Here is a 72,089-nt window from a genome sequence, read left to right as displayed (position 1 = left end):
ACCTGCCCTAACATCAGAACCCCTGACACCGGGCCATGCGAGCACTCTAACCACTACGCCACGGGCTCTATTGAAATTGTCCTGTATTATTGTCGAGGATTTCTTTTGATTCATTGACCAGTCAAGAAGTTCCAGTTAATAAACTTCTGAAAAGCTCCTGGGTGTATATGTGAGTTTGAATGAGATTGTTTTCGAGTTAAGATGTAAAGGATATAGTCTGGTTACAATTATGATATTGCTATTAACGGGAATGCATGCATTTGAGGTTGCGTAGCAATTTATTTATTTAAAAAAAAACCTTAAGCTTGTTTGTGACCTTTGGGTCTAAGAGGTCAAAGGTCAAAGTCATTTATCAAGGTCAAAGGTCAATGTCATCCATAAAAAAAGCACTTATAAACTTGAGTTATACACTTGAAGCTGAATCTAGGAAAAGGTAATGAATATATCTTTTTAACTTTTGAGAAAAGGTCAAAGGTCAAATATAAAGGTCAAGGTCATTTTAACCCAAAACCGGAAAATAAGCAATTTTGATACTTTCCTAATGACCTTGACCTGATATTCAAGGTCAAAGTAAAAAGATCTCATGCAGTTGGGCTCATGTCTTTACGACTTGTCATTAAGAAGTTTTTAGTTCTTTGTAAACATCATAAACTGGCAGGGGCAATAACTACTTAAATTGTTTACGAAACCTTTCGCACTTATAGAATGAGAAGTGTACTAAATTAGTTGCAGACATTGTTGAAGGTTTTGTACCTCTACGGTTTACGGTTTCGGAGGAGTAGCGATAACAAGAGTTAACACTGAAAGGGGCACTAACTGTTAGAGGGTTCAATCTTTTTAATGGTTTTAAGAGTACATACTGAAGATGCAAAAATGTTTAGAATTTGGTTAAGAACAAAAGAGCTATAAAAAATGCTTAATTTTACATATTTGGAATGACCTTGACCTAGATTTTCAGGTCTAAGGTAAAGAAATATTTTGCCGTTTGCCCCCTTGTCTCTACGCCCTGTCGTTTTAGAAAAGTTCTTGATATTCGTAAACATTGCAAACATTCAGGGGCAATAATTCATTGTAGTGGTTTACGAATCCTTTCGCAATGTTTGATTGGAGAGTCTACTAAATCGGTCATAATCACTATTAAAGGTTTGGAATCTATGCGGTTTAGGGTTTCGGAGCAGTAACGATAACGATAACAATCTTTTATTGCGAAAGGGGTCGTTACTCTGAAAGGGGTCAAAGTTCATATACGCAGGGTCAACTGCGAAAATCTTTTATGAAGTACATTCTTGTCGACTAAAAATCTTTTCGATAAATCTTGAAACAAAAAATCACACGGCGGAAAAATAATAAAAAAGAAGAAACAGAAGGAAACCAATAGGTCTTTCCAAGAAAGTTGGAAAGATCTTACAAGTTTGGGAAAGATCAAATTGTTTTCTCCCCAAGAAAAATATGATCAAGCTAGGGTGATTCTGAACGAGAATGTCACAATTCCAGCCCAATCAGAAATGTTTAAGGTAGGAACAATAGATAGAGAATTATTAGGGGAATATTGTCTTCTAGAACCCTCAGATTACATTAGACATACAGGTTTATTAGCGGCTAGGTCAGTAGTTGCGCCAGAAAAAGACAACCAAACAGTCTGTTTATCAGTACTGAACCTTAGTCAAAGGGGTATCAAGCTTACAAAAGACTCTATTGTTGCTTCTGTACAGGGTGTTTCAACAGTCATAGTCCCAACTGACTTCGATGAAAATTTGGATGGGAAAAATCATGGCAATGAACTTCCTGATCACTTGAAATCTTTGCTAGATGGTAATCCATCTGATCTCTCAGCTGAAAATCGACAAAAATTGAAAGATCTGATTTTTGAATTTCAAGACATATTTTCTTATCCCATGGGTCCTTTAGGTCACACTAAGTTAGTGGAACATGAGATTGATACGGGAAATCAAAAGCCAGTGAAAATACCCACTCGTAGAGTCCCGTGGTCACAAAAAGAAATCATTGATAGGGAAATTGACTGCATGTTAGAACAAAAGATTATAGAACCAAGCAATGGTCCATGGTCATCTCAAGTTCTCTTAGCTGTTAAAAAAGATGGGAGTCCTCGATTTTGTATTGATTTTAGGAAATTAAATACCCTAGTAGAGAAGGATGCTTATCCTCTTCCTCGAATCGATGAAACCATCGATACTCTCACGGGTCAACAATGGTTCTGCACTTTAGATCTTGCAAGTGGTTACTGGCAAATACCTATCGCTGAAAAAGATAAAGTCAAAACTGCATTTAGTAGTCATAGAAGCCTTTTTCATTTCAATGCCATGCCCTTTGGCTTATCTAATGCCCCTGCTACTTTTGAAAGGCTCATGGAGACTGTTCTTAGAAACTTACAATGGAAAAAGTGTTTGTGTTACCTTGATGATGTCATTGTCTTCGGCACAGATTTTGAATCCACTCTGTCAAATCGTAGAGAAGTGTTTATTAGATTCAGGGAGGCCAATTTGAAATTAAAACCATCGAAGTGTAAATTGTTTCAGAAAGAGGTTCAATATTTAGGGCATATTGTTTCTGGTCAAGGTGTACAAACAGACCCATCAAAAACTTAGATTGTTGAAAATTTGCAAATACCCAGCACTCTTAAAGAAGTGAGAAGGTATTTAGGGTTTGTAGGATACTACAGGCGATTCATCCAAGATTTTTCAGAAAATGACAGTGCTTTGGTAAATTTGACAAGGAAAAAAAATTCATTCATATGGGATGAAAATTGTCAGAAATCATTTGAAATTTTGAGAAGTGCTTTATTAACAACTCCAATTTTGGCTTACCCTAATCACAGTGGGAAATTTGTTTTAGACACAGACGCTAGTGGTTTTGGTATGGGCGCTGTTCTTTCACAGATACAGGATGGAGAAGAACGGGTCATAGCGTAAGCAAGTCCCACCCTTAACAAAGCACAGAGACAATATTGTACAACTAAAAGAGAGCTCTTAGCTGTAGTCATATTTCTTAAACATTTTAGACACTGTTAGGTCAGACCATGCTCCTTTTTTATGGTTGAAAAGGTTATTGCTTATGCAATAGTAATGCGTCTATATGTATATATATATATATATATATATATATATATATATATATATATATATATATATATATATATATATATATATATATATATATATATATATATATATATATATATATATATATATATATATATATATATATATATATATATATATATATATATATATATATATATATATATATATATATATATATATATATATATATATATATATATATATATATATATATATATATATATATATATATATATATATATATATATATATATATATATATATATATATATATATATATATATATATATATATATATATATATATATATATATATATATATATATATATATATATATATATATATATATATATATATATATATATATATATATATATATATATATATATATATATATATATATATATATATATATATATATATATATATATATATATATATATATATATATATATATATATATATATATATATATATATATATATATATATATATATATATATATATATATATATATATATATATATATATATATATATATATATATATATATATATATATATATATATCTGTCTGTCTACAATTTTTCAAAATGCTACTCCTCCTACAGTTTTGGTCTGATTTCAGTATAACTTGGCACACAAGTAGACTACACTAAGATACATAATTCTGTGTATCTGTTTTTGATTTCGATGAAAGGTGTTGCCGTGGTTACTAAAAATAGAAATTTCTGTGAAATTTTTTTCAAAATGCTACTCCTCCTACAGTTTTGGTCTGATTTCAATATAACTTGGCACACAAGTAGACTACACTAAGATACATAATTCTGTGTATCAGTTTTTGATTTTGTTGAACGGTGTTGCCGTGGTTACTAAAAATAGAAATTTCTGTGAAATTCTTTCAAAATGCTACTCCTCCTACAGTTTTGGTCTGATTTCAGTATTACTTGGCACAAAAGTAGACTACACTAAGATACATAATTCTTTTTATCGGTTTTTGATTTCGATGAACGGTGTTGCGGTGGTTACTAAAAATAGAAATTTCTGTGAAATTCTTTCAAAATGCTACTCCTCCTACAGTTTTGGTCTGATTTCAATATAACTTGGCACACAAGTAGACTACACTAAGATACATAATTCTGTATATCGGTTTTTGATTTTAATGAACGGTGTTGCCGTGGTTACTAAAAATAGAAATTTCTGTGAAATTCTTTCAAAATGTTACTCCTCCTACAGTTTTGGTCTGATTTCAATATAACTTGGCACACAAGTAGACTACACTAAGATACATAATTCTGTGTATCGGTTTTTGATTTTGATGAACGGTGTTGCGGTGGTTACTAAAAATAGAAATTTCTGTTGAATTATTTCGAAATGTTACTCCAAATATAGTTTTAGTCTGATTATAATATAATGTGGCATGCAAGTAGACTACACTAAGAACATAAAGAGACTTAATCAAGGATCATTATTCTATTTATTGCTGTTGAAAGTTTCAATTCCCAAATGCTTTTAAGTACTTTTCTCTTCCTTTGCTATAATTACAAACCAGAAGAGCTTCAGTCTCGACAGAGACTTCTGGTTAATGATATCTTTTCCGGTTTTCTTTTTATAGTCGTTTGAAATTGGTATTGTTTCAAGTGAAATCCATATGTATAACGTCATGACTTTTGACGTTATATATACACATGTATATTGTAACGGTATGACGTTAACATTATTTAAATGAAGGTAATTAGATGTACATGTACATTATTTGGTGGAAATTCTGCTAAAATAAACCCTACCTAAGAATTTTGGAAAATTTTATCATTGGACTGTTAAGAAGTATCGAATCACGAGATAAATAGCTAGCTAGTTTTTTGTTTTGATTTAAAAGTGTCTAAATACTTTAATATTGTCCTGTTGAATCAAAAGCAACTTTTTAAAATGATACGTACATGAAGAGAAAATAGGGGAAAATTATTCACGATATAAATATTAGCTGTATCTACAGTATTGATTAATCCGTAAAGTCATGAAACAGTGAATATTAAGTTTTCATTTCTTTTTTTTTTTGGGGGGGGGGGGGGAGGGGCTTATCATAGTATAGGCAACAATAGGCTGTTTCATAGCCGGTGCTAGTTGTGTGATCATTCAAAACACAAGGGCTGTGCGTAATTAACATTACCATGTGTATATACATATATTTGTTGCCTATCATGCGTAATTTGTATGGACATTGGGGTTAAAATTATACTTATTCATATATCCCTCAGACTTGCTGTACATATAGAAGGATTTAATTTTGCCGACGTACCTTCACACGTTTGTTATCGTCAAGTGTTATCCCTTCTATAGAAGCTCTAAGGTGTGTACATTGCTATCCATACTGGAAATTCATTCGAGATTCATAGTCAAAGACGTTTTACGGCATTTCTTTTGATAAATTGTAATTTAATTTCCAAATCTATAACCTCTTTATTTAAACCTCTAAGTTTTGTTCGTGAAGCAAATGCATAACGCCAACAGATGAACAGGCGCGGATCAAGAATTTTCTTTCGGGGGGGGGGGGGTCCCACCCAGTAAAAAAAAATACAACCCAGAAATCTCTTGTCGTTCAAAAAAAAATAACCAAACAAACAAAACAACAACAACAAAACCCAAACAAATTAATAAAACCCACATAAACTCCTTTCCCATGTTTCCCCGTGATCTCAAGACACGGTCTGGAGTCCGCATACAGCTCTTTCCTCCAGAATGGGAGAGTATCGTGCATTTTGGTCGTGGTTTGCGACGATGATTGTGTTTCCCATACATATAAAACCATGACTTTTCATACAAACTCAGCACACATTCCACGGTTTCGAAGATGGGGTTAGCGTCTTCTAGGAGGGATCCAAGTTCACTTTTACTTAGTTTAGTATAGGTATTTAATAACTCTGCAAATCCTAGCCGCTCCCCCTCTCCTTTTAGATCCGTGCATGGATGAATACCGGGTATACACACAAAGGAGGTAACGTTTATAATTTACCAAATCAACGAATTCATATCAAATTGCTATCATCTTAGAGGAGAGAAAAAAAATGTGAAAATTACACTCCTAAATACTAAGCTAGCATATTTTAAAATTATGATCTTTTGAAGGCAACGGAATTACATGCACGAGATAATTACGATATTCTGGGACACTCCGTGTAATAAATAACTGCTGACATTTTATATAATAGTTTGATACCCCTTTTGATCTGAAACTGGAATATATGTAAGTCTGTTAAGAAGTTAAAGATCTATATTATATTTTGAAACAATAAAGATGACTAAAGATCACCTCCGCTTTTGTGATATGGAAAGCTGACGACCATGCAACAAATTACAAAATCAATGTAGCTGATCAGCCGGGGTTATTTTTAAATATTTAGTTATCAATTATAGAATAAAGAAAAAAATACCCTACATACCCTGTTGATCATAATAATCATATACAAGTAATTATCAATGAAATCCCCCCACCAACCACTATCGAATAGATTTATTTCTTTTCGTCAGTTTTTTACTTGTAAAAAATTGATTTTTTTTCGATTGAGTATATTGGTATAATTTCTCTGGATTTGCCCTTGCATGTATATGTACCTCCAACTAACTGACGACGTGAAGCATAGATTACTTATGAAATATTTGTAAAACCTACAGATAAATATTCAGAGCATTTTGCAAAGGCGTTGCAAAATATTATATAAATACTGAATTCTAAGACACACCAATACGCTGACATATTTCTGTATTTTATATTTTTGCCAAATGAAAATATATTTGTTTGAAACATTGATGAAAATATCAGTATACAGTATATACATGTATACGTAGGTATATACATCGATATCCTCAGTGCGAAGCTACGCACATCATTAATAACATTTTTGATTTTGAAGCAGGATGAAAATTTACTTTTGTACACCTGCAAAAAAAAATTATTTCATTAGATTTTGTTAGAAAGTAAAATAAATGGACGGCTGATATAGGTATGTAAATTGTGGGTATAATATGTAACAGTACTGACTCTACCTTTCGTAATATTATAAGGAACTTGACAGTCATATACTGAGTATTCATCCAAGTTCAAGATTTTGTTTCGTGGCATTGCAGACAATATTAATATCTAAATCCTCCAATTTCGTACATTATTTCTTTTTTATTGATATTTTAGCAGCAAGCTAGCCCAATGTTATTTTGCTTACAAGTATTACAAAGGGCAGACGTGATGATGATGTTTCCTGTTTTCACAGTGATGGATCCAGAAGGGGCGGAGGGTCCATTCTTTGCATTTGCTAAGAGAGAGAGAGAAAGAAAGAAAGAAAGAGTCCTGAATTTTTGTTGTGCTTTTTATTTTAGAATATTTCATTGAAAGGCTAATGTAGTAATATATAGAAATTCAGTTGCAAAAACGAAATTGGATTTATGGGTTCCGAGATTTTAGCTTTATTTTCCTTTCATTGTCGAAACCTTTCTGGTACTAATTCCATAATTTGTTCCCAGTTTGATGACTCCCCCACTTTTAAAATGATACTACACCCCTGTATCTGTTTATCTTTCTGCAAGCGTATAGGTTATAACAACTCTATTCCTCTTCAACCCCCCTTCTGAAAAAATCCAGATCCGAGTCTTTTACAAGCTAGTAATCATGTAAAGCAGCATTAAGAGTTGTCTTCAGAAAAACAGTACTAATAGTATCCTATCATAAAAAAAAAATAAAACGAAGATAGTGTACGGCTTTAAAACGAAAACAGGCGATTGAAAGGTGGTGAAATTGGAGATAATAGAAATAGATCTCTGTTAATAATTTAATGATATCATCGAGTAAAGTTAAAGTGATTCATCTTGATAAAAAATCAATTATTTGAAAGAGCACCATCTAAAATAATTACTGTCTCTATGACGTCACAATTGACGTATATGTATTACTTTTAACGTCATGTTTAAAGACTGACGAAGAGAAATGTAACTGTAGCGAATTACTATGTAACGATGATTTGTTTATATAACATTGCTCCTCGCGAGCAATGGGTTTTTGTTTACATTGCATTGCTCCTCGCGAGCAATGGGTTTTATGTATAAATATAGGAGGGATTTTAGACAGTGAGTCAGTCAGTTTTTTGATATTCATTACGATCACTTCGGACAATTTTTAGTTGGATTTTTATACTTACTGTTTTTATGCTATTGTGGATTTTAAAATGTGAATAAACCGTAAACTTGATTACTTGCGTATCATTTCAAGAATATTCACTGGAAGAAATGGAAAACACTGAGAGTTATTCCCCCTAAGACCGTCTCGGAAAAACGTTACAACTGGTGGCAGCGGTGGGATTTAACAATTCCGGTGGGATTTAATAATTCCGGTGTGATATGACGATTCAAATCGATTTCTTATAATGTGTCTATATTCTTGGAGTGATTTCTGTGTAAATTGGATTAATTCGTGAGCAGGAATTAAAGCGTGAACACAGTGATTTCAAACGGAATTAAAATTTTAGTGAATTCTGTGAATTTGTGAATAATTGATTTTGTGTGGAAAAAAAAACTCGGGAAATTTCGACTTTCTTTGTGTGCAGATGGATTAAAAAAATGTTTCTACCAGGCAACCGGACAAGATACGTTAATATTTACGATGTTGATGAAAGTGGGAACTATATTTTCGTTCGAACGGAGGATGCGTCAAAACGAAAAGAATGTCCGAATTGTTTTGTGATGTTCATAAAAAGTGAAAATATTCATTACATTCGCAAACAAAGTGGAGAAATCAGCAAGTATTACAAATGTTTTGCGTGTGGATGCAGGATTAAAGCGTTTTTGTGATTATTGTGACTTTACGTGATTTAAGTTATTATTGTGTGCGTATATAGATCAAACATGGAACAAACTACGTATTCACCTAGAGATATGGAATTGACCGGAGACGCAGGTATAGCAGAAACTCCAAGAAGTACAAGGAATATTCCGAGAAGGGAATATGGTTCATCAGCTAGACGGAATTTAATGGTGAATTTTAATGAGGCGGAGAACGTTAATTCGCCTATTCATGCAAGTACTCCAGCGTGTTCAGAGCCGGACCAACAGACCGACTTTAATCAGGAATCCAGTGAAAGCGAAACTTCACAATGGAAAAACTTCATGTGTTTATGGGGTTTGGTATTTCTGGCAGGAACTGTGGGTTTATACCTTTTGCATAAATATTTCCCAGGATATATGCTGCTATGCCTAACACGGGAATTTCTGATGACAGGAACACTGGCAATCTTGTGCATTATACTAATTAGTATTATTTGCAAGCTGGCATTTAGAGATGATCTTGTAAGTGGGCGCAACAGAAACACAGAAAGGAATTTAACATCAAGGACCCCTATACCACGACGAACTCCAAGTCTCTCGCCAGGCGTTAACCAGAATGTAATGTCAGGTGTTCAACCCTCCCCATCTAGGGTTCCCAATACAAGGAATACACCAGCGCAATAGATAAATGTGAAAAGAACATTTAAGGGAGATGGCACAGATATTTGGAGTGAATACATACGATATTTTGAAAATATTTCAGAAATAAATGGCTGGGATAATGACAGAAAACGCAAGGTATTTTTCACAGTGTTGCGGGGACAGGCAGAAACATTATGTTACGGATTATCCGATTCCGAGCGGAGCGACTGGAAACTGTTAACAGAGTCAATGAACCAGAGATTTGATCACATGGCTATGAAAGAGAGCTACAATACGGAAGCAAAGTTGCGATTTAAGAAGCATGGCGAGACTTTCCGAGATTTTGGACAAGCTATCCAAGATTTATACAGACGAGCTTATCCGGAAAGCAGGGAATATGTACAGGAAGCTAGTCTCAAGACTTTCCTTGACAACTGTAGTGAATCAGAGGAGTTTCGTTTAGCTGTTAAGAGAACACGACCAAAGACTATTGATGAAGCGGTTACAGCAGCAATGCAGGAAGAGTGCATTAGACTTACAGAGAACCGGAAACCTAGAGATCAAAGGATCATGAAACCCCCAATTTACCAGGTATGGTCAAATTCTACTAAACCGGAAGTTAAGACGGATATGCCAAAGCCACAGGATACAGTCCAAAGACGGTACTATAACAACAATAATAATGGGACGACAGGGATGAATTATCAAGCGAGGGACAAGAAATTGTGCTATCATTGTAACTCAAGTCAACACTTAATCCGAGATTGTCCAAAGAAAGCAACTTCAAAGAAAATGCAAAACACAGGTGCGACTTTCCAAAACAGGAAGAATCAGGAAACACCCGAGCAGCAGTTAAACGACATTCGACCGAGGCAGTAGGCCGTGTGTCGGTCACAATGCACCACAGGCCTAATACATTGGATTTGCAACATTCCGTTTCAGAGAACAGAGAGACTAGAAATGAAGCTAAATTGCTTGAGAAGCTTTCTGTAGTAAACTCCGAGGAAGGAGAATCTCCAGTTTCTAACAAGGAAGCGGATGTAAATGATGCAACGCACATCGGTGTGAACTCCAAGCAGGGCGAGGACCGGAAATTTAAGGTTAAAGGATCCTGTGACATGAGGATCAATGGATGGGTAGAAGGGACTCCCCTTGAATGGAAAATCGATACAGGTGCGGTTAATACCTTTATTACGGAAGATACATTTTACAATATCTTACCGGAAGTTAGACCTGTGCTGGAACGCGTGCATAAGAAATTTCACATAGCTGATGGAAATGAATTACAGATTCTAGGGACTGCAAAGATGATTTTAAGTTTTGGAGAAAAAGACATTTTATTTCGTGTTTTTGTCGGAGGAGTTAAGTGCAATCTCCTGGGACAGGATTTCATGAGACAATTTAAGTGCAACTGTGATTACAGTGAAAATTCATTGATGTTAAATCTTGATTCGTACAATCAAGGAGGAGAATTTAGTCATAGAACTTTGCGGGTTTTGTCCATAGAGGATTGTGTTATACCCGGGCGACATGAAGCTTTAATTAAAACTAGGATACGATGCACGGAAAATTTTGGTGATGGAATCTTATTGCCGATTAAACAGTTCATGCATGTTTATGGATTAATGATTGCGCATGCTCTTGTAAACGCTGACCAAAAGGAAGTGTTTGTGCGTGTATTTAATCCGTGTGATAGCGATGTTTTGGTGAAAAAGGACACAGATGTAGCACTGTTTTCACCTGTGAATTATATTAGTGAACATATTCATGAACAGGGAGTATTTGATGTAGATTTTAAAAGGAAATCTGAGGATTTGCCTGAACATCTAAAGAAGTTGTATTCAGACGGATGTGAACATTTAACAGAGGAAGAAAGTATTACTTTCAAGAAATTTTTAATGGAATTCAAAGGAGCATTTGCTGACCCGAACCAACCAATGGAGCGTGCTAATTTTGGAGAGCATTGCATTAAATTGAAAAATGAATCGCCATTTAAGGAACCACCCAGGCGAGTCCCTATATTTAAAAGGGAAATATTGGACACGGAGGTTCGGAATTTAGAGAAGCATGGACTTATAGAGGAGTCTATTAGCCCTTGGTCATCACCCCTTGTACTGGTGCAGAAAAAGGACAAAAGCTGGAGAGTGTGCGTAGACTATAGGAAACTCAATGCTCAAACAATTAAGGATGCTTATCCCACTCCAAGGATTGTCGATAATTTAGATTCATTGGCGGGATCTAAATGGTTTACTTCATTGGATTTAAACATGACATATCATCAGATTCCAATGTCGGAGAGTGACAAGGAAAAGGCTGCTTTTGCAACACCACGTGGAGGATTGTACCAGTACCGAGTTATGCCTTTTAGACTATGTAACGCGCCTGCAACTTTTCAGCGTGTTATTGAGAGAGCATTACAAGGACTACAGTGGCATATAACAGTACTTTACTTGGACGATATAATTGTGACTGGTCGAGATTTCTCAGATATCTGAAAAACTTACGACAAGTGCTCGATCGACTACGACAAGCAAACTTGAAGCTTAAAGCGAAAAAGTGCAAATTCTTTCAAAAGGAAGTGATATTCCTCGGACATATTGTGTCAGAAAACGATGCTAAAACTGACCCGGCGAAAACTAGAGCTGTCGAGGAATGGAAATCACCAGAGAATATATCTGAATTAAGGAGTTTCTTAGGACTTGTGTCTTATTACAGGAAATTCATCAAAAACTTTGCCGAAATAGCAAAATGTTTACATGCACTCACAAGTAAAAATTCTAAATGGGAATGGACGAATGAATGTGAAAATGCATTTCAAATGCTGAAATCAAAACTAGTGACTGCTCCCATACTAGGATATCCAGATACGGATGGAGGTGTATTTATCCTAGACACTGATGCTAGCAACAACGCAATTGGAGCTGTTCTGTCACAAATTCAAGATGACAAGGAGATAGTTATTGAATATGCTAGCCGAACTTTGAATAGTGCAGAGAGAAATTACTGCGTTACTAGGAAAGAAATGCTAGCGCTTGTGTATTTTATAAAGCATTTCAAACATTATTTGCTCGGGCGGGAGTTCATTCTTAGAACTGACCACGGATCATTAGTTTGGCTGCACAAATTTCTGGAGCCAGATGGACAAGTAGCGAGATGGCTTCAACAACTGGGACCATACGTATTTCGCATTGTGCACAGACCAGGCAAACGACATGGGTATGCTGACGCACTATCCAGAATCAGTGACAGTTTAATCTGTAAACAATGCAAGCGCGACGTTCACGAAGAATCGACAGAGGAAACTTTCACTCATGTAGACGAATTAAGAAAACTATGTGAATCCCCGGATTGCTACAAACGGAACGCAGAAGTTTTAGATATCGGATGTTTGTTATATCCCGGAAGTTATCCGAATCCGGATGCGTGTCAAGTAGAATCAACAAATGAAAACAGTAAAACGGCTAGGCGTAAGAAAGTCAAAAACAGACCCCCTCCAGCGAGGCAACGGAAACAACCAACAGAGTCTCTTACAGTTGAAAATATACGTAAGCACCAACACGAAGATCATGAGATGTCTGAATTACTGCGTTTAAAGGAAAAATTGGATTCTGTGAAACCTGCGATAAGTTCTATTTCTCATACCAGTTTTGAGTTCAAATTCTGGTATTCTAGATGGGAAATGTTAACAGTTGATCGTGGTTTGTTATGTTACCGGTGGATAGAAAAAGACAGTGAAACACTTAAAATATGTATTCCCAGGACTTTACGTGACAGTGTAATGTGGTATTTACATGATTCTAAAACTGCCGGACATATGGGAATTAAGAGGACTGTTTCAAAGTTAATGAATAGTCAGTACTACTGGCCGCAGCTGAAGCGATATGCTCAAGATTATGTATCGTCATGCGATATTTGCGAGGAGAGGAAAAATCCAACAAGGAAGAAGCGATCTTACATGAAGACGTATTTAAGTGGTGACAGGTTTCAGAGAATAGCCGCGGATATTGCAGGACCATTTCCGAAGTCAGAAAATGGATACTTGTACACATGAAGACGTATTTAAGTGGTGACAGGTTTCAGAGAATAGCCGCGGATATTGCAGGACCATTTCCGAAGTCAGAAAATGGATACTTGTACATATTAGTCGTCGCTGATTATTTTACTAAATTTTGTGAAATATATCCCTTACGTGATATGGAAGCTGAAACTGTGGCAGAAACATTATTCAAAGGTTGGATTAAACGATACGGATGTCCGTTAGAAATACATTCCGATCAAGGTAGACAGTTTGAAAGTCACTATTTCAAGAAATGTGCAGATTACTTCAGATCAACAAAACAAGGACAACTGCTTACCATCCGCAATCCGACGGAATGGTGGAAAGACTAAACCGAACTATAAAGGAAATGTTATCGAAATACATTTCAGTTCATCAGACAGACTGGGACAAGTACATAGACGGGATCGTTCTGGCCTATAACAGTACACCCCATGAAACAACGACTATATCTCCGTATAGAATGATGTTCGGTACAGAGCCCTCACTACCCTTAGATGTTATGACTACGGAATTAACCGAAGAAGAACCAGTTCGGAAAAATGATTCGGAATATGTGAGAAACTTGGAAAGTGAACTATATTTTGTGCACAATCTTGCGAGAGAAGTTACAGGAAAATTATCGCAAAGACAAAAACATTATTATGACAGAAATGTTCGTAATGTGAATTATGACATTGGAGATAAAGTGAGGCGAAATCAACGCCAAATTATTACAGGGACGAAAGCAAAACTAGCAAGGAACTGGACAGGGCCATTGTTTATTGTGAAAAAACTGAGCGATACGCTTTATCAAATTCAACATTCCAAAAACTCAAAGCCCGTGATAGTGCACGCCGACAATATCAAACCATACAGGGGGAATAAACAATCGCGCCCGGTTCCTGAATCCGAATATACAACTGGCGAGACAGCATGTGCCCCGCGACGTTGCGTGCCAGCTGCGAGAGAGAGACCAATGACCAAACGATTGAAGTTACCGCCAGAGCCGCGACCCGAGACTGTCACAGCGGAACAGTCACATGCCGACAGCCAATCAGAAGCCGTCATTAGAACAACACGATTTGGGAGAGTTATAAAAAGACCACTTCGGTACCAGACTGACCATTCTCCAGATGATTTGTGAATATTGTGGGTGTGTGTTTTCGACAAATAGTAACCTGTACCAGCATCAACGCAAACAACATAGAAGTGATTTGAATGTTATTAAATGTGAATATTGCCAGAAACTCTTTACTAGAAAATCAAATCTTAAAAGACATCTTAAAAACGTCCATAAGTTAGACCAGGACTTCGTCAATGAGGCCTTAAATACCCCGCGGAAGAAGATTCAACGACACAGTTTCATGGAGACCCGAAAACCGGTGTACGTTATGAGTGACTTTTATGAGGACATTTCCTCCGACGAGGAAGAGATGCATTACCATGAGACGGCGCAGCCACTCGTTACGGACTCTTCTCAGGACTTGGACATAATCTCAGTGAATTCGGAAGACTTGCCGGAAATAAATGACACTTTTGTTAGTGAAATTCTGGGCGACATAGAAGAGGAAGAAACGTGTGCGCGACCAACAGAAGAATCTCTCGAGTCACCAGACGTGAGCGAAGCCGCGAACTCGTCATCAGAGGACAGTGATATGTATGACATGGACGATAACAACAATCGCGTAAGTGTCGAGACGTCAACCATATGCCTGGTGATGAAGAAGACGATTCGGACTAATCCTGACGGTTCCGAGGAGATTAATCGCGAATCTCAAATTATCTACTCAGAGAACGTGAATCCAGAGGAAGTAGACTTTCGTGATCTTGCCGAGGAGATTCTGAATGAGGTTCCGCGACACCTAGCGCCGAGTGCGAGTAGTAATGGGAGATTTGTCCTTGTGATACATGTAACAAACTGGAGGCCATACTGAAAAAGTTGTGAACTCTAACAAAAGACTTGTAAACTATTAACAAGCTTTTATGTATATAATTTTAAATTATTTATATCTTTGATTTTTATTATGTTTTAATGTCATGTTTGTAAATATTTTTTTGTGCTTTGTTTGTCCGAAGGTGATTTATTGTTTACGTAGACTAAGTTTGCTAGGTGTAAGTCAGTATGTTTACTGTTTCAACAAAATGATTTTATTATGGATTGTGTAGTAAAAATTTACTGATTTGGAGAAAATAATTGTTTATATAGCTAACGTTTAATTATTTATATAATTTCCTTTCATATTACCATCATGTTTAACTTCAAGAAATTATCTTAGTTGTCTATTGTTTAATCATTTTGAATGGAGTCAAAAACTTAAGTGGGGGGGGGGGGGGGGGAGTTGTAGCGAATTATTATGTAACGATGATTTGTTTATATAACATTGCTCCTCGCGAGCAATGGGTTTTTGTTTACATTGCATTGCTCCTCGCGAGCAATGGGTTTTATGTATAAATATAGGAGGGATTTTAGACAGTGAGTCAGTCAGTTTTTTGATATTCATTACGATCACTTCGGACAATTTTTAGTTGGATTTTTATACTTACTGTTTTTATGCTATTGTGGATTTTAAAATGTGAATAAACCGTAAACTTGATTACTTGCGTATCATTTCAAGAATATTCATTGGAAGAAATGGAAAACACTGAGAGTTATTCCCCTTAGACCGTATCGGAAAAACGTTACATAACGTATATGTTTTTTGAGTTTTGAATTCAGATAACAGAAATCCAAGATCATGCCTCTCCACAAATATCGTTTGGAATGAACTACTGACTATTTTTTTGATACATTGTGTGTAATTTTTTTACAACTATTATTATATAAGCCAAATATTACTGAAGGTTTAACAAAACTGTTGAATCTTTGAGACATAAAAATTAAAATATAAAGTAATTTTTCATATTGGCCACACGTACGAACAACGATTTTATTAAGCGTGCAGATTTGTATCAGCAATATCTACATATATGGTAAGTATGAAAGTTGTTCTCGACTGTGGCCACACTTAATTTTGGGAAATTCTGTCAAAAAATCGGCATTTTTGAACGTTTTTATGAAACCGTCGCATCTTCAAACCATCGCACGTGCCTTACATCGCATTATTTTACAAAATGAGTTACAGAAGGAAAAGAAGTGTGTTGTCCTCTAATAATTAACGTATAATACCGGCCATGAATAGAAACTCGATTTTACAGGGCCAAATATGATGATTCGTGGCTCTACCTCTTTGTATTCCCATTGTTGGGATACAAGACACAGTGGTTAGAGCGTCTGCTCTAGAATTGTGAAGTAAGGAGTTAATCCTTATATCGCGGGTTCGAATCCCACTGTGGGACGTGTAGACCGGTCCATTGGATGAGACAGTATAAACCGAGGTCCCGTGTCGCAGAAGGTGCTGGCACGAAAAAGATCCCTTCCTGCTCAATGGCCCTGAGTGCCGAGTATAGGACAAAATTTGCAGTTCTCCACCGCCAAGTGGTGGCGTCACCATATGAGTGAAAAAATTTCGAGAGGGGCGTTAAACAATATACAATCAATCGAGATACAAGAGAGGTTTAGACCTCCAAATCTTTGTTATGCAAAGTGGATCTGTGTCTTAACCACTTTCTGTTCGTTTAAAGCAGATTTTTCATATAAATAGTTACTTCTAAAATCGATTTGACAATGTATAGTGCTGAGCTGTGTCTCGTTTTGTTATATATATATGATATTTTCTATATGTAAACAAAACAAGGCATGAGTTTTGTCATCTTCGCAAGCCAAGGGTTTCCAGTTTCAACCCTTTAGAAAATAAGTCCCAGTTTATTAATCGACGATTTTCGGCTGAATAAAAGTCTGTTTGTGTTTTATGCAAAGAAGAGTATTATTTACCAGGGATAAAAGTTAGGACGTGATATAATCATGCTAAAAAACAAGGGAGTAATTACTTGATTTGAATTTTTTTTCTTTTAATTATATATGTTTTCAAAAATTATTGAAAGGACCACACAAGTCCGGGCGACTTCGATTCATACCCGAGTATTAACTCTTGGTTGACGTCACATGCCCGGATGTTTACACAAACATGTGGTTTTCAAGCGAACTCATATGAGTTTGAAGGGTAGCGAATATAAAATAAATTTCCTCTATGAGTTTTAAAAGGCGGTCCAATAGGTCCATTTTGACATCATCTGTTGAGTTAATTTTTTCTATAGCTTTTGCTGCAGTTGAAATGTATTTCTTTTTCAGCTCTGAATATTTTTGGTTTCGAATTTGAAGTTATGTCTCTGCTGTTATCGGGCAGTAAGCCTGAAAAATCTAATCAAATAAAAATATATTCATATAAATTATAAAGCGTTCATGTAGAAAGTGCGTTTCGAAGTTTGCTTTTAAGGATAAGCGATGCTAAACATAATATTTAGTAAAAAATAATTCCTACGTTCGGGTTTTTCGTTCGACGCCGCCATATCGAAACCCTAGTAATCCTACTGTATGGCTGGGTTAGCTTGGGTAGAGTTCAGGGGCGGATCCAGCAATTGTTGAAAGGGGGGGTTCCAGGGTTGTGTCTCTACCCACCCCACCCCCCATACACCCTATACATCCTTTTTTTTTCTTTGAAATGGCTAGGTACCCCAAATCAGAAAAAAACAAACTCATTACAAAAACTAATGAAGCCCGATAAAATTGAATGGATCTGCAGCATTTCCGAGTTAGAGTAAAAAGAAATTTCTTTAAGAATTTGAAAAAAAAAACTTTTTAGGGATAAGATGCGGATGGGGTTTAACACAAAGAGTTTTATGTAAGTTCCTCCAATAGATATGATTAAAAAGGGTACATATACATGTATATAGCCAACACAGCCAAAGATCGCGGAAATATCATATCAAATTAAACCTCGCATGTTACATATCACATAAGACATATAAAAATAAGTAGAATATTTTCTACCATTCCACACATGCATTCGCTCTTAAAAAGTAATAATGAAGGTGAATGGAGGAAACTAAATGTGTGGAAATTTATCTATTCAATACATAAGTTAGACATACAATTTTTTTTCTCAGATTCCGTTTTATCTCTCTCTCTCTCCATTTGGCAAAAAATAAAGGGGGGGGGGTTTCCAACCCCCGGCCCCCCCCCCCCCCCCTCTGGATCCGCCAATGGAGTTCATAAGGTCATATGACGTATTTTGAGTAGAAACTATGGTCGTTCGATTAAAACTCAAGTAACTCGAGTACGTACTCGGGTACGAATCGAAGTCGCCCTCCGTGTTCCGCAATTTAGGTGAATCAATTAAGGATTTATTCTTATGAATCTTTGCGGTCGTAAAAAAGTATGTGGAAGGGTAACTCTAGAAACTGTAGTAAACTTTAATCATTTCAGTTCTCGTCCTTTTCATTCAACTTTAGAAAAAATCATCATCATCAGAAAAGGTTTACTTTATGCAACACTTAGCACTGTAGATTTTGATAAATAACAACAATTAAAAGAATATTAAAATTTGCGACATAACCGGAAGTTGTATCAAACGTAAACAAAAGCAGCAGACGTCATGCTTACAAATTTGACAGATATGCGAGCTCGATATGCAGATCAATTGGTAAGAAGTTAAATAGAGATTATAAAAGTAAAAAGCCAGAATTATGACTTTTAAATATATCAACAAGTTTAGCAGCGCGGCGCGATGGTATAAAAGGAAGACAAAGAAAAGGAGTGGGGAGTGCCTTTCGCCATTCGTGTGATAGAGAATGATCACACATACAGCAGAAAAGAGGGAGAAGACACAATTCCTCTTGAAGATGCCACTCAAAGATGTATAGGCAATGACAGCTGGAGAGGCAGACGGAGAATCGTTGAGTTGGGTGTGCTAGCAGAGGGTCTTTCAGGATGGTTGGATTTGTGGCCTTACACTCCAGCTATCGCATGCACTTGACATTACAACATGCGGTTTATCTGCACTCATAAAAGTAAATTAGTCTTTGGGTTGTCAATTGTATAAAGTATCTGGTATTTGTACATAGACACATAGTCTATATAGATGGTAATTTTTAAACATCACAGGTACTTGGGTCTTTGATTATAAATATGTATGTACCTTTTTGATATGTATTGATTTAAAGACTTTGAGATTGAATACTGTTCGTTTTCTCCATATCCTTCATATAAAAAAGTACTTTACATATCAATAAGGTACATACATATTTATAATCCAAGACCCAAGTACCTCTGTTAAACATGCATGTCTTATATGATATCTACAAATTAAAAAAAATGAACAGCAGCGGTGCCTTACATGTCAGACTATAGGCCTATATATATAGCATTGGAATAATGAACATTGGATGCACAATGATATAATGGCAGTGTACTCTGTATCCATGACTATGTGCACTTGTGTTCTCATCAGCTTTTTGCACATCTGTAGTGTACAGTGTTTTCCCTAAGAACTATTGGCCGAATTGTTCTTTGCAAAGCTCCATAAATCACTTCTAATTTCATATCATATTAAGAAACATTGTTATCTTAAAATGCTTTTTCGGGATAAAAAAAATTTCTACTTTTAATTAGAACTTTCTGAGAAGTTCAAAGAACCTTGAAAGCACATTGAGAGGCGTATAATGAAAATTGTTGCATGAAACAGACCTGCCTACCCTTTTCATTTCAAGGGTGTAATTTCAGTAAATTTTTGGTGGAATTTCAGAGGTAAAAGCGTAATTAATCATATTTTCCTTTTTTGGTGTTTTACTATAATACTTAATCAAATTTTCTTTTATAACAACTGAAATTGTACATTACTAAACAAAGGTGGCATGAACGTTTCCTTTTGGAATCATTTATTGGGAAAAAAGTGTTGTAAAATATCAGTATCCTACATCAAACTCAATGCAACCGTAAACCCTTACTGGAACCATTTGGACAATTTGTATCAAATCGCTTAATTGAAGGCTTGTGTTTGCATGTTTACACAAATCGCGTACCTTAATAACATTGTATTTTATCTTTCTAAACACTAAGCGATGTAAAATGAACCAAAATGAGCATAGAAATGACTGTACTTATTCCACATATCATTTAACAGTTAATGTAAGTAGTGCATTCAGTTCTTCGTTCGAATATTTGGTAACCAGTCTATATGTAACTACAAGGTATATTACGTAACATATTGAATCGGTCATCTATTAATTACTTTTATTAGAAGAAATTCTCATTCTCATTTCGTTTCAGCAAGACGTGCTTTAAAGCAATATGAGCTGCATATTTGACATCGGAAAAAAAATATTTCAAATTTTTAATTAACTATTTCAATGACTGGAAATTAGAACATTTAAAAACATCTGTTGTTCATATTGCTTTGGAAGAACTTTTTATAAGCTTTGATTGAAGCTAAATTGAATTATTGTCGTCCTGTACAATAATGATTTCTTATATAATACTCTATATTCGGTTGTACAGAAATATTTCTTCTGAAGCATTTTTAAACTTTATTTTGGTCTTATTGATCATAAGTGTTTTCATTACATACAGATTAATCATAATAACACATTTTACCAGCAAAATAAAATTCTCAAAAATGCAGCTCAAACACAGCTAATTGTGCCACGTACGTGTTACATATGGTTGCATATAACGCATGTATCACGTATGTGAAATGTACGTATCACATACGTGTATTACAAACATACGTTTCACGTATGTGGGACAACGTACGTATAACATATGTGTGACTACAACGTATGTTTGGAATACATGTATGTGTTACGTACGTGAAACGTACGTGTAACATATGTTATGTGCAACCATACGTTACACGTACGTTAATAAACGTACGGTTTACATGTATATTGTCAACCACATGTTACACGTACGTTAATTAACATATGGTTTACATGTGTATAGTCAACCACATGTTACACGTACGTTAATGAACACATGGTTTACATGTGTATAGTCAACCACATGTTACACGTACGTTAATGAACTCATGGTTTACATGTGTTTTATAAAGCACAAATGTCATGTATATATATAGTTTATGTGCATTATAAACCACACATTAAATATACTAATGTACATAAACAAATTATGGTTTACTTGTATTCTAAAGCTCTCATTACATATGTTGATGAATATAGTATGTGTATTATCAGGCACATGTTACATATACATTTAAAAAGGTGTTTTACATGTGTGTGAAAACCTATGTTTGAGAATGAGAAGGCTGTATATTTTGTAAATTCATATTATTACATACATGTATGTTAAATGTAGGTTGACTGTAAATCTAATCCTTTTTATTTTATTTCAAATTTAATTTTTTAATCAAATTATCATTTAGTTTTTGCTATAAAGAGAAAAAAAACCAATGCGTTAAACATTTATTGTTGCTAGGGACTACATAATTTCACTTAAAATAAGGAACTTTTTGTATAAAAGTATGGCTGACTTCCACAACTAACTATTTTTCCTTAATAGTTTAAGTTTTGGAGAACTAATCAAGATATTATTTAACATAACAATCAATAGGCACTTAGGGCTTAACCTGTTATTCAGGAAGAAGAGCAATCATAGTGATATGACCATCTATAAAATCCTTCTTATAACATGTATAACGGGTCCTTATATCAGAAGTTGCATGTATTTTAATAATTATAATATTTTAAAATCTAAAATATCTTTTTTTGACATAAACATTATTATGATATTTGGTTAAACCCAATCACAACTGAAGCATACATGTGTGTGCGTTGTTGACTTGTCGTGTGCGTATTTAATGTTTCAATTTATTTCACATTGTTCACCTTACGTCCACTTTCATGTCTGGCATAATGTTATCAGTTCGCATTGGTTTAAAATTTACTCTAAAAACAGTTAACAAAGTTTACATAAAAATTTCTCCAATCTCGTCATATGTATCGGATATCGGTAGAGGCACATAAAATTGAACTCGGTCATCGGTAGATATAATCAATCCGAATTCAAGAGCAAAAATATATTTTAAAAAAAGAAAGAAATTCACGATAATTTCACAACAAATCTCAAAAGGGAGTAAATGATTCATCTAGATAATTATCAAATATACAGTGGGTACCGTCCGTATAAAACTTATAAAATATACCTTCCGGAATTTTCCAGCCTCCATTTATGTATTACATGTACGTTACCAGTGACGTCACTGGAAAGAGAAGTCTGACGTCTGCAAGTTCTAGGGCCTAGCTAAAGGTGAGGAATGCATAAAATCAACAATTATTTAATTACTTTATGACTGTGTGTTGCATGTAAACTAAGGGGGGGGGGGGTGTTTTTTTTTCAGTGTATTACATAATGGAGGCGTGGGTTACCAAAAACAGAAAATATTGACCATGTTGAGCCAGTGAGCTGTCTTGGTCAGCACCCAAGTGTATCCATCAACACGGGCACGTTATATCAAAATGCAGGTGAAGTTTAAAAATACTGTTATAACAATTAAGTATTTATTTAAAATGTTTTTAACCTAACAAATAAGATGCAAAAAAAAAAAAAAAGAGAAACAACAACAATTTGATGTAAAGTTCCACTCACTGAATTTATTTCTTTTTACAGTATTTAAAACATCACATTAGATGGTAAAGGAAATTATTATCTTTGAGGGCAATAATGGTGTAACAGTTTTGTTTTTACATATCTGCCCTTTTAATCCTTATGAATATAAATTGTGTTTGAGATTGAGAATTTTTATGTGATTTTAGATATGCATTCCAGGATGGTGACTGAAGCTCATCTTTGTAAACACCTATATGCCTAGAATGGACTCCAAAACAGATTGTTAAAGTTTAACCAGTATAATCTTGAATATGGTAATACTTTTAAAAAGGAATAAGATTTTCTTATCATATTGCTTTTAGACTTGCAAATACTACATGTAACTTGAAGCTTTTCATGTAAAATTTGAAATGCAATCGAGTTTGACGAATTTCACACTACTAAGAGTTATCTCCCTTGTCGGCATAACTCTCATTTTTCCCACTTTGTCCTTTGTAAGTTACCTGTTATTATTTTCAATCTTCAAACGTTATTGGACAATTTAGATCTGTACCTGTATTGCCGAAGTTTGGGGCAACATGAAAATCTTAATGAACGATATTCATTACAGATTTTATTTTTAAGATACTGACCAATAAATTTGGTAAGGTTACAGAGGGAAAACAGGGCCTTACGCTGGATTGACCCTGCAAAGGGGAATAACTTTTGAAAAATTTAATGTGAAAGTCATCTATTTTTTTTACATATGTTTTTTTTTAACCTCAAGGACAAAAAGTATACACTTGGAACACAAACAAAAACAGATGAGTCCATGCCAAGCTAAAGATTAATGCAGAAGGTAAGTTCAATTTTTCATTTCGTAACTCTTCTGGTTTTATCCAGATCGGACCTTACATATAATTAAGTCAGCTTCAGTATATAATAGAAGGATATGGAGATAACGAACAGTATTCAATCTCAAAGTCCATAAAACTATACAAAATAAGAGCAGAGCAAACACGGACCCCCGAAACATCAGAGGTGGGATCAGGTGCCATAATAAAACACCTATTTACTTACTATTCGGAAAATAGCTTGTTTATCATCTCCCTCAACAGCAAACTATTTCCCTCGTCTGCATCTTGGGGAATAGTTGTTGTCTTGGGGGATGATAAACTAGCTATTGTCCTCATAGCCAGTATACAGGTGTACATGTATACTGTTTTTAGCTTTTCTGTGCCAAAGGCTCAAAGAGCTAATGCTACGGCTATTTGTGCGGTGTGCATAAACTTTTTACCTCACCTAAGCCAAAGGCTCAAGTGAGCTTTTCTGATCAAAATTTGTCCGTTGTTGTCGTTGGCGTCGTTGTTGTCGTTGGCGTTGTCGTTGTTGTAAACTTTTCACATTTTCATCTTCTTCTCAAGAACCACTGGGCCAATTTCAACCAAACTTGCTACAAAGTATCCTTGGGTAAAGGGGATTCAAGTTTGTTCAAATGAAGGGCTGCACCCTTTTCCAAGGGGAGATAATTATGAATTAGAAAAAAATTAATGGCATTTTTAAAAAATCTTCTCAAGAACCACTAGGCCAGGAAAGATGAAACTCATGTGGAATCATCCTCAGGTAGTGTAGATTCAAGTTTGTTCAAATCATGACCCCCCAGGGGTAGGATGGGGCCAAAATGGCCGAATAAAGTTTTACGTATGAATATACAGGAAAAATCTTTAAATATTTTCTTCTCAAGAACCACTGGACCAGAAAAGATGAAACTCATGTGGAATCATCCTCAGGTAGTGTAGATTCAAGTTTGTTCAAATCATGACCCCTGGGGGTAGGGTGGGGCTAAAATGGCCAATCAAAGTTTTACATAGGAATATATTGGAAAAATCTTCTTCTCAAGAACCATTGAGACAGGAAAATGAAACTTATATGGAATCATCCTCAGATAGTGTAGATTCAAGCTTGTTCAAATCATGACCTCCGGGGGTAGGGTGGGACCAAAATGGCCAATAAAAGTTTTACATAGGAATATCTAGGGAAACCTTTTAAAATCTTGTTTTCAAGTACGTTAAAGCCATGCTTAGTGATATTTATAGGGAATCATCCTCAGGTAGTGTAGATTCAAGTTTGTTCAAATCATGACCCCCTGGGGGGGGTTTAATTCAAGCCCCCCCCCCCCCCAGCAAACTTTCAGTTCTGATCTGATGTGTGATTTTTCCTAGCAAATTGCTCAGGTAAGCGATGTGGCCCCTGGGCCTCTTGTTAGAATGTGGGTCATAACTCAAGATCCCCTTGGACAATCATTGTCAAATTTTCACAGGGCATCCTTGGCCCAAGGGCTACCATTTATACTAAAATTAGGTTTTGGACCTTATACAAGGGGAGATAATCAGGAAGATAAAACCAAAAGAAGTCTATATTGGCCTAGACTTGTTAAACTTTGTCAGTTGAGGCATCTTTGGAGAATGTCGACCAAAAAGTAGGTCACCATGATCTACTTATGGTATTTTATAGCTCTATTGAAATATCTTCAGTCCTAACTGGCTAAGAATCACCGAACTTTCTTGATTGATGTATTTTGGGTCTTATAAACATAGAGGCTTCAAATACTAGTGATAGATTGTACAATTTATTAGAAGAGCGATTCAAGGCCCTTGGGTTTCTTGTTGTCCATCGCCATACACTGTGCTCTGTCTGGTAAAATTTTAGCATTTACTGCCTCCTCCCTCCACCACCACCCAAACTAAAGGGGGGGGGGGTAACCCATCAAAATTATTCAAAATTGTATTTTTTTAATTGGACATCAAGCAAACTAATAGCAAGATTTTAATCAGCATTGAGTCCTAATGAAATTATGAAATTCATATAGCCCCATGGTAGGTGGATCAGATGTAAAGGCACAGCTTTATTAATTAATCATAGACTGAAAATGCATTGATTCATTGAAAATCTATATAATGCTCCTAAGTTGAAAGCAAAAAGACTAAGTTCATGACAATGAGGAATAAGTTTTGTACCCCTGTAATCAAAGATTCTTGGGTACATCTATATAGCTTTTACCCTGTCTGTCTGTCTGCAAAATCTTTTCACATTGGCCATATTATTTTAGTGGGTGAAAGTATGGCTTTCATATTTCATAGACCTGGGTATTCATAGTGACAATACTTCTGTATTGGTACACCAAATTAACCTTTTGAATTGAACTTGGAGTATGATTCACTTTTAAGAAAGTTTCATAATTTGAATCTTGGCCTTAACTTTTGAACAGTTGGTGCAAGGGCTTTCATACTTCACTTGTATATTTATTGTGACAAAACCTTTCAATGGGTATAAATTAAAATATTTGACCTTGTACTTCTAGTTTAACCCGCTGTTAAAAAACTAACTTTGATCATAACTTTTGAGCTGATAATAGTAGGGCTTTCATATTTCACATATTTACTCTTTGTGACAAGTCCGTCCTTGGATGTCAACAATTTTGACCTTTGACCTTAACTTTGGAGTTTGACTTGCACTTGGGAAACTTGAACCATAAGCTGGCATATGGGGTATCAGTATGTACAGTTTTTTCCGAGTTCACCCACAAATCAATGCTATGTAATGAATTTTAGATAAGAAAATTACAAGGTAGATAGTTTAAAAGATCATTGTTATGAATACTAAAAAATTAATTATTTAGTATTTATATTTAAGTTCTACAGAGAATCAACCAAGATTAATATGTGGATAATAATAATGTTCAGGGGAAAAAATGGGTTTTCCCTTATTCCATGCATTTAATATTTTTCTTTTTCTTTACAGATAAAAGAGAACTGGAGAGGAATGAATTGATGTTAACATACTCAACATTAAATTTGGCTTAAATCTAAATATGTCTTTTGTTGTGAAGGATAACCAGAAAGTGGATCATTCAACAGATGAAAAGAAAATAAGCCTTTGAGAGAAATTATGTCAAATGCATGAATTGAATATTTAAATTGCACGTAATTTTTGTTTCACCAACGTTTACAATATGTGAAAAAATGTTCAAAACGTGTTTAACCATGGTTTAATTTGACACATTTTTGTATGGTATTTATACATTTACAATATGAGCAGTGCAAATAATAAATCCATTAAACATGTTATGAGAAACATATGTTACACACACGTTGCACGTACGTTATTCATATGTGAAACGTATGAGTAACGTACGTGTGCAATATACGTGTAACGCATGGTGGGCAATACGTACGTTTAACATGCGTGACACGCATGATATTCACACGTGTGAAAACATACGTATAATGTACGTGGTATTTTTTTTCATGGAAAACGTACGTGAAGTCACGTATGTGTCACATACGTTTAACATACGTGAAACGTACGTGGCACAATTAGCTGTGTATTGCTTTAAATTTAAATTAAGTTCTCCATTAAGGATTTTAAACCAAGATATCAAAAGCGTAATAAGTGGCGTAATAGCATAATTTTGTGGTAAAAAGCGGAAGAATTACGCCAAAAGCGAAAGGGTAGGCAGGTCTGCCTTTTGTAGATTTTTCAAAACTTTGGAATATAACTTTTTAAAAAATAGTTTTTTTTTCTCTTTAAACTGTCGACTAATAATGTAGTACCATTGCATCGGGATCGAAGTCGGTCTTTTCGCCGAAATTCGAAAGAGAGTGTCGCGAAAAGGAGAAGTGTGATTAGCTTTGGATGGAATTTCTGTTTTAACAGAAGATGAAGACATTTTACGACCCTGTGCTGCGGTAGGAACAATGTACAAAATTTTATTATGTGTCCTTGAGTGAATAATTGCTTCTGCTCTTGACAATGTTACTGTTCCTAAGTATGGGCACTACACATAACATGCCTGGCAGTAAATACGTTTTGGCAAGCTCTATTTAAATTTTGTAATAATTATTTAACAATTTCAAACATCTCTAATAAAGATTAATTTTAACCAGAATTTCCTCGTTTGGAATTGGTTCCGGATTTTCAGTGTTCCTCTGTTCAGCATTTACAGAGTATGTTGTACAATGTAAAAAATAAATATATATATTTATTTCTTAATGCATGTTCAAGATCATATTCAGCACTTATTTTGATTATTTAATAGTTGCAGTGGAATGTGCCTGAGACGATTCCCCACAGCGCCTGCATATATAGTCAGCTTGTGTAAATGGTGAGAACCATGCAGTTAATACAAATTACCTAACATTGTTTTTATTAACTTGTATCTTTTAGCATAAGACTATAAAAAATATTGCAACTTGAATTACTATTTACCAAGTAAACAAGACGAGGTTTATATATTCTTAATTTCCTTATAAAAATACAATAGCAATAGATTCTGACAGTTAATCTAAACATACTATAAATTGCACAAAGCTATGCATAATTATTTTACATTAGATACTTAAGCATAAATTATTTAAAATAGCTGTGACCTGTCATATTCTATGATGCACAATTATGCATGCATTATTTACAGGAATCTGAATGCTCACAAGAAATGACAAAAGCAGTATGAAAATTAACACAAAGGTAATATTTCTTAAATTTTCTGATAAGATCAATAAAATCACACGAATTGAATTTTTTTAGCTCACCTGAGCCATTTAAAGACCCAAGCGAGTTTTCTGATTAGTGTTGGTATTCGTCTGTCATCTGTAAACTTTTCAAATTTTTACATTCATCAGAATTAATCCTAATTTGAACTTGAAAAAACTCTGCAAGATACATCTTTTCTCTAGAAATTGTGCCAGAAAGTTTGAAGTATCTTTGGGAATGATCAACATGAACTTGCTGAGTCTTCCTTCTTAAAGTGACTTGACCAGATATATGGCTACCCAGTTTGAGGTACGAACTACTCATTTGTTGTACGACTTATTGTTTATGAGATTGCCACCATTTACTGGAACTTTGAATTTGCTGTCCACTTTAAACCCCTTCTATCTACAGTGTAAGTTGTTAATACATTTTATTTTATGTTAAATCACTTGCCCATTATCCCAATAACTTGCATGTTAAATACTGTAGATGCTAACCTTTGCATTTTTGTAAGCTCTTAAATTCCATGTATTCCCAGTATGGTGCGCCATTATATACATCCATTTCATATCATGTTTTGTTGTCTCTAGATTTGATCTTATACATATTATATGTTTTTGAAATAATTCCCTGAACTAGATCACAAAGTTTAAGAATTTTATTATTGTATGAATGTTATCTACTTGCTCTAATCATAAATACATCTGTTTGTATATTTTTTTCTACGAAATGCCATACCTGTTTACAATTTTTCATATTTTTTTTTATCCATAGTATCTTTCTGCTAAATGAAATAAAATATTGTGGAGGAACATGGAGAAATGGGCAGCTCAACATGTTCAAGGTCAAGCAGGTAAACACAGTGGTAAAATGCTCAAAAAAAGATGACAAAAAAGTCAGTAGTTCCCAATTTACATGTACATCCACACAATCTGTAGCTTGCTTGTCTGAAACTCTAGATACATATGTCTTAATATGTTAAATGCTGAAAATTCTATTCTTTGCATTTTCATAAACTTTGTAAATCTTCAAATTCCATGTGCTTGGAGTATGTACCATTATGTATGTTTCCGAATTCGTATCATATTTTGTTGTCTATAAGTTTGATCTAAACATATAATTATATGTTTTTTTATGTAATTCACTTAACTAGCTAGATGACACAAAGAATTTTATCATTGTGTAATTTGTTATCTACTTGCTTTAGTCATAAGTATACCCTGTTTGTATATTTTTGTCCCCCGCTTGGAAAGTGGGGGATATTAATTTGGGTTTGTCCGTCCGTCCGTCTGTCCGTCCGTCCGTCTGTCTGTAACGCTTTCGTTTACTCACGATATCTCGAGAACCCTTTGAGCTTTTGCAATGAAATTTAGCATAACAACTCTCTGTGGCCTAAGGAAGACACCTATTGATTTTGAGGTCAAAAGGTCAAAGTCATAAATAAGCAAATTCTGTCTGTTATAACACTTTCGTTTCCACACCATATCTCTAGAACCATTTGAGCTATTGCAATGAAATTTAATATTACAACTCCCTGTGGCCTAAGAAAGACCCCTATTGATTTTGAGGTCAAAAGGTCAAAGTTCAAGGTCGTAAATTTATACATTCTGTCTGCGTGTAACACTATCATTTCCGGGCGATATTTCAAGAAGATTTTGAGCTTATGTAATGTAATTTTATACCAAAACTCCCTGGGATCTCTCTCACCCCTCTCAAAGTGCCCCGCTCCGTTTGTTTTACTAGTATTGATCGTATTACCTGTCGCTATTTTTAGCACAGGGGCATGCGGAGAGTTATTGCGTATAAAACAGGTTCTCGGCAGACTTTATATTCTTATTACATCTATTAGAACTGTTTAATAAAGGCTAAATAAATCAAACACCATGGATTGTGTAAAATTTTGATAATACCGAACATGAATATATATACATGTATGTGACTTTACTTCTGCATATACTTCACTTCAGATAAAGCGATTCCGTGGTCTAGTGGTATGTGTCCCGCTTCACGTGTGAGAGGTCCCGGGATCGAATCTCGGACGAACTCTCTCTTTTTTTCCTTTTTTTTTTTTTTTTTTTTTTAAACTTTTCCCTTTTTTTAATGATAGTATTTAGCATGTGAAAAGAATAATTTTTGAGGTTATAAAATCATCATTACAGTGTGATAAATATTCCATATAAAAAGAATCTTCTATACACATAATAAAGAATAGGCAATTAAATCTTTATACGCATATTGACATACATGTATTTTATTTGCTTCAGTATACATGTATACATTTAATAATTCTACAAATTCAGTCAGGGGGATCCGACTTTTTCCCTAAGCGGGGGACACGAATTCTCTGAATTAGCTTGTTTCTCCTGTTTTGTAATATATTCTTTCTACTTAGAGCCATACCTGTTAATAATGTTTCATATTTTGTTTTTTACAGCTTATTACCATATCCATAGTATCTTGCTGCTAAATGAAAAAATTAATGTGGAGGAACAGAGAAAAGGGCACCTGGACATAATCAAGGTCAAGCAGGTAAACATAGTGGTAAAATGCTAAAAAAAAAATGGCGAAAAAGTAATTAGTCCCCAGTTGGCATGTACATCAACACTAGGTTCAAAATCTGTAGCTCGCTGGTCTGAAATTATAATTAAGTATCTGTCTTTATATGTTTTATGGTCTTCTGTAAATGTCAAAGTTCTGATGTTAAGAGAACCACCTGTTTTAACACTAGACTAAAGAAACATTATATGGAACAAAACTCACAAACCCCTTTCTGTGTTCAGATCAACATTGTAATCAATGTAATCGCACACAAATGTAAACACGTCACCCCATACATGTATAAATATTAAATAGACTGCCATATGCACTTTCTTTTAAAATGTAGATTGGTTCAAAAATATTTCAGTTGTCAATAATTAATCAAAATTGAGCTGTGTTTCCTCTAGGTCAATTGATAACTTTACAATCAACTCAGAATTATGTGTACTATTTAATATATGCATAAATCCGGAAGCACACAGATAATATGTATATATAGGCAAATGGGTATTTATTTGTATGTTTGTTGTAGAAAGTAGGAGTTAGATGTGCATCTCCATAGCTGAAAACTTCTTGGGATGAAGAGAAGAAAAAGCAAGAAGAAGCAGTTTTAAATATTGATTACGTCTTCGTAGCACAAAAAATGATTCGAAAGATGATACAATCTATGAAATTAGAAAACTGAAGTGGCATTCTGATGAATGTGAAAAAGTCCCCAAAGAACAGGACACCAAACGTGCCACTCTCACATCAAAGCACTCTAAAAGGCAAAGCATAAGAAGAACTAGGACAAATAAAGAATTGAAAAGAGTCAAACCTATTGATGTAGTTATTGAACAGAGATGGGCTGTTAGAGATAAAATATCTGAGTTGCTATTGTTTTGCACAAATGTGATGCTTTTTTTTTTACTTATCTTTAATTGACACATTCAATGTTAGATAAACAAAATATACCTAGAGTTGTATTTTTGACAGTGAAAGTTTTTCTGATGCTTGATTACAGATCAAAACTGTTATATTTTTTATTGTTTAAACATTTATTGGTTTATTGTGTAGTATGCAATCACATACATTTTAATCTTGATTTATATATTACATATATGTACAAGTTTGACTTAAATAATAAGTGCATGACCATTTATTATGGAAAAAAATATTAAAGACAATCAAGGGTAGTCTGAAAGAGCTTTGCTGGCAGTAAGTTGCAGATCTTAATACCCAAGTAAGAGAAGGGTGGTGTCTCTGACCGATCCTTTTGCTCTTGCTTGTGGGCGAGTGAGGCTTCTCTGTCAGTGGCTTAGTGTGTCACAGATGTAAAAAGTAGACTAAGCAGATGAGGTAGAGACATTTCTGAGTAAAAAAGTGGTGAATTGTGATTTTGATAAATATTACAATGTATATTGCAAGAGTAATGAGAATTGCAAGAGCAAAATATTATTTTGTTTCCTTCCATTTGAATTAAGAGAGTTTATGACGAGAATCTTTTCCATTAAATTGGAATTGTAATTAAGGCTAAGAAAAATTGTTAAATAAACTTGTACATATGTGTAGACAGGACTTTTTATATGTACATGTTTCAGAGCTCATTCTTGAAATCTTAAGACAAAGTCTAGAAGATAAATTACTAAAAAATTATCACTATCTAAATGTCTTGCATTCCAATGTAAAGTTGATTTAATGAGGATATGTTAAGTTACAATCTTCAAGCAATAAACCTAGCAGTTGGAACAGAAATGGGCTACATGTATTAGAGACAAATTTAAGCTGCTTCCATTTTGTGCAATTGTGATACTCTTTCCTTAATTAGTCCCCTACCGGTGAAACCGGGGGGGGGGACTATAGGTTTCCTCGGCGTCTGTCCGTCTGTCTGTCTGTCCCCGTCTGTCTGTCAGTCTGTCCCATTTGGTTTTCCACACTTTTTTCCTTTATACTTTTGAGAATTGATTTGAAACTTCATGTATACCTTTATAGTGATAAACTACAGATCAAGTTTGAATTTTGTTACATTTGACCGAAAGGTACTCAGGTAATTACGTATTAAACATTCCTCTTTTTTTTATTCGGGTTCAAGATCGGGTTCGAACTTTTGAACTGCTATATATATATTAATGTTTAAAAAATGATTGTGACAAAAGTAATTTACTGATACTGTGCATTTTTTCAATAATTTTTACCTGCAATTACTTAATATAAAGTGACCAACAGTTACTACAGTGATTCAGGTAAAAATTAAACATTCCTCTTTTTATAATAGGGTTCAAGATCGGGTTTGAGATGTACTCTTAAAAAAAAAGATTCAGACGTTGAGTAAGAAGAGAGAAGACGGTGTTCACTGAAAAAGACATGTAAGTAATAATTGTGCATTGTTCTTAGCAATTTCTAACCGCGAAAACTTAATATACATTGCGAAATAACACCAAATGCAATAAATAATTTATATTTTTCTCGATTTGAATTGTTTTTGGTGGGGAGATTGCGTTACGACGTTTCCAAAAAATTAAGCAGGTCTGGCGTTACGACGTTTCGAAAAACTTCCATACGTATTTATGCAGGTCTGGTACGATCTAAATCACTAGATTTATGGACCTTTATTCAACAACAAAATCTGATTTATTTCTGCGATTATCATTTCTATGCAGACAATCGCACTTTTATGCAGAAATGCCCTGTTCACACTTTAGAGTTTAATTCCAATTAAACGTAAAATTACTGCGAATTACTTTCGCTTAGCGTTCACACGGAGAATTTAATGCGAATTAGTTTAATTCAAATTAGTTTACAGACCAATCCACACTTTTCAAAAGTTATGTCCCTTGGCCGCCATCTTAGGGGAATCCACACAGTAGCCTTTGTAGTTTTCAGGTTTGTAACTTTGTCATTTGACTTTTAAAAAGCTATGCCTTTTGTGTACTGATTGCCCCAAGATGGGACTACTCACACATTGAAAGAAAAAAAATCAAACACAATGGACTTTTCACAGCACGCCCAAATATATGAGTTTAATTCGAATTAAACGTAAAATTACTGCGAATTACTTTCGCTTAGCGTTCACACGGAGAATTTAATGCGAATTAGTTTAATTCAAATTAGTTTACAGACCAATCCACACTTTTCAAAAGTTATGTCCCTTGGCCGCCATCTTAGGGGAATCCACACAGTAGCCTTTGTAGTTTTCAGGTTTGTAACTTTGTCATTTGACTTTTAAAAAGCTATGCCTTTTGTGTACTAATTGCCCCAAGATGGGACTACTCACACATTGAAAGAAAAAAAATTAAACACAATGGACTTTTCACAGCACGCCCAAATATTTGGTAGCATAAAGAGGAGAAATGATGTTTCTTTTCCTTTTGACTTTTTGGTTCTTCTTCAGACTTGTTGAAATTTTTTAATTGCTGTCAGACATTTGGTCTGACACAGTGGAATGTTTTGTCGGACCAGTCAAACTTTTGTCAGACCAGATACTTGTACGTTATTTTGATGCCGGTAAAATCATATGAATAACAGCACCAAAATGTCCTTTATTATTTTCAATAGCCTTCAATCTAACAAGTTTCCTTTGTTGGGATAGAGAGTCTTTAACATTGACATAAATGACAAGTTTTATGACTTCGCTATAACAAATTTACTTAGCTAGCATCAACATGCTGCGTACGCGGCCATTTTTTTCTGTGTTTGTGACCTTGAACTACGCATCCCGATCCCGACCTTTATTAAATTTGCATTACGCTCATTTTTTTCAAACGGTCATCTGGACCGACGTTTTCTTAAATGTTATCGGTCCAGACAAATTTTTACCGGCCTTGCCGACAGGACCGACAGATTTTGACAAGTCTGCTTCTTCTTCTTTAAGTGCATTCCTCCGGAATCAAGTATACTCGCACTGTGATTGACCCCGCAAAGGGAAACAACTTTTGCAAAGTGTGGATTGGTCTATTAGATTACTTTGCATTAGCTCTGTGTAAACACTAAGTGAAGCTTATTCAAATAAAATTTTTGAGGCATGCGTAATGGCAAAATTAGGTCAAATGCCACATGCCCGTGGTCAAATTTAAGTATTTGTGCTATCTTTGAGTGAAAAACTAAGGAAAATTGTGTTAATTACTAAAATGTGTGTACAGACACAGTAACATTATGTAAAATGCATCTGCTCCTGCATAAGGTGACGTGATTTGCAGCTTTTCTGACACCTGGCTGTAGAAGAAGAATTTTAATTCCCAATAGTTTACTTCGCATTAACTGTCGTGTGAACGCAATTTAATTCGGATTAGTTTTATTCGCATTAGTTTACTTCGCATTAATTTACTGCAAATTAAACTTGTCGTGTGAACAGGGCATTATGTTTTCCAACTTCATTCACAGGGGCTAGCTCCCGGCATGTAAAAAATTTATTTAAAAAAAAAAAACATAAACGATATACTATAAAACTACACAAAAAACTTGTGTAGTTTAATAGTACATATCGTTTATGTTTTTTTAATAAATATTTTTACATGTCGGGAGGAAGCCCCTGTGCTTCATTATTATTTCCTTATACTCACATTACTCATGTGAGTACATACATTTCATGATGTGTTTTTTCTCTGCAATTGCAGTCAAAGTGCTGAAAGTTTTGGGGCTATTTACAACTGATTATTTGTGAAGAGTTACTTCTTACATTCTGTTGAACATGATAATGGATTGATAAGCATATATATATATACTTACACACGTTTAATTTACATTGGACTCGTTAAACTGCATGTACTTGACATTTGGTGTGTCTAGACTATATGACGTCACATGACATCATATTTAAGTTGCAATACCGAACCCTGAACATTGTTGCCTTATATATATGTACAATAAATAGTTCAATACATATATCTTTTTTAGACAAAATGGCCTCCCCTGATGCAAAAAAAATTAAATTTTATGAATCAATAGACACTGAGCTTAAAGCCATAATATTTGACATTCAAAAACATGACGAAAAAAGCGCCCAGGCTGCAGTAGACAGAATTAGAAGAAAATTGAAGTCCCAAGAGGGACACATAAAATTCCAAATTACAGAGCTGCATAAAGAGTTAAGAGAAGAGAAATCCTTACGTTCCAAAATATCCGAAGAAAACAGAAAATTAAAAAAAAAATTGGAGTCCTTTGAATCTAAAGATTCAGAAATTCAGGGTCTCAAGCTGAGGTTAGAATCTTATGAATCAGACTTCTCATTTGAAGAGAGCTCAGAAATGTCTTCTTCACCTATCTGCAGTTCTTCCTCAGCAGCCTCTGTCCAAAATTCACAGAGTGAAGATAATGGGGACAATAAGTCTTAAGATCTTCATCTGTGCCAGATTCCAAGTGGTGCACAATAACTTGTTTTTCCTTCAAATTATTGTTTTCTTTTCTTTAAGTATAACATGTTAATATAAAGGATATTTACATGTGTTTATGGAGAAAATAGTCCATAACTTTAAGACTACAGAACTTAATCAAAATCCAAGTGCATCACATTCCTTCAAATTATTGTTTTCTTTTCTTTAAGTATAACGTTAATGTAAAGGATATTTACATGTGTTTATGGAGAAAATAGTCCATAACTTTAAGACTACAGAACTTAATCAAAATCCAAGTGCATCACAATAACTGTTTGTTTGGTTTTTTTTTTCATCCAATTATGATGTTTACATGTGTTAATGGAGAAAATAGTCCCTAACATTATTACTTTTGCATATTTTCCTTTAAGAGTTTTCCTTCATTTCATCATTTTCTGTCATTAAAGTTGGATGTGTTTTTATAATAAAAGTGTTGAAGTATGCCATGATTTTTTTTTAGCTTTTCAGCTTTTTTTTTTAAAGTCTTAGTTACTTAAACATAGAGAAAGAGAGTGAAGAAAGGAGAAAAATCTCACATTTTGAGAATATATTTTTCAAAGTTCAACCTCCCCCCCCCCCCCCCCCCCCAAAAAAAAAAATTTAAAAAAAAAGGAGTTCTGTTTCTCTAAAATTCCTTTAATGTTTGAAGTAATTTTATTTTCAACACATTGCATTTCATTTGCAGTGTATTTTATGATGATGTTTGCAATAAAATTTATTTCTCATAAACTTTTCTCAGAGTAAGGCCAAAATAAGATTAAAGTTTGTTTGGAATTGCCTCCCGCTTCATTGAAATGCCCCCTCCTGAAAAAATTTAGTGACCAAAAGTAGGAAGATTTTTTTTTATTTAATCATTTGGGGGGGGGGGTGATTACATGTATCACATTCACCATACAAAACACTGAAATATTGTGTCAGATCTATTTAAAATTAGTTTTTTTTAGCTGATTGTTGATACTTTTTTTTAAAAGTCAGAAAATGTATTGATTGTTTATGGAGATTATTATCAAAAATTTTAAAATTTACCTTCAATAAAAAAAATGATTTCCCTCCCTCCTGTGTCTGAAACCCATCAGGCGGCAATTCCAAACAAACAATATTTTAAGGATGTCCTAGCAGGAAACGTATTGCGTTTGGATGCGTGTTCCTTTTAGTGCTTTTGGAGAAAAGCATGTTCCATTAATTCAAGTACAACGCTAAACCCCTTGTACATAAAGAAGAATTTTATGAGATTTGCTAAATCAAATTTCAGCAAATTAATTCATAATTCAATTTCCGCCAAATGTCATACACGCTAAATATATTACATTTACAGTATTAAATCTTACCTTAGTTGTATTTTGCAGATCTATCCTTTTAATTTATATGTAATCATTGTAATGTGTCACTCTTATCAATCCCCTTATAAAAATAGACTGCCTGACTTTATATACATGTACCGCATTTAACTTTGTGAAAAGTAGAAAATATATATGTTTCTGCCAGGAATATAGTAAAGACATATAGTACCTTAGAATCAAACTTACATATGTTGATAAATAACCATTGAGAAGCCCTGGATGGATAATTCATGTCTCATGGGCATATTCTTCTACATTTAATAAACTCATATTTTAATTTCTAAACTGGTACATGACTATACATGTATTCTTATTACAGTTCAGTTTTATCATTCTCTTTGGTCCCTGATGGGATATGAAACCTCGGCAACAGTACTCTACATTTTAGCTCACCTGAGCTGAAAGCTAAAGTGAGCTTTTCTGATCATTCATCATCCATCAGTCTGTCTATCTGTCTGTCCGCCCATCCATCTGTAAACTTTTCACATTTTCAACTTCTTCTCAAGAACCTCTAGGTCATTTTTAACCAAACTTAATACAAAGTTTTACATTGATGTGGGAATTTAAAAAAAAAATTCTTCTCAAGAACAACAGCACTAAAAAAAACTGAAAATTATGTGGAAGCATCCTGGGATAGTATGTATTCTAAATTGTTGAATCATGACCCTTTAGAATTGTTAAGGTCAAATTAGGTATTACAAAGAGGGATATCTGTTAAATGACACAATGGCCAAAGTAACTCAGGTGAATGATGTGGCCCATGGGCCTCTTGTATTAGCTTGAACTCAATGGAGCCAAGAAAAGGTTTAAGATATTCTATATTTACTGTACCTAGTAATAGTTTTATCAGTTATTTCATTTGGAATATATTTTACAGGGTTGAATTTAGCATAACTGAAAACAGAAGTCATGCCACTGCTACGGAAGAAAACCCTTTCCCAAAAGTTATCTCGAGACAGAAAAAGGAAGAAAAAAGTATCTGATTCAAAAGAAAAAACTGAAACACAAGATATTGTTCTTCACGATGAGTCATTTTATGGTGTATCTATAAATGATGTACTTAGTGGTGAAATGGATGTCCAAATGATGGATTTTGTATCACAACTTTTAAAAGCACAGTTTCATTTTCAGTGCTCTGATGGGTTATTACCACCTTCATATGTTTATGGTTTAGAAAAGTCTGGTGGAGAACATCCTAAAATTCCATGTCACAAATTTGCTGTCCAGATTCACATTATACCCGGCCATTACATGGTTTCTGCCCAAGTGAATGAAAGATTGTTTGTATATGATAGTTTATACAATACCAGGCATTTGAATGTTTTAGAACCACAGTTAAAATTATTGTATGATGCAGATATGGTCAATAATACATTTTATACATGCCCACAGTCACAAGGCTGTAGTAATTTATGTGCATTTTTTGCTATTGCAAATGTATTCAATTTACTTACTGGCAAGCAGTTGGAGAACATTACATTAAATGTGCACCAGATGAGGACTCATGTTAGAGACTGTCTTTTGTCAGGAAAGTTTGAACCATTTCCTATGCTGTCAAGAATGGATGAACTTGCTGACAAAGCAGATTTAGTTGAATCACAAGAAATTGTCCATAATCACCCAGAAATGAAATCTCAACTGAACCCTTTAAAAAAAGAAAGTAGCACCATTAGGAAAAGAATTCAACGACAAAGGATATCAACAGACAAGAAGGAACTAATAAAAGAAAAAGATAAGATGCAACATTCTAAGAGAAGGAAATTAATTACAGACTGTGAGAGAGAAAAATTGAAAGAGGAGAACAAAAGATATCAACAAAGTAAAAGAGCAAGTTTAACTGAGAGAAAGAAGACTATGATTAAAGACATTGACAGGATTCAACATGAACAAAGAAGAAGCATTTTGACTGGGAAAGAAAAGGACAAAATCAAGAACTTAGATAGACTTCAACATGCCCAAAGAAGAAATTCTTTGACAAAAGAAGAGAACAAATTAAAAGAACTAAGTAAGAGTGCAGAAGAAAAAGACAAGTTGAGAGACACTGACAGGGTTAAACATCAAGCAAGAAGGAAAAATCTGACAACAGAAGAGAAGGAGAAGTTGAAAGACATTGATAGGGTCCAACATCAACTAAAAAGGAAAAAAAATGACAACAGAGGAGCAGGAAAAGTTAAAAGACACTGATAGGGTCCAGCATCAATTAAAAAGAAAAGCAATGACAGCAGAAGAAAAGAAAAAAATGAAAGAAATTGATAAGATTCAACATCAAGTAAAAAGAAAATCACTGACAGCAGAAGAAAAGGAAAGATTAAAAGAAACTAATAAAGTTCAACATCAAGTTAAAAGAAAAACACTGACAGCAGAAGAAAAGAAAAAAATTAATGAAATTGATAAGGCTCAACATGAAGTAAAAAGAAAAACACTGACAACACAAGAAAAGAAAAAAATGAAAGAAACTAATAAAATTCAACATCAAGAACACAGAAAAACACTGACAGCAAAAGAAAAGAAAAAAATCAAAGAAAATAATAAAGTTCAACATCAAGAAAAAAGAAAAACACTGACAACACAAGAAAAGATAAAAATTCAAGAAATTGATAAGGCTCAGCATCAAGTAAAAAGAAAAACACTGACAACACAAGAAAAGAAAAAAAGTAAAGAAGTTGATAAGGCTCAACATCAAGCAAAAAGAAAAACACTGACAGCAGAAGAAAAGGAAAAGTTAAAAAACATTGATAGGGTTCAGCATCAAGTACAAAGGAAAACAATGACAGCAGAAGAGAAGGATAAGTTGAAAGATATCAATAGGATTAAACATCAAGTACAAAGAAAAACAATGACATCAGAAGAAAAGGAGAAGTTAAAAGACACTAATAAGGTTCAACATCAAGTAAAAAGAAACATGCTGAGTAATGAAAATAAACGCAAACTTCAAAGTATAAATACAGCCCAACACAAAAAAAAGAGAAAGTCTTTGAGTGCAGAAAAAATTGAAAAAGTGAAACAGAAGGACAGTCAACGACATAAGGATAAGCGAACTGACAGAGCTAGTCTGCTACAATCATATAGACCAGACATGGGAACAACTCATGAAGCAGTGCAAGATGTTGTCCAAAAATTTCTAAAGACAATTCAAGATGGACCCACATATGAGTGTTGTGTGTGCAATAGATTTTTATACCGCACATCAGTAAAACATGTAACAGATAATTTAATTAATCAAGCATCCACAATTTTAAGTTTGAATAAAAACCAGTGGGTTTGTATGACATGTACCAACAGCTTTGCTAGAAAAAAATTGCCATTACAAGCTTCAGAGAATAATTTGAAAGTGATTGAAGTGCCTCAGATATTAAAATCGTTAAGTAGTCTTGAAAAACAACTCATATCAAAGATAATTCCCTTCATGAAAATACTTTCACTGCCAAAAGGGGCACAAACTGGTTTGAAGGGACAAGTTGTTTTAGTGCCATCAAATGTCCAACAAACAATATCATCGCTACCTCGCAATACTTCAGAGGCCCAAATAATTGCTTTAAATCTGAAACGAAGGTTATCTGACAAGGCTACTTTCTGCAAACAGTATATACGGCCTCAGTATGTTAATGATGCCCTTGCATGTTTACAAGAAGTGAACACAAATTATACAGATATAACTGTTAACCCAGCATGGACCACACAAAGTGAATGCCAAGATGAAGAACTCTGGAGGTCAGCATGTATAACACCATTTGAAGAAACTACAATAAATGAGAAAACTGAACATGTTATTGGTGACTCAGTAGAGCTTGAAAATAATGTCCCTTTTCTTCACAAACCTGATAATCAAAATGAAGCAGATGAAGAAATAACAGATTCAGAGGATGAAGTTGAACAAGATGTTCCTGAGCACATTGTTGAAGATTTAAACTACAAACGATCCTTAAACTCTGTGACCTGTGTCTATCCTGAGGAAGGGCCTTCTGTTACAAGTGAAAAAATTTTAAATATTGCTCCAGCTGAAGGACAAATTCCCACTTCAGTGTTTTATCAAAAAGATTGGGAAACATAAGCATTTCCAACCCTCTTTCCTGATGGTAGAAACACATTCCATGAAAAGAGAGCAGTGCAGATAAGCCCCAAGAAATATGTGAATGCAAGACTTTTATCAAGTGACTTTCGCTTTGCAGAATCACCCGAATACACGTTTCAATGTCTCCATTGGATTGAATCGGTTTCAGTTCATGAAAGCATTACCATGTCATTGAAGAAATCAAGGCAAAAGGATATTTCTGTTGGACAGCTACAGCAACCAGAAATGCTCCAAGCATTTTTCAAAGATGATGAAATATTTGCTTCTTTCAAAAGGGTAAGAGGTACGCCACAGTACTGGAAGCAAATGCAACAAGATATGTTGGCAAAAATCCGTCACTTTGGGCCATACACATTTTTCCTTTCAGGATCTGCTGCTGATTTTCACTGGCCTGAATTAATTCAAATAATAGCCAAACAATACGGACAGCAATTCGATATAGTTTATATTGAAAATGAAATGGACAAAAAAACAAAAAGGAACTGGTTGGCGAGAAATCCAGTTACTGCTGCGCGACACATTGATTTCATATTTAGGAAATTGTGGGGAAATGTTATCCTCTCCGGAGTTCATCCAGTTGGACAAATTTTGAACTATGACAAAAGAAAAGAAATGCAAAGTAGAGGCACAGCGCACTTTCATTCAGCAATACATGTACAAGGGGCACCACAACTAAACAAGGAACCAGACAAGGATATTGTTGCATTCATCGACTCGTATATTTCATGTGCTATTCCAGAAGACGATGAATCCTTAAGAGATCTTGTCACTTCCAGACAAATTCATCATCATACCCGCACATGTAAGAAGAAGAAAAACATCAATTGCAGATTTCATTTCCCCAAGCCTCCTGCACAAGAAACAACTATTTCTCGTGTTCCTTGCGATGAACAGTTTAAACAGAGAATTGAGCAATCTAGAAATATACTTAACTCTGTAATGCAGACCCTGGAACGTACAGGAACAGATATAACACTGTCTGAATTGTTACAGGCTGCAGGAATACCAGAAGACATTTATCAAGATGCTCTAAATGTATTTTTGAAAAAGAACAATATCATGTTGAAACGAAAACCAGCAGAGACCTGTGTAAATCCTTACAACCCAATTATTATGAAAGCACTCAGGGCAAATATGGACATCCAGTACATTACAGATGTTTGGGCATGTGTAGCATATATTACATCTTACATGTGTAAACCAGAGAGGTCTATGTCTGAACTCATGAGAAATGCATGTAAGGAGGCCAACACAGTCAAAGATAAGCTGAAATCAATTGGGAATGTCTTCTTAAAGTCGAGGGAGGTGTCACAACATGAAGCTATAGCAAGGTTGATTGGTCTTCCGCTTAAAGAAACCAACACTCCTGTGATATTCATTCCCACTGGATATAGACATCAACGTACAAGACTTCTAAAACCACCTTCACTGCTAAAACACATGAACAAAGATGACACAGATGTGTTCCTGCCTAATATTGTTGATAAATATGCAGTACGACCATCTAGCCTAGAAGACATTTGTCTGGCAGAGTTTGCTTCCTATTATACCTCTGCAAAATCACCTACATCTGAAGAAGTTGATGATGTAAACAGTGATATCAACACCACTACAGGAAAACTTATCAGACTGAAGAATGGTATGGGAACAATGAAAAAAAGAAATGTACCATTTGTGCTTCGTGATTATCCGGTCACAAAACAGAGAGACTCAGAAAAGTATTATCATCGCCTTCTTTTTCTGTATTTTCCATGGAGAAATGAAGATGAATTGGAAGATATGTCATCATTCAAAACAAAGTTTGAAAGTGTATTTTCTTCCATAGAGGAAACAATTCAAAAATATGAACCTTACCTTGAGGAGGTTTTAACAGCTAGTGAAATTTGTGAAACTCTTGAATCCCCTGAAGAAATGTGGGATCAAATTCTACCACAAGTGGAGCAGGATAGGGATCAGCCAGTCGATGCTAATGAAGACTATCAACTTCTTGACATTGCCAACCTATCCTCAGAACAACTAAATCAAGATACGAGTGACAGTAACGTAGTCTTGGAGCCAACAAGGAAAAGGACACTTACTACTAACATTGATATAGAACCTAAACAAAAATATATGTGTATGGTACGTAGTCTCAATGAAAAACAGAGAGATATACACCAACACATTTTTACATGGTGCAGAAAAATGTCATTAGCATCCTCCAGAGAAGAAGAGCCTAATCCATTCTACATTTTCCTAAGTGGGGGTGCTGGAGTAGGTAAAAGCCATTGTATTCACACAATATATCAAAGTGCAGTGCGAACACTTAGGAAAGCAGGACAGAAAACAGATTTGCCCACAGTTCTACTTACTGCCCCTACAGGCAAGGCAGCTGTAAACATAGGTGGAACAACATTACACAATGCTTTTCATCTTCCTGTGAAGCAAAAAGGTTCACAATTTGTTTACAGGCACCCTGGATCTGCAGCACTTAACACAATGAGATCAACCTACTGCCAACTGAAAATACTAATAATTGATGAAGTTTCCATGGTAGGAGCACAGACTTTTACAAACATTAGCTTAACATTACAAGAGATCTTTGAAAATGAAGAACCATTTGGCAGAGTCTCTGTGTTAGTTGTCGGTGATCTAATGCAACTTAACCCTGTTGGCGAAAAACCAGTATACAAGTCTCAAACAATAGGATATGCAGCTTTGGCTTCCACACCGTGGGAACTTTTTTCATTGTATGAGCTAATAGAAATAGTACGTCAAAAAGAAGACCCAAGGTTTGCAAACATCTTATCCCGTGTAAGACTTGGTCAACACACCACTGAAGATGTAACCGTCTTAAAGGAGTTAGAAAACAATTCAAATGTGTCTGAAGGGTCCCTTTCCATATTTCTTACCAATGCCCTTAAAGATATCTACAATGAGAAACAGTTAAATTTGCTGACGTCGGAAGTGTTTACCATAAAGGCTCAAGATACAAGAAGAGATATATACACCAAACGGGTCCCAGTACAAGTAACGAGCAATAATCCTCATGAAACAGGAGGATTAGAGACTGAAATTAAAGTAGCCTTGAATGCCAGATATATGCAGACCAAAAATATCGATACAGAAGATGGACTAGTCAATGGAGCTACAGGAACCATAATGAAACTTGATATTTCCCAATTCAATCCATTGGAGGGTATTTTGTATGTCAAATTTGATGATGCAAGAACTGGTCGTCAAGCTAAAGCAAAAAGCAAATACAAAGATCTTGTTCCAATTCGAGCAGTAAATGCCACATTTAGTATAAATGACAAATGCAGTTCTCTTCAAGTTGAACGAATTCAGTTTCCTGGGACATTAGCTTGGGGAATAACAGTACACAAAGCCCAAGGCAGTACATTTGAGGAAATGATAGGAGATATGACCACTCACAACAATAAAAACAAAACAATGCCAGGCCAAATTTACACACTTCTAAGTAGAGCTAAATCAATGAATGGCCTGAGATTATGCTCATTTGATGCAGAGAAAATCAAAGTAAATTATTCAGCTCTCGATGAAATGCATAGACTTCAAGCTACCAAAAGCCTCATCCCCGACACTTTCCAGAAAGATTTTAAGGAAGCAACCCTTAGAGTGTCATATTTAAATGTGCGTTCTTTAAAAGAACATCACCAAGACTTACTTAACTCTAAAATTGCTGAACATTCGGATATTCTGTGTTTATCAGAAACAAAGGTTCACAACTATACAGAGTTTCAATTTGAGAACATGAAATGCATTAACAATAAATGTAAACATGGAGCTGCGATATACATCAACAATGATAATGTTGAAACCTTCCCAATAAATACAAATGTTCTAGAAACGGTCTCTGTGGTGGTGAAAGAAACATTAATTGTATCTGTATATGTTACCCCAGGAACATCATGGACTCTTCTTGCAGAAGATGTAAAAAATATGACTTCTCAAATTAACTCTCCCCCAAGAAGACACAGCTTTTCAAAAATCCTTATTATTGGAGACTTTAATCTTGATCTCAGAATGCAAACCCTGCTTGTGAATATGCTTCTTGAGTTTGGATTACATCAGATGATAACAGAGCCAACTCATGAACTAGGTTCCATACTTGATCTTGTCTTCACAAACCATCATGATTGTGTAATTTATAACTCACCTGTCTGTTTTTCTGACCATCATATTATCACTGTGCATATAAACTAACCAAGGTATTATTCAACTTAGTTTCTCAGGACAATTTCAGTAAAATAATTGGTCTGTGAAATAAAGAAAACATACTGTGTTTTCACGTGTCATTTTATTTATGTTAACACGAGCTTTTTTCAGATTAAAACATGTCTGTATGTCTTGGGGCAATCAAACAAGTCTTTATAAGGCAGACTTCACTCTAAGATATTTTGTTTATAAACTAGTAATAACCAAATTTTTTACATCTTTGGGGGCACTCATTATTTACAGGGTCTTGTAAAAGTCATTCCTGAGAAGAAATGGGGAGCCCGGTAGGGGACATGTATTGCTTATGCAATACTCTCAGAATGCTTGTTTGAATTGACATAACCAAATGAGATATAAAAGATTTTTTGGGGTGTTGTATTTTTCACAGTCAACATTAAGTATTTACTGTACTCAGTTAAAGATTTAAAAGCTGTCATATTTTTTATTGATACCAGATCAACTGGTTTATTGTGTGGCACACATGTACATAAACTTTTAATCTCTGATTTATTGCCATGTTTTTACAAGTTGAACTTGAATAATTAGTGCATGGACAGCTATTGTGGAAATACTTTGTAAACAATTTAAGGGTGGTTTGAAAGAGCTTTTTGCTGGCAGTAAGTTGCAGATCTTGATACTCAAGTAAGAGATAGATGGTGTCTCTGACTGATCCTTTTGCTCTTGCTTGCGGGCGAGTGAGGCTTCTCTGTCAGTGGCTTAGTGTGTCTTAATAGATGTACATTTAAAAAGAATGGACAACTTTTATTGGCAACTTTTATTCTTTTTTATGCAAAGTATGATATAATTTTTTGTGGGAAATTGAAAAGCCATTTACAACCCATGCAGCAGTTTTAATAGGGGCAGTTTCAGACACAGATTTTGCAGTCTTTTGGAGTCCAGAATGACTGCATTTTTGACCTGTTGTGTCCTGATTTATTCCGGATTTAAATTTTACATACAATTCTATTCTAATAATTATTTATGATTATTGATTTGTTTGGACAAAATGACCCGTTGTTGTCAGGGTATCTTAAATTAACGAAATTTGAATTCCATATTAAGGGACTCCGACCCTCAGCTAGGAAGGACAACTCTTTAATTTACAAATCAATTCAAAATGTCTTTAAATGAAGCTTGAAAATTAAATATTTTCATACAACAATTTCCTTTATATGCATCTCAATGTGCTCCAAGGTTCTTTGGAAAGCTCCATAAATCACTTGTGATTTCATATCATGTTAATAAAATTGGTATCTAAAAATGTTTCTACCACGGATAAAAATTTCTACTTTTAATAAGACCTTTCTGAGAAGTTCAAAGATCCTTGAAGCACATTGAGAGGCATATAATGAAAATTGTTACATAAAAAGATTTAATTTTGAAGCTTCATTTAAAGACTTAATTTGTAAATTAAAGAGTTGTCCTTCCTAGCTGAGGGTCGGAATCCCTTAAGTGTTTTGTAAAATTCAAAATTCTTTCATTTACTTCAGTACTATATTATTACTTTACTACTACATGTAGTATATAAAAATTTACTCCATTATAATTGAGCTACAATCATGATTGTAAATTTTTAAATTCTGACATTTAGGCATAAATTTTTGAATATCTTATACTTTGTTAGTGTACTGTCTCCATAAGTGAGGCGAATTGTAGGTTTAATTGTTTATTGATAAGGCAGCAACACTGTTGCAACGCAACAGAGTAAAATTCTACAAAATAACAGCTACATGTAATCTCGATACATGACACAAATTCACTCGCCAGAAAATATTGTTTACACTTATAAATTCAATACAACGATATCTTATTAACTTTAAAAATGACAATTAATCTGTTAACTATTTCATAAGATACAAAACAATATTAACTAATTACCCTATGGGCCTTATCAGCTCGTAAAGATGAATTCGTAGATTCTCGTCTGTTAAATTTGTAAGCATGTGCTTTTTCTTAACTTGTTTCCGGTTAGGCTAATTACACAAAACAGTAAAGAAAGGGGTTGCACTAAAACCCGCAAAATACAAAAACACAAACAGAACATTCCCCGTCTGATTTACCATGTAAGTAAATCACTAACTTAATAAACATAATCTCAATAAATCTTAGAAAACAATTTCTCAACTACAGATCTCTAACATTCTTTGCAAAATATACAAAGTCAACAAATCTGTTTTAATTCTTAACTAAAAGAACAAGCTCTCAAATTGGTCTGGTGTATTCGATGTTCTTTCCGCCACGATGAACACGAATAATGACTTTGCGGATTCTCCCATCACCACTTGGTAGAACCTTCACAAGCCTGGCTAACGGCCACGATCGTCTCGGAACATCGTTATCCTTGAGCAAAACGACACTTCCTTCCGTAAGATCTGGTACCACAGATTTCCACTTCCTGCGCGTTTGAAGTGTATGGAGATAATCCTTCTTCCATTTCTGTCAGAACAGTTCCGATAAACACTGCACACGTTTCCACTGAGCTCTGTAGATATCTTTCATGTCCAATTTTGAATCGGACTCAAACTGGGTTGCTGTGTGACTGTCATCTTTGTGTGTCAGTAACAAAGCTGGAGAAAGGATAATAGGGTTTTCTGGGTCCGTGGAAATGACTGTGATTGGTCTTGAGTTTATAATTGCCGACACTTCCGCCAGAAAGGTTACTAAGACTTCATGGGTCAGGTTTTTAGTTGAAGAATCCAAAAGTAGAGCATCTAAGATCCTTCTAGCTGTTTTTATCATACGCTCCCACACTCCCCCCATGTGAGAAGAGTGTGGCGAGTTGAAGATCCAGGTGATCCCTTTTTCTTCCAGGTAAGATTTTGCTGTTGTATCTTCAACGTTTACGCAGTTAAGATGAAGTGTGTTGACTGTCCCGATAAAATTGGTTCCTCTGTCTGAACGAATAATCTTGACATTGCCCCTAATGGCAATGAACCGTTTCAAGGCGTTAATGAAAGAAGAGGTCATTTCCTCCAATACCTCTATGTGAACAGCTCGGGTACCCAAACACGTAAATAAAGCTGCCCAGCGTTTGTTGTACACGATTCCGCCCCTAGTTTTCCGCGTAACCACTTGCCAAGGTCCGAAAACGTCGACGCCTATGTTCAAAAAGGGGGCTCCTACCATCAGACGATCTTTGGGTAAATCAGCCATGAGTTGATTTTGCTCTTTCCCATGTAACTTCCTGCAGGTGACGCATTGATAGATGAGTGACGATACTAATCGTTTACATCCTGTGATCCAGTATCCACTTGACCGAACAGCGCCTTCCGATATATGTCTCCCCTGATGGAAAACCTTCTCGTGGCATGACATGACTATCAGTTTGGCCACATAAGACCGTCCGGGTAAGATAATGGGATGCAGCTCGTTCTGACGAAGGTAAGCGTTTTTCAACCGTCCTCCTACTCTTATAGTTCCGTCACAGTCTAGGAATGGATTAAGTGGTATTATGTTACTGTTCTTGTTAATCTGACATTTTCTCCTCAAGGCATCCAGGTCTTCGGGGTAGAAATTTCTTTGCGTTTCCTTGACAATGAACGTTTCTGCTTCCTTCATGATCTGAGGATTAAGTGTCTTTGGTTCAGATGAGTGAGTCTTCTCTTTTCTTGCCTTGAATGACTTGAAGAACTGTTTCAGACGAGCAATGGCTCTCACCAAGGATATCCAGCTTCCAAACTTTGTGAATCTGTTGATCAAAGGTATTGACTCATTCAACTATGTCTTCTGTACGACTACGTCTGGTCTTATCTCTTTGTCATGTTCAGGGTCTAGTAATGGAAACACTGTAGTATACTGAAAATGTTCCTCACTGTTCTGTAAGAACTTTGGTCCATTTAACCACATACTGTCTTGAAGTTTAGATGAGGGAACTGAGCGTGTAGCTAGGTCGGCTGGGTTATGTTTAGTGTTCACGTAACTCCAATCAGATGGGGTTGAGAGACTCCTAATTTGGTCCACTCGATTTGAGACGTACGTGTAGAAGCGTCTGGTGGTATTGTTGATGTCGCCTAGAACCACTTGGCTATCTGTGTAATACTCTACACTGTCTGGTCTAATATCAAGGGATTCTTGAACAGTTTCAGAAATTTCCACAGCCATCACAGCTGTGCATAACTCCAGTCTGGGTAGAGAATGTCCATTCAAGGGAGCTAACTTCGCCTTTCCCAACAAGAATCCAATATTCACTCTGTTGTCTGAGAAATAGGTTTTCAAATAGGCGACAGCTCCAATAGCCTTTTCCGAGGCGTCGGAAAATATGTGAACTTCTGTTTTGGTAGCTTCAGGTAACTGAGAAGTGTAGCTTCTCTGAATCTTAACATCCTTCAATGAGTCTAAGGAACTGGTCCACTCACTCCACTAATTCATGTACTCCCGGGGAAGTTCCTCATCCCAGCCAGTAGTTCCTTGTGAAATCTCTTTTAGAAGCATTTTTCCTTTTATCTTCACTGGTGCGATGAAACCAATCGGGTCAAATATGCTGTTGATCACTGACAAAATACCTCGTTTTGTAAACGGTTTTGTCTCTAAAGGTATATTGAACATAAAACTGTCAGTTTGTAAGTTCCATGTTAGTCCAAGGCTCTGATGAAGTGGTAAGTACTCTTCTGTGAAATTGAGATCTTGAATTTCCTTTGAGAGGTCTTGGTTAGGGAAGTGATTCATTAGTTCCAAACTGTTGGAAGCGATCTTATGAAGTTTCAGGTTTCCCTTTTCTGCCAAATCCTTCTGAGTTCTCTTTATCAAATCTGCTGCTTCCTGAACTGTTTGATTTGAAAACAAACCGTCGTCCACGTAAAAGTTTTTCACTACAAAGTTTTTCACATCACAGTCACTTTCTTCCACTGTCTTTCTGAGTGCATAGGTTGCAACTGCAGGTGAAGTTGTGTTGCCGAACACATGTACCTTCATCTGGTACTCCACTAGGCCCTTGTTCATGTCGTTTTCCTTATACCAAAAGAAGTGCAAATACTTGCGGTGATCTGGTCGAACATAGAATCCGTAAAACATTTGCTGAATGTCAACTGTCACTGCTACTGATCCTTGACGAAAACGTAAAAAAATTCCAAGAAGATCATTGGTCAGGTTAGGTCCAGTAAGTAACGCCTGGTTTAATGATAGGCCTTGACACTGGGCTGATGAGTCGAAGACCACTCGGATTTGTGCTGGCTTTTTCGGATGATATACGCTGAAAATGGGCAGGTACCAGCATTCTTCTGAGTCAGGTAGTTTGGGTACTTCTTTTGCAAAGCCTTTGTCCAGTATATTTGACATAAACGTAAGAAAGTGTTCTCGCTTTGTTTCATCCTTGATAAGGCTGATTTCAAGAGATTTTGCCCTCTTCATTGCTAGTTCTTTATTGTTTGGTAGGGGTGGTCTGTTTGGTTTAAATGGTAATGGTGCCTCCCAATTTCCCTGTTCATTTTTCACCATTCCAGCTGCCATGATAGTTTCGAATTGTCGATCTTCAGTTGACTTCCCTGATTTGTTGTCATCCTTTGTTTTAATTAATAAACGACTGTCTGGTTCACAAAACAACGAGTCAAGATTACTTTCTCTAATGTGAATATTGTTTACACACGGATGGTGTAGACTAGGTTGTCCATCATGAAGTATGAAAGTTTTGTTCACATTCACTTGGTCACTTTTATGAGCTCTTCCGATACACGTTTCTCCTATGATGACCCATCCAAGGTTAAGTTTTTGTCCATATGGAGAGCTAGAGTTGCCAATGCGCTGGTCTTGCACATGGTGAACACTGATGATATCTCGTCCCAATAAAAGAAGTGTCTTTGCACTGTCATTCACTGGTGGTATCAGCTCTGCTATATCTTGAAGATGTGAGTAGCATCGGGCCACTTCCGGTGTCGGTATTTCGTTTTTATTATCTGGAATTTCGTTACATTCGATGAGTGTGGGTAGTTGAAGTATAGCTGTGCCGTCCAAGGACTCAACTGTGTATTCGGATGCTCTTCTGCCTGTAGTTAGACATGTGCCCGAACAGGAAGATAAAGTGTATTCTACTTCTGATCCTTGCTCGCCGAAAATGTTGAAGAACTCTGATCGTGCCAGTGATCTATTGCTCTGATCATCAATAATACAGTATGTTCTCACTGCCTTCTCTGGTTGGTTGTTAGGGTACACTTTAACTTGCACTTTCTTTGCACACGATTTTCAAGAAGTTCCATCTTTACAAATCTGAGTACACTTTGACATGACGGGTTGTTGAGTATGAATTTGAGCATTGTCTGTAAGTTCTGGTCCTTCCACGCCATGCTTCCTCCATCCATGAGAAACCATGCTACTTGGCTTCGGGTTCGGAGTTGTCTCCTCATGCAGTCCTGTTGGATGACGATTACTTCGACAGATTCCACAGATCACAGTTTTGACTGCAGTCTTTGGACATGTGTTTCACGGTACCGCAACATTTATAACAAAGTCCATTCTCCTTCAAGAACTGTTTCCTTTCTGCTAAGGATTTCGATCTGAATGTTCTGCAGTCATTTAGTGAATGGTTCACTCCATGTATGGGACATGACCTCGTATCTTCGGACACACCTTGAGTAATGTCAGTTTTGTTTGTGATCACGGTGTTGTGCACGGGTTCCTTGTATCTCACTTTTTGCTGTTCTCGATTAGCGGCTGTGTAAGTCTGTGAAGTTTCATAGTGGAAGCTAGGATCATTCTTGACCTGTGCTAACTCGTGAATAAATTGCACAAAATGGCTGAATGGGGGAAATACAACACCATGAGTCTTTTTGTACCTTACTGCTGTTGTAACCCACTTCTCCTGAAGGTTAGCTGGGAGTTTGTTTATCATTGGGTTTATTCCAGCTGAGGTGTCGAAGTAAGATAACAATGTGCTGTACATGGGGTTCTCCTCGACAGACTCAATTTCACTCAAAAGATCGGCTAAGTCAAACAGTTTCTTGGGGTCTCTAACACTCATTTATGGAAATGCTGCTAGCTTGGCCTTAAGTGAGGCCTCAACGATTTCTGGACGTCCATATTTGTCATTCAGTCTTTCCCATATTTTCTCGACTCCTTTGCTAGGATTGTGTGAGTTTGCGGCACGAATGCTAACTGCATACCTGGAGGATTCAGGTCCCAAATACTGCTGTAATAGGTCTAGTTCTTCAAGAGGAAATACTTCAAGTTCTCTGAGAACACTCTGAAATGTAGTCTTCCAACTAACAAATGTTCCAGGAATGTCCATAAACTTTGACGATCTTAATTTCAAAATGTCTTTCTTCACTAGAAACTTGGTTATCTCAGACATAAACATTTGTTGTGTTCCAGGTTGTACAGAATGCGCATAGGAATGTTGTTGCACAAATGGTTGTTTTCGATTGTTCAGTTGTTCATAATTGCTGTGTTGCAGAGGTAATGCTGTTGGTAAGTTGTATACATGTTGCATATCACTATTTGTACTAGGTTGCACTGAATGGAAATGCATGTCAGGGCGTTCTTGTTTAAAATAAACTGATGACTGATGGCTGTTGGGTTGAACAAATGATTGTGAAGTTGGATGCTTCGTGTGCGACTGTTGCTCACTGGTAAGCCATGCAGGTTGGATGCCGTGGCTCTGCACTACTGAAGGTTGTGCGGAAAGTTGTTGCATAGTGAATTCTCTCACTATCCGAGGAACACTGGGTTCTGCGATATTGGAGTACACAGGTTCATGGTGTGCGTTATATGGTAGGGTCACAGGTAGTGTGAGAGGTTGTTGCACTGAAGGTTGTTTAATTGTTGTCTGTGATACAGGAACACTTATTGTAATAGCACGCGCAAGTTGCTCAGAAGACTGTTTCTCAGTCGCTAACACAGTTTGTTGTTCGGAGGTTTGTTGTTTCGCAGATTGTTGTTCAGCCCACTGTTGTACAGAGATTTGTTGATTCACAGTCTGTTGTTGAGATTTTTGTTCATTGATTGTTTGTTGTTGAGATTGTTGTTGATTGTCAGTTTGTTGTTGAGATGATTATGAATCAAGTACTCCTTGAGATGAGTTAGGCTGTGTAATGAGTAGTTGTTCTGCATGCTGTGTGATGATTGGCCTTTGTTCTGCGACGTAGCGTTCTGTTCTTTCTTGAGGGTCCTGCTCTTCGTAATTTGATAAAATGTCAAACTTTCTGGAATTTTCCAATTCATCTTCAAATACCTTAAGTTCAGCTTCGGCCACACTCAGGTTCTTTTCCGCATCTAGAACATCCATGTTAGCTTGAATTTCAGACTGTCTACGTTGAATTTCTGCCTTGACCTTGACTTCATTTTCTACTAATTCAGCTTTCATTTTCTTCATTTCCAATTGTTTCTTCTCATATTCCATCTGAACTCTCGTTGCTTCTGCCTTTGCCTTTCGCTCCATGAATTGTTGCATAGGTAAGTAACTGCCACTCGCACTCGAAGATCTGGACAGTTTATAACTAGTACGTGACCTATGAGACTCTGACCTTGTGTCTTCATGCCTGGTTTGAGTGTTTCTTTTTCCGAGAGTTTGTTTGATTTGACTAAGAACATGTTGCACTTTAGAGTCCAAAGTTTTTGCAATAACATCATGTGCCTTTTTTTCACTGATACTTTCAACTGAATTTTGATGGGTTAAGAAATCCATAAATCGGTTTGACTTGTCCTGATATCTTTTATGTAGACTGAGGATGTTTGTTTGTATAGTGGACAGTTCTTCAGGACTCTTATCAATGGAAATTTGGTTGCTTTCATAATCAATGTCTCTCTCTATTGTATAGAGGTGTGAAGTTTGTTTTTCTACTGATTTTCTGTATATTTCCGTACCTGTGCTTGTCATTGTTCTGATTCGCTTGTCGTTGTTCGGATTTTGTTGGTCGACCGCTTGCCCATTCATTGTTCGATTGTTGATAATCCCAGGAATTTTACTGTAGTGTCTCCATAAGTGAGGCGAATTGTAGGTTTAATTGTTTATTGATAAGGCAGCAACACTGTTGCAACGCAACAGAGTAAAATTCTACAACAAAATAACAGCTACATGTAATCTCGATACATGACACAAATTCACTCGCCAGAAAATATTGTTTACACTTATAAAATCAATACAACGATATCTTATTAACTTTAAAAATGACAATTAATCTGTTAACTATTTCATAAGATACAAAACAATATTAACTAATTACCCTATGGGCCTTATCAGCTCGTAAAGATGAATTCGTAGATTCTCGTCTGTTAAATTTGTAAGCATGTGCTTTTTCTTAACTTGTTTCCGGTTAGGCTTATTACACAAAACAATAAAGAAAGGGGTTGCACTAAAACCCGCAAAATACAAAAACATAAACAGAACAGTTAGAACTCATTGTTTGTACACTATTGAGATAACATGTAATAAAATTTCTGTATGATTGTAAAATACTTGCCCAAAAAAAAAAACAACCCACAATTATAGTTCATAAAAATTGATGATTTAATAGATATTAAATAACAAGAGGCCCATAGGCCTTATAGGTCACCTGAGCATTATGCAACAACTTTCCAGTGATTAAATTTAATTCATCATAACAATACACTTAGCAGTTGCTTAGTTTGTTTACTCAATACCCATACACAAGGTAGGGGAACAAAAAATGCATTTCAACTAATCAGTTATATTCAGCAATAATCAGTAGTGCCCCTACTACACATGAACCCCTGACCCTTAGGCCTTGATATTTGATTAATACCAATGAGCAGATTTCAAACCATTCATTCATTTTCAGTATATAAGTACACCCCCCCCCATATTACCCCTGACCCTGGGGCCTTGAAATTCACAATTCTGGAAGATTAGGGCCCTTGTAGATAATAACTATATAGGTAGTTCATCTGCTTAATACCCTAGAGCAGAGAAGAAAATTTTTAAAGATTTAATGAATTTTCACTATATAATCTATAGAGCCCCGCCCTAACACCAAAACCCCTGACCCTGGGGCCATAAAATTCATAATTTTGGTAGAGGCACTCTTGCTCAACATAATTATGCACTTAGTTAGTTTATTTAATACCCAGGAGCAATGAAGAAGATTTTCAAAGAATTCCTGTATTTTCACTATATAATCAATAGAGCCCCACCCTAACACCAGAACCCCTGACCCTGGGGCCATAAAATTCACAATTTTGGTTGAGGCACTCTTGTTCATCATAACTATGCACTTAGTTAGTTTATTTAATACCCAGGAGCACAGAAGAAGATTTTGAAAGAATTCATGTATTTTAACTACATAATCTATCGAGCCCCCCCCCCCCCCCCAGCACTAGAACCCCTGACCCTGGGGCCATAAAATTCAAAATTTTGGTAGAGGCACTCTTGCTCATTATAACTATGCACTTAGTTTATTTAATACCCAGGAGCAGAGAAGATTTTCAAAGAATTCATGTATTTTCACTATATAATCAATAGAGCCCCCCCCCCCCTAATACCAGAACCCCTAATCCTGGGGCCATAAAATTCACAATATTGGTAAAGGCACTCTTGCTCACCATAACTAGGCACTTAGTTAGCTTATTTAATACCCAGGAGCAGAGAAGAAGATTTTCAAAGAATTCATGTATTTTCACTATATAATCAATAGAGCCCCACCCTAACACCAGAACCCCTGACCCTGGGGCCATAAAATTCACAATTTTGGTAGAGGCACTCTTGTTCATCATAATTATATACTTAGTTAGTTTATTTAATACCCAGGAGCAGAGAAGAAGATTTTCAAAGAATTCATGTATTTTCACTATATAATCAATAGAGCCCCACCCTAACACCAGAACCCCTGACCCTGGGGCCATAAAATTCACAATTTTGGTAGAGGCACTCTTGCTCATCATAACTATGTACTTAGTTAGTTTATTTAATACCCAGGAGCAGAGAAGAAGATTTTCAAAGAAATAATGCATTTTCACTACCTACTTATTTAGCCCCGCCCTAGCACTAGAACCCCTGACCCCAGGGCCATGAATTTCACAATTTTGGTAGAGGACTCATTGCTGATTACAATCATGCAACCAGTTTGACTGCTTGATGCCCAGGAGTAAAGAAGAAGATTTTTAAAGATTGCATTAATTTTAGTGGTTTTGGCCCCACCCCTCAGGCCCCTGGGGGGCAGGGATCATGAAATTCACAATTTTTGTTCCCCTTCACCCATAGATGCTTTGTGCCAAATTTGGTTGAAATTGGTTCAGTGGTTGCAGAGAAGAAGCTGAAAATGTTCAAATGTTAACGCACAACGCACGACGCACGACGCACGACGCACGACGACGGACGAAAACGGATAGCAATAGGTCACCTGAGTTTACTCAGGTGACCTAAAAATATTACGCAATGATATAATAATATTAAATTTCATCAAATACAACCATAAATCTTAATGATATGGGAAGGTTTAATCCGTATATTTTCATCACATAAACAAGAGATTTAATATTAGTTTATGAAAGATGAAAATTTGAACGTATTAGTAGGTTTACAATTTTCTGTATATAAATTAATTTTTGGAAGTATTATGAAGTAAAGTGTGAATTAAACAAAAAAATAATAAGGTAAAGATCTACGTTAAATTTTATTAAACGATCAAATTTAATATAATCATAAAACTTTATTTTATGGGCGTGTTTAATAATAATTATACGTTTTGTAAACTAGAGGTATAATATTTGTTTACGGGAGACTTAAATCCGAAGGTATTAGTAAGTTTACAATTTTCCAAACTTTATTAAATTTGTTCTTTTAATTTTTCATTAAACTCGTATTAAATGCTAATTATTTTCTTACATTTACGATCCCATAATATGTTATACTATGCATTTAAACATTAAATAATCGCAGCGTTTAAATTGCATTTAAGGTAAAATTAAACCCGACTTTTCATGAAGTGCATCCCATTTGTAAGTAACACAATGGAAGTACTGTAGATGTATTTAATGCATATAAGCAATTATACATCCATGCAGAAGCAGATTCAGCAATTTTTGAAAGGGGTGGTGTTTCAGGCCTGTGCCCCTAGAACTCATGCATAGAATTCAGGAAGCTTCCAATTCAAAATATTATTTAAAATTGCAGCAAAAGATTATTCTCCGAAAAAAGTGAGCCCCACTCCATCTGCATACTACAAGGAACATTTTAAAATACTTTTCTTCATCGATTAAAAATATTTTATGCATATTTTTTAAAGTAAGTTACTTCTGAAGATATGGACCAAAATGTTTTAGGTAAAGTTCACTGGAATCTTCTTTGCATGTTACTTGTGATCATGTTTGGAGGCCTTAGTACAGAAAGAAAAGCAAATACACGAAAATCTACAGATCTACAGAAAGGACAAAGAGTTTTTTATTTGTTTAAATTATTAGATGTTTAAATATCTATATTACAAAAAACATCCTCTCTTTCTCTCTCTCTCTCTCTCTCTCGTTTTCTGTGAGTTTTTATCAAAGTTTAGGGGGTTTCAATCATGACCCTTGGGGATATAGGTTAGGGAGTTTGATTCTTCTCAATAACAGGAAAGCCATGATTTATCATGTATATATGTGGTAGCATCCTCAGGTAGTATACATCCAAGTTTGTTCAAATCATAACTCCTGGGGGTAGGATCAGGTCACAGCGGCTGATCAAAGTTTTACATAGAAATATATACAACTGTAGGAAAATTCTTTGAAAAATCTTTTTAAGAAAAGCAAAGCTATAATTATTAATATTTACATGTATAGGGAAGCATTCTCATTTTAATTGGGCAGGGGAGGGGGAGGGGGGGGCAGTGTAAGATAATTTTCAAATGTAAAGGGCAATAAAGCCACAGGTAATATAGGCAAAGAAATCAATCCTTAGTTAGTATACATTCAAGTTTGTTCAAATCATACTGTTCTCTTCTGGATTTGTTGAGACCATATCTAGCGCGCACTCTTAAATAATAAACAAATTTTTGCTTTATTTGCTAGTCACAGTGCTCAGGTAAGCGATTTGGCCTATGGGCCTCTTGTTTCCTGTCATTTCGTCTATTGTCTATCCATCTTTTGATAACGTTTGTTAATAACTTTTGAATTAGGATGGACTATGGCTTTCATGTTTCACAAGTATATTCCTTGTGGCAAGATTTTTTTAGGGCTCTGCAAAATTTGACCTCTTGACCTTATAACCTTGTTATTTAACTCACTTAAAAAAATTAACCTTGGTCATAGCTGTTAGTGATGTGTAGCTAAGGCTTTCATACCTCACATGTGTTTTATTGTGATGTCAAGACCTTTCAATAAGTATAAATATTCTTTACCCTTTGACTTTGACCAATTTTTAATAAACTTTAAAGTTGGTCACAGCTTTTGAAAAGGTAGTACAATGGCTTTCAATTTCACAAGTCTATTTGTCATGACAGGACCTTCCTTTGGATACCAACAATTTGACCTATTGACTTGCATGTGAAAAACTTCAATGATCGCCATAAGCTGTTCTACAGGAGCACGAGTCTCTCGCAGACTCATGATATGAAATATTTTATGACTTCATATTCTGATCTCATGGAAACTTGGTCCAAATATGTCATGATACAAGTAAATTAAATCCATACAATGAAGGATTTGGACATGTTATTTACTAATTACAGTACTGTAATATAAATAAAAATCTTTCATGAGTGAAAGACTTTTCCAGATTAATTAGTTATTTGCCTCCCTTTAGTGATTAAAAAGGCTTATTTCTAGTTGTGCTTAAAATCTTTATTCAGTAACATATTAGAAAGTTAAATATATAAGTATACAGTGTTTATTTGCAGATAACACAATATGCACGTTCTTAGGTAAAATAGGAGAAAAATATAGCTTATAGAATCTAAGTTATGTTGACACATATCTGACATTGATATACATGCATGATTGAATAATTCATTACTTTTTTTTGCAAGTGTTTCATTTAGTGAAGTAGTAAGTCAAAACATTTATTTTAGATCAGTAATCATTCTAATTAAAAAGATAACACTCTGATCTCAAATGAGAATATAAATTTGAAACGGAAGTTGATTTTTTATCGTTTAGTTTCGTATAAACGTTAGACCTACGTTTTCACTTAATTCTTAAACACTAAAAAATATTACTTTTACGATCATACAAGTTGTATGAGACTGCCGTTGTACGGAGACTGCTCTGAAGTAATACACGCTGTATTAGAGTGTTTTTATACCTCTCAGGGGACAGTGTTTGCAATAGATTTCAGCTGTGTGTCATCTTATACATTGTATTAAGACCTGAATAAGGCATACAGTTGCGGAGGGCACATAGCTGAGGATCTAAAATAACCATAACATAAGACCTGAATAAGGCAGTTGGTTGGTTATAGGGAGAGGTGGCATACCACAGATAAAGGTGGGGTAAGTGCCAAGAGGCAGTCCTATAGTGGCAGGACAAGATGAAATTTACTTACGGGAGACACCCGTTGACCACAGTTAGTGGTTGTCCAATCCAGAAGAGATCCATTGTATTACTTTATCGAATTTGTATATACTTTATTGTAATTTTATTTGGTCAACAAAAACCTGAGTTAACAGGTTAACAAACCCAAGTGTAACGCCTCGGTGATACAAGACGTATCACCACACACAACAAGCTCGGCCGCGTTGCACGTTACATTATTTGGTGGCAAGCGTCGGGATTTTGTTGACCATGGATTCATATAAAAAAGTGTCAGAAACTATAGGGCGTATGGAAAATATCTTAGAGAGGATGAGAACGCCAAACAGCGACGGTGGTCAGACAAATGCGGCAAGCCAAGAGTCTGGATATACAACACACAGTACTGATAATCAACCGGCCGGTATGTCAGGAGATGTGTCATTCGACGAGTACGGCGCATGGCCTAAAGTAAGATTTCCAGACGAAGGCAAACCAAGCTTTACACCATATGCTGGGGTTGACAACATTGTGACGGGTCATCTATTTGACACGCCAAAACCACAGAGGCAGTCAATTGGGGCAGACAATGCGAAGACAGGCCATATAATCAAGCCAGCCACGTATGACGGAACCAGTTCCTGGCTTGACTACAAATTTCATTTTGAGGCCTGTGCTGTTGTAAACGGCTGGACAGAAGATAAGAAGGGTCTTTACCTAGCTGTTTCACTACGTGGCCAAGCACAGTCAGTGTTAGTATCGGCACCAGAGCACTCATCTGCTGAGGTTAGCCAGAAAAATAGTCTTGAGTCTTGAGACATGGATAAAGTCCATGGAGGCTAACATGGATACGTTAACCAACGAGATTCGAAAACTGAAGCTGAATCGGTCAGTCAGTGAAACCTATGGCAAACAAGCGAGAGGCAAACCATTGCGTTGTTATGAATGTAACAAGGAAGGCCACATAAAGCGCAACTGCCCAAAGCTAAAGAAACGACCTTGTGACAGTGAACACAAGGATTCCAAAGACAAAAAGGGATTAGGCAGGCCAGTACAAAGTAAACAGACGTCAGCCTGTCCAAGTGGATCAATTGGTGTTGGATCTTCCTTAGATGAAGCAGGCATGTACATAGACATCTCTGTGCAAGGTGTCCAAGCTAAATTCCTGGTTGACACAGGGGCAACACTGACATTGTTGTCCTCAGCAATGTATGACAAAATTGCAGAAAACATCAGGCCAAAGCTGCAGAAGGTTAACCAGAGTATTTTAGCTGCCAATGGAAGTGAGTTGTCTGTTAAGGGTAAGGTGGACATAACACTTAATATTGAGGGTATGGTAACACATACTACTGCAGTCATTGCGGAGATCCAGGCACATGGAATACTGGGGCTTGACTTTCTGCTGTCAAATGCATGTACGGTTGACATGAGTCAAAAGGTACTTCACATAAGAGATAAGATAATACCAATGTTTGTTGAGGGTTACATTGGCTGCAACAGAATAACCGCAACAAAGATAGTCAGCATTCCTCCTAGAAGTGAGATTATTACGCAGGGACAAGTGTTGAAGGACTGCAAACATGTTCCAAGGAATACATGTTTGGTAGAACCATTTCTGTCTGATATGCCAAGAGAAGGCTACATAACAACCAGAACGTTGGTCATGCCACAGGAGACGGTACCAGTCCGTTTGCTCAATGTTGGCGAGGAATCCAAAGTCATTTACCCAGGTACGGTTATTGGACAACTCAGTGAAGTCAGAGTGGTTGAGTCACAAGAGGAGAATACGTCAAGCAAACCTAAGAAGTTAAGACCTGATTTGGTTGATATGCTGAAGAAAACTTCAAGCCACTTGACACGAAAGCAGAAAAGAGAAGCTCATAAATTTTTGTTTGAATATACCAATCTCTTTGCAAAATCTGATAAAGATTTGGGGCGCACAGGTATTGTCAAGCACAGGATTGATACTGGGGACAGTCATCCTATCAAAATACCACCAAGGAGAGTACCAGCTCATCTAACAGAGGAGGTTGACCAACAGCTGAATGATATGCTTGAAAGAGGTGTGATCGGGCCATCAAACAGCCCGTGGTCAGCGCCTATTGTGCTAGCTAAAAAGAAGGACGGTACATTCCGCTTTTGTATTGATTACCGCAAGTTAAATAGCTGTACAATCAAGGACGCATACCCACTTCCCAGGATAGACGAGTCACTGGATCAGTTGAGTGGTAGCTCGTGGTTCTCTACTCTAGATCTCTGCTCAGGATATTGGCAGGTAGAAATGGAGCCAGACTACAAACAAAAGACAGCCTTTGCCACACGTCGTGGACTTTTCCAGTTTAAGGTCATGCCATTCGGCTTATGTTGCGCTCCTGCAACATTTGAGCGCCTAATGGAAAGTGTTTTGGCAGGCCTTCACTGGGATATCTGTCTTGTTTACCTGAACGACGTGATAGTGACAGGCAAGACCTTTGAGGAAATGTTGGCAAACCTTAGAAAGGTATTTGACAGACTGCAAAATGCAGGCCTTAAACTCAAAGCCAAGAAATGCTGCTTGTTTGCCAAGAAGGTGACTTACCTGGGACATGTCGTGTCAGAGGAAGGTGTAGCGACTGACCCAGACAAAACAGCTGCAGTAAAACAATGGCCAGTACCTACAAATGCCACTGAGGTACGCTCATTTCTTGGACTATGCAGTTATTACAGGAGATTTATCAAAGATTTCTCAAGCATAGCAAAATGCCTACACACGCTGACAGAGAAAGGTCGTGCCTTTGTTTGGTCTAAAGAATGTCAAGAGGCATTTGACACCCTAAGAAATAAGCTGACCAACACTCCAATTTTAAGGCATCCAGATTTCTCTCATCCCTTCATCTTAGACACTGATGCCAGCAATGTGTCTATAGGCGCAGTCCCATCACAAAAGATTGATGGTCAAGAGTTGTTGCTTATGCAAGTCGGACTTTGACAAAGTGTGAGCGCAGATATTGCGTTACACGAAAGGAATTGCTCACGGTGGTCCACTTTGTCAAACACTTTAGGCATTACCTCTATGGTAAAAAGTGCATAGTCCGCACAGACCATAGCTCTTTAAGGTGGCTTTTCAAATTCAAGAATCCAGAAGGACAGTTGGCACGGTGGTTGGAAATCCTCAGTACATACGATTTCGAGATTAGTAGTATAAGGGGTCCCGCCGGCCGGGTCAACTGAGTGCACTTTTTATGCAAATGAGGTTCAAAAATGGGTCAACTGAGTGGAGTGCTAACCCTAACCCCTAGCCCCCTAACCCTAACCCTAACCCTAACCCTAACCCTAACTAGCCCTAACTAACCCTAACCCTAACCCTAGCTAACCCTAACCCTAACCCTAACTAACCCTAACCCCTACCCTAACCCTAACTAACCCTATCCCCCCTTAGCCCTAACTAACCCTAACCCTAACTAGCCCTAACCCCCTAGCCCTAACTAACCCTAACCCTAACCCCCTAACTAACCCTAACCTATTCCCCTTAAATACGGGGTGTGTTTACATTGGTACGTTGGTACTACGTTTTTGTTTTTATGCTGACTATACAGGTAAAAATGCGCCGTGTGCAAAACATTTCAAGAATGTGATTATGACGTCACGCATTCACAGTCTAGACAGTCCTATAACCGGTTTGAACTGGTTTTATTGAAAGACAAGAACACACACAATACAGATTAGAACACAGATTTTATTCAAGTGAAAATATACATACAATTACATTTTCTGTTTCTTCTGGGCCTTCTCACTGGTCTGGGGTAGTTTCCTTTTGGTTTCCCTAGGTTTTCTTTCTATGTCTTTTACCGATACATAGCATGGCTCCATCTGTTTCTTACTCTCTCCTGATCCGCCCTGGGTCCCTTCTTTTTTCTGGTCAATGTTTCCTCCTTCTTCTCTCATTTTTGTCTCTTTCCCCGTGAATGACTTTGTGATTGGTGATAATAATCCACTAATATAACAAAATCCACTGCTGTTATGACATTTCAGTTTTTCCATCTTGTTTTCAAGAGCACTCACCTTGCTGTTCAATTTATTCACCTTGTCATCCACATCATTCATCTTGGTGTTCATTTGATTTAGTTTGTTATCTAGAGCAGATAACATGTTCACAATTCCGTCCAGAGTAGTATTTAAAATGCTCATATCTTCTTCTTTATTCATGTCCTCAGGAAAATTAACCATGTCCAAATTCAAATCCAAATCCACGGCGTCTTTTATTAACTCTGTCAAGGATGGTCCTTCATATCCTTCAGGTGTCACATAATACTGGGAATTTTCTGAAGTATTCATCATTGCTTCTATTTCTTTTCACCTGTGTCCAGTTCGAGGTGCTCACGCAGAATGATCATCAAATTTTACAGTTTTTTTAGTTTATATACCTGCTATGAGCCGTGTGCACCTTTTTTACCTGGGCTTTATATACCTGTTACATCCTCTATAAAGTGCCGTGTGCAAAACTTAGGGACCGTGTGCACTTTTAACCTGCCTTTTCTATACCTGTTGCATCACCTGTAAGGGGTTCGTGTGCATCAATACGTTTTACCTACGTGGGGTATAAACATGAGAATAAAAAATAATAATAATAATAATTTTTTACTGTGATAATACATAGATGCAATGGAAAGAAAAAAAAAAGTATGTATTCAATACCTGGGAAATTTCACACATAGGTTAAAAAAAAAATCAGTGACGTTTTTAAATACCAAAACCTCAAATCAAATCTAAGAATGACTAGACCCCACCCCCTTGGATGCAATGAATATCATATACAAAATACTATTTCGGAGGAGAATTCGACAGTTAGAAGCATTGTTAGTTTTTAACAAATAAAACAAAAAAATCTTGTAATACTACATCACTGTTATGTTTATTATATGACGTCATGGATACACTCGGGTTCGGCCTTTCCCCCCTTCAATTTTGCTTTCTCACTGTGATGGGCGTGTTTACCAAATGGGGTGATTTTCTTTTAGCCAATCACATTTGATCACATGATTGGTTTTTTCCATGTTTCGCTCGCGATTCCAGTATCGTCTGCTATTGTAAATAAATACAGCCCCTCCGAGCGCCCAGTGTCATTCTGCTTGTAGCTGATTTTGACTTTGAAAGAAAAAGAAGAAGAAGTAAGAAGAAGATGACCAACGAATTTATGGATTTTTGGATGATCCCCGGCATATCGATCGAGCACCACGTCGTGATTAGGAGATTAGACACAGGGGAGGAGATTGGCCAGCATAGATCAACTAGAGTTCGTCTCCTTGAGCCCCCCAGCAGGAGGAGCCACCCCTACAGCACTCGGGCAAACAGAAGGAGGAGAGCCCCACAATCACCGCCCCCACCACCGCCCAGACCGGCTGTTGCTCCTACTAGTGCTCGCACCCCCCAGTCTAGAGCCAGGAACCAAGGCCGCATTCCGACCTGGGGGTTCAGGGTCCCCCAACAGTCAATACTATGCACGTTATGTCTTACGGAGGGGGAGCCAAACAACTTCTGTTGTAGTAGGTGCATACAGAGGCCAGCCTGCCTGCTTTGCGCGGCGAGGTTGATAGAGGAAAATCTACCCTGCCCCCTCTGCCGGAACAGGATCCGGGTCCCCGTTCCGCTGTCCCTCAGGCCGGAGTTTAACGGAGATGACAGTTCCAGTGACAGCTCCAGTGATGATGAGCCTTCCATGGGCCAGATGATCCATGAACTCTTGGCTGCCTAAGAACCCACATGGAGCCACCTTGAAACCAAAATGAAAAAAAAAACAAAAAAATCAACAAAACAACGAAAAAACCAAAAAAACTACAAAACAACGAAAAAAAAAACAAAAAAAGCCCTTTTAAGGGCTACCCAATTGTTTCGAAAAGATGCCTTCATATTCAGTCAATAAAAAGAAACGTTCTGTGTGTGTCTTAGAAAAAAAAGATTTTTTTTTCTAAAATACAGTCAAAGAAACGATTGTATCTTAGAAAAAAAAATGATCTTTTTTATATACAGTCAAAGAAACGAAACGTTTGTTCAATAAGAGTACCTTCTGTACAGTCAAAAAGAAACATTGTGTTTCTCTCAAGTTATAACACCAGGTCACTTTTTAAAAAAAAAAATGTTTATGTCTCCAAGTACGCCGTAATTTTCTATGTAAATTAGGCGGCCATTGTCGAATCTCGCCGAGATTTTACCCCAGTGAAAAAAGGCTTGTAATCCATCGTGTAGGTCATTTAAAGTTGTTTCACATTGTTTATGATTGTGATTATGTTATCCCTCACCTATATGTTTAATGTCAGGTATGCTAAATAACCCATTTCTGCGTAATTTGAGAAGAATGTTTTGTCATGTGCTGAAAGTATGGCCTGCTATTCATGTTAGGCGGCCATTGTCGAATCTCGCCGAGATTTTACCCCAGTGAAAAAAGGCTTGTAATCCATCGTGTAGGTCTTTTAAAGTTCTTTCACATTGTTTATGATTGTGATTATGTTATCCCTCGCCTATATGTTTAATGTCAGCTATGCTAAACGACCCAGTTCTGCGTAATTTGAGAAGAATGTTTTGTCATGTGCTGAAAGTATGGCGTGCTATTCATGTTATCATTTGAAAAGTCCATCCTCAAATAAATCTGTCTTTTTAAAAGATACATTTTTACAAATGACATTTAATATGATTAGAGTATAGGTATCCATATATAAGAGATATTATTTTTGCATTACATTTATAAGGTCTCATGTAATTTAATTCATAATAACACAAATGGGTTTTATTTTTTTCTATACAGTCCTTATCCTGGAAGATATGTTCCTAACCAATCCATTCTCTAAGTGAAGTGAAGCGTGCTGGCTGCTGGTCTTCCTTTGGGGAAAATACACAGTGAATCAATTATGATAAAAACAAAAACAAAAACTTGAATCTTAAAAAAGTTTTCAATGAGATATCATTTTAATTTATTTTCATTATTAGTAAGATAATTATTTTAAATGTTTTTTTATATTTTTAAAAGTGGATTTAAAAAATAAAATCTGATCATGGGAAATCAATACCATAAAGATAGCAAGTTTTATAGGAATCTATATATAAGATATTATTTTTGCATTACATTTATAAGAGGCATTGTCTCATGTTAACAAAATGGGATTTTTTTTCTATACAGTCCTCATCCTGGAAGCTATGTTTTGTTCCTAACCAATCCATTCTCTAAGTGAAGTGAAGCGTGCTGGCTGCTGGTCTTCCTTTGGGGAAAATACACAGTGAATCAATTATGATAAAAAAAAAAAAAAAAACTTGAATCTTAAAAAAGTTTTCAATGAGATATCATTTTAATTTATTTTCATTATTATGAGTAAGATAATTATTTTAAATGTTTTTTTATATTTTTAAAAATGGATTTAAAAAATAAAATCTGATCATGGAAATCAATATCATAAAGATAGCAAGTTTTGAAAAACCAATTACTGATGAATTTCTGAATTTTCCATTAAAATATTGACATTATATCACAGGGGAAAGAAAAAAAACTACTTGAGTGTTGGGGATTGCGGTGGACCTTCATCTCCGGTTTAGAACAGACTTTAGAGTATGACAGATAAAAAGGTACTTTTTTTTATTTTACATTACATGAAAAACATACAATTAATGATGAAGAATGTACACATGTTTTTCATAAGTGTGTACAAATTGATCAATATAATATCTATAATGAATCCAATTTCCTGCTAGTCCACAACATAATCCAAAAGGAAAAGCATAAGTCTGGTAAGGTAAACTTTCCCCCATTTCTTGTAAACAAGTTTTGAAACCATTGCTCTCTGTTTTTGTGGGGGTATCCTGATAAGTGGAAATTCTTTTAGGTCGGTGACTTTCTTTTCCATAATCCCATTGAGCTAGTAAACAAATGACCACAGGGGTTTGTAAGGGAAACATCTTAATAGTGCTTGGAATTCCTCTATCTTCTTCTACAGCTAAATTTCTAGTCCCTAGAGGTCTGCGAGTGGCATAGAGATTGACTTGTGGGAATTTCTCTGCCAGACTTTGACTCAATCCATGAGCTTTTACAGTTAAACAATTACATTGATGAACAATAGCTTCTACCTCACAGTTAAGTAAATCACCTTGTATATCCTGGAGACTCATGATGTAAAATGAATCTATTTTTTTAAAAAAAGATCCTTGTTTTTATACAACAACAACAAATACAGCTTACTGAGGTTTTACGGAGATGGCAAGAAGTCTCAACATTTCAGGACACACTGCAAAGAAAGTGATGAAACAATTTCTGTTATATCCGAGAAGAGCTAGACAAAAGGGAAGTCAACAAGTCCAATTTGAACCTCGATGAAATAAGTTTGATATGCGGTATCTTCGGAGAAATGTCCATTATTATGCAGGGAAGGAAAGAAGTGCTGACATAGATGACAGGAGAATGATATGCGGTATCTTAAATCCAATGGTTTTTATCATGCAGATAATTCATGATGATGGAATTCACTTGCCTCTCAGAAACATGTCTATATCTTCTTGTTCTTTGGGCTCTGTAATGATGAAAGTCCAATTAATGGCTATCCTGTAATATCTGTGTGGATCATTAGGATCCTTCACAGCTTGCTCAGGCTTGCTTAAATATTCATTCCTAGGTTCCTGATCCACCTCCATAGGTTCTATTATTCTCTTTTCTATAGGTTCCTGATCCACCTCCATAGGTTCTATTATTCTCTTTTCTAATAAGGTAAGTTTTTCCATCTCCATCTCCATGTCTTCTAATATTCTAGAAATTCACTTGACCAAAACTGTCCTTTACTCAATTAGGGCCCCAACTGATGAGGATGTTCTTTAACACCTTTGTTTTTTATACCCCTCACACCTTTGCAAAAGATAAGGGTGGTGTGCAAAAAATATGCTGACTGCACAGGTAAATACTAGCGCCGTGTGCAAAGAAATATACGATAGACCTACGTTTTTTGTTTTTATGCTGACTATACAGGTAAAAAATGCGCCGTGTGCAAAACATTTCAAGAATGTGATTATGACGTCACGCTTCACAGTCTAGACATTCCTCTAACCAGATCAAACTGGATTTTTTTTTTAACATTTTTATCTTTTAATAATAATAATAATAATAATTTCCCTCTTTTTAAAAAAAATAAATTCACATCCAAACACACATTTTTTAACATTTATTTATTTTTTCATCAAAACAATAACACATACACTTCATGTTGATGAATAATGTACACCTATTTTTGTCATAAGTGTGTACAAATTGTTTTTCAATATTTTTTTATTTTATAAAAAAAATTCAGGTAAATCTACAATCTCTTGGAACTAATTCTCTGTTTCTCACTTCAGATTTAAGAACCCCATATTCTTCATAGTCACCTTGTCTATAAAAGGTTCTTTCCAATTCTGGGGTGCTGTGAGACATATCAAAACAAGTTAACCCATGAATCTTTTTGTACATGTATCTCTCATGACAGCTGTATTTCATTTGAATGAATCCTCTCACATGATGAAGTTTTCCAGTTTCTGGATGCCTTTCTTTTTGTAAGATCAAGTATTGATAATCACTTCTAATGATTTGATCTACATCTTCCTGTCTGCAGCCAGTTAAATCAAATATCCAATTTTTGGCTATTCTAAATCTGTCTATTTTAAAGTTAGCAATATAACCATTGCCTGTATTTTCTTTCTGTTTGTTTTGATAATGAGTCTTAATATCCTCCAAGAGTTGAGATTGGGCTTCTTTCATTATTTTGTGGACTCTTCTCCTCTGTTGGTTTTTAAAATCCACTGTCTCTGTCAATGTTTTTTCTGACATCTCTTTTTTCTTATCATCTAAAAACTTGGCTTCTTCTCTAGTCAAGGGTCTTACAGGGTAATCCAGGTTACCCTCACCCTCTATGGGTAATAAAAGGTTATATTCCTCATTGGCTTCTTCTTCCATCAAGGGAGGTGGTATAAATTCTACAGGATGTTCTACCATCAAGGGAGGTGGTATGATATCTTTTCCTCCCTCCTGTTTAAGTAACCATTCACTTTCCTCTAATCTAGAGTTTTTTACTCATTTCTTTGCTGAAGCTGTTCCCCATAATGAAGCCAGTTCACAACTGAGGTCTGTTTATACAAATGTTTACTATTTTATACTTTTTTTTTGTCTATATTTAGAATTCCATCAAGCTTATATTACATTGAAAAAAAATTTAACTAAGATATTATTTTTTATTATTTTCCAGGATTCTCTAGTGAGGGCTTATGGAAATGATCTATATCTACTCTTAGAATGGTGAAAGACTATCAGATTATGCAAAGACTAACAGAATATCCTCTCTTGGAACACTGAAACAAGAAAATCAAACAGGAGGTGGATTTAAGAAGAACAGAGATAAATATAATTTCCAACCAATTTAACCAGTACGATCATAGACTGTGGTTTACAGGATGACAAAGAAAGGACACAGGATTGTATCTTTTACTGTCAGACACTGACTATGAACTGAGATCTAGTCAAATCAAGTATTGAGAACATGATTTTCTGAAAGCATGAATTTATTCTCACCATCTTCAAAGTATCTATAGCTGACTTTTATTTTTACCAATTCCTATTGAAGACAGTTGTTATGTATGGGAATTATACATTAAAACATTTTATTTTTCATCTAATTTTCACAACCCCCTTGAAATTAACACAGATATCCAGATGCTGGATTTAATGTTATTATTTAACTTTCCTGGAAATGTAAATATATTTTGTTTGTATGTATGTATCATGTTTAATTTTGAATTTAAAATTGGTCTCAATAAGACCCCAAATAAAGATGTAAGTGTCTCATAATCTGTGGTTTAATAATATCTTGAATATCTTTATCATACCATATTCATCATACTAATTACATATAGAATAGTTGTAGGAATACACTTTGTTGTTTAGCACACTTTGTCAAGGGCAAAGCATAAGATTATTGAGATGACTTCTTTGACAATAATTTGTTACTTACAAACTTCACATCATAAGTACACAGATGAAGAATCAATAAGATATTTCTATAGATTTTTTGGATCATTTACTCCTGGGTAAAAGTTAGTTACTAACTGAGATTACTGATTTGAGTCCTGTAATGCAATAACTTAAACATTGTGTGATAACTTATAGACTTTATAAAAATTAGGTGCAAATTCTTAGGTTTAGGGAAAAAGTCAAGAATGTGGATATGACTTTTATTCAAATGGTGCAGTTCAGCAACTCTGGTGATTTACATACCTTCTATCATAAATACATGTAGATAGGTATTGGGAAGACTCCTCTAGATTTTGAAATTTTTAAATCAAAAGTATAGAATTTAAGTTTGAAAGATTAAATGGCAGCATATCATTTGCTTGTGAATTAAAAAATAAATCCAAACATATACATCTTTGGATGATAATTGTAGAATTCTATCAATTCCTGGACTTTCTGTCTTGATATCATCCCTTAATGTCTTTTTTAAAAAATTTAATGATTATCTTTTTAGTTTAGTTGAACTAGTTTCTTATTAGCATGTGAAAATGGCATCATCCAAAAAAAGTTTATCTACATTTTATATGTAGGAGAGAATTTTTCATCACAGGGAAAGAAAGAG

The 72,089-nt window shown here is 35.6% G+C and overlaps 3 protein-coding genes and 3 long non-coding RNA genes across 9 annotated transcripts; 5 read left to right on the top strand and 1 right to left on the bottom strand.

The window, feature by feature from the left end:
• Positions 1–14,981: 14,981 nt before the first annotated feature.
• Positions 14,982–15,524, top strand: LOC134265760 (uncharacterized). Its single transcript, XM_062747975.1, has one exon. It carries the CDS (start codon positions 14,982–14,984, stop codon positions 15,522–15,524), a length of 543 nt encoding a protein of 180 aa, XP_062603959.1.
• Positions 15,525–21,306: 5,782 nt separating this feature from the next.
• On the top strand, positions 21,307–26,929 carry LOC134265757 (uncharacterized). Of its 3 annotated transcripts, XR_009991819.1 has the most exons (5): positions 21,307–22,789; positions 22,881–23,004; positions 23,296–23,403; positions 23,856–23,927; positions 26,870–26,929. It is a non-coding gene; the product is annotated as an uncharacterized LOC134265757 (long non-coding RNA). The 3 variants fall into 3 exon arrangements; XR_009991818.1 differs by lacking the exon at positions 26,870–26,929 and having other exon boundaries at positions 23,856–24,260; XR_009991820.1 differs by lacking the exons at positions 22,881–23,004; positions 26,870–26,929 and having other exon boundaries at positions 23,856–24,260.
• Positions 26,930–27,720: 791 nt separating this feature from the next.
• On the top strand, positions 27,721–31,129 carry LOC134265751 (uncharacterized). Of its 2 annotated transcripts, XR_009991814.1 has the most exons (6): positions 27,721–27,816; positions 28,167–28,232; positions 28,542–28,594; positions 28,804–29,012; positions 29,375–29,453; positions 31,035–31,129. It is a non-coding gene; the product is annotated as an uncharacterized LOC134265751 (long non-coding RNA). The 2 variants fall into 2 exon arrangements; XR_009991813.1 differs by lacking the exon at positions 27,721–27,816 and having other exon boundaries at positions 27,838–28,232.
• A 10,934-nt stretch (positions 31,130–42,063) lies between these two features.
• On the top strand, positions 42,064–46,104 carry LOC134265759 (uncharacterized). The gene has a single exon (XM_062747974.1). It carries the CDS (start codon positions 42,064–42,066, stop codon positions 46,102–46,104), a length of 4,041 nt encoding a protein of 1,346 aa, XP_062603958.1.
• Positions 46,105–48,555: 2,451 nt separating this feature from the next.
• Positions 48,556–53,065, bottom strand: LOC134265758 (uncharacterized). The gene is made up of 5 exons (XM_062747973.1): positions 52,675–53,065; positions 52,311–52,457; positions 50,619–52,094; positions 49,913–50,450; positions 48,556–49,804 (listed from the first exon to the last, which is right to left on the bottom strand). Exons 1-5 carry the CDS (start codon positions 53,063–53,065, stop codon positions 48,556–48,558), a joined length of 3,801 nt encoding a protein of 1,266 aa, XP_062603957.1.
• A 14,189-nt stretch (positions 53,066–67,254) lies between these two features.
• Positions 67,255–67,688, top strand: LOC134265750 (uncharacterized). Its single transcript, XR_009991812.1, has 2 exons — positions 67,255–67,350; positions 67,631–67,688. It is a non-coding gene; the product is annotated as an uncharacterized LOC134265750 (long non-coding RNA).
• The last annotated feature ends 4,401 nt before the right edge of the window (positions 67,689–72,089 follow it).

The sequence above is a fragment of the Saccostrea cucullata genome, unplaced genomic scaffold (genome assembly GCF_032062105.1).
Source record: "Saccostrea cucullata isolate Sc308-1 unplaced genomic scaffold, CSIRO_AGI_Scuc_v1 ctg1074, whole genome shotgun sequence".
NCBI lineage: Eukaryota > Metazoa > Mollusca > Bivalvia > Ostreida > Ostreidae > Saccostrea > Saccostrea cuccullata.
The sequence above is the reverse complement of the archived record's forward strand: the minus strand, read 5'-3'. Positions and strand labels throughout refer to the sequence as shown.

What these genes read in the sequence shown, in the direction of transcription:
- LOC134265758 (XM_062747973.1), bottom strand. Translation starts at nt 53,065, where the DNA reads ATGAGTGTTAGAGACCCCAAGAAACTGTTTGACTTAGCCGATCTTTTG. An exon ending in CAAAACTGACATTACTCAAG is followed by an intron (nt 52,458 to 52,674) that starts GTGTGTCCGAAG and finishes GTCATCCAACAG; the next exon opens with GACTGCATGAGGAGACAACT. An exon ending in AAAACCGTTTACAAAACGAG is followed by an intron (nt 50,451 to 50,618) that starts GTATTTTGTCAG and finishes CCAGTTCCTTAG; the next exon opens with ACTCATTGAAGGATGTTAAG.
- LOC134265760 (XM_062747975.1), top strand. Translation starts at nt 14,982, where the DNA reads ATGAGTGACTTTTATGAGGACATTTCCTCCGACGAGGAAGAGATGCAT.
- LOC134265759 (XM_062747974.1), top strand. Translation starts at nt 42,064, where the DNA reads ATGTCATTGAAGAAATCAAGGCAAAAGGATATTTCTGTTGGACAGCTA.